The 60,948-nt window shown below is 43.8% G+C and overlaps 5 protein-coding genes, 1 non-coding gene and 1 pseudogene across 6 annotated transcripts; 4 read left to right on the top strand and 3 right to left on the bottom strand.

Moving 5' to 3' along the window:
- Positions 1 to 1,014: 1,014 nt before the first annotated feature.
- Positions 1,015 to 13,384, bottom strand: LOC116744525 (zinc finger protein 211-like). The gene is made up of 4 exons (XM_032614363.1): positions 13,104 to 13,384; positions 12,440 to 12,478; positions 11,701 to 11,827; positions 1,015 to 3,059 (listed from the first exon to the last, which is right to left on the bottom strand). Exons 2-4 carry the CDS (start codon positions 12,470 to 12,472, stop codon positions 1,666 to 1,668), a joined length of 1,554 nt encoding a protein of 517 aa, XP_032470254.1. The 5' UTR covers positions 12,473 to 12,478; positions 13,104 to 13,384; the 3' UTR covers positions 1,015 to 1,665.
- Positions 12,734 to 13,339, top strand: LOC116744028 (formin-like protein 3). Its single transcript, XM_032613313.1, has one exon. It carries the CDS (start codon positions 12,734 to 12,736, stop codon positions 13,337 to 13,339), a length of 606 nt encoding a protein of 201 aa, XP_032469204.1.
- Positions 13,385 to 17,635: 4,251 nt separating the features above from the next.
- Positions 17,636 to 18,507, top strand: LOC116744027 (annotated as a pseudogene).
- Positions 18,508 to 20,306: 1,799 nt separating this feature from the next.
- On the top strand, positions 20,307 to 28,897 carry LOC116744683 (zinc finger protein 211-like). The gene is made up of 4 exons (XM_032614761.1): positions 20,307 to 20,587; positions 21,213 to 21,251; positions 21,864 to 21,990; positions 26,581 to 28,897. The coding sequence occupies exons 2-4, from the start codon at positions 21,219 to 21,221 to the stop codon at positions 27,894 to 27,896; spliced, it is 1,476 nt and encodes a 491-aa protein (XP_032470652.1). The 5' UTR covers positions 20,307 to 20,587; positions 21,213 to 21,218; the 3' UTR covers positions 27,897 to 28,897.
- LOC116744026 (formin-like protein 3) lies at positions 20,352 to 20,957 on the bottom strand. Its single transcript, XM_032613312.1, has one exon. It carries the CDS (start codon positions 20,955 to 20,957, stop codon positions 20,352 to 20,354), a length of 606 nt encoding a protein of 201 aa, XP_032469203.1.
- Positions 28,898 to 38,931: 10,034 nt separating the features above from the next.
- LOC116744865 lies at positions 38,932 to 39,038 on the bottom strand. The gene has a single exon (XR_004347192.1). It is a non-coding gene; the product is annotated as a U6 spliceosomal RNA (small nuclear RNA).
- A 1,762-nt stretch (positions 39,039 to 40,800) lies between these two features.
- ZSCAN4 (zinc finger and SCAN domain containing 4) lies at positions 40,801 to 46,289 on the top strand. The gene is made up of 4 exons (XM_032613311.1): positions 40,801 to 40,858; positions 44,647 to 45,149; positions 45,274 to 45,439; positions 45,532 to 46,289. The coding sequence occupies exons 2-4, from the start codon at positions 44,754 to 44,756 to the stop codon at positions 46,287 to 46,289; spliced, it is 1,320 nt and encodes a 439-aa protein (XP_032469202.1). The 5' UTR covers positions 40,801 to 40,858; positions 44,647 to 44,753.
- Positions 46,290 to 60,948: the final 14,659 nt, after the last annotated feature.

Genomic DNA, 60,948 nt, shown 5'->3' with positions numbered 1-60,948 from the left:
GCGAATCAGTGCCTGCTGGTCCAAGGCCAGTGGGTTAGGGAACCCTGGACTAAGGGATTTCCTTTCTCTGTTTCTCTGTCTCTGTAGCAATGGCCTTTAGGTGAACATCCAAGAGAGGCTACAGGAATCCAGAAAAACAATAGCTTATTTTCTTTCACAATGACGTCAGCTACAAAAGATACACTTGCTGGAGGTTGTGAGAATTTCTGGGCATCTGTGCCCACTGATACTGCACAGTCACAGTCAATGGAGCATTTGTTGATGCAATTTTAGAAGGGGCACACTCCATCTACTCCACTGCACTCTCCTCCACTCCAGGGTTTCTTTACCAAGATGGTTCCCCCTGGCCCTAGTCTTACAGTGGCATTATCTAGTGAACTCTGGGGATCACGGCATGTGGTTCTTTTGCAGGATAACTGCTGAGCATTATGTGATATTTACTGTGAATAAGAAAAACAATTTGTGTTGTTATCAGAAGCACTGAAGGCTGTCATAACGTCCTGGCTCCTCAGGGTGTTTTCTGAGCCCACAAAAAATCCTGATACCCAGTCCACAAATTAGGACCCTAAAACCCTGCAGTCTTTTCTAGGAGACCCTGGGCAACAATATATTGTTGCCAAAACCAGAAAGATATATACACACACACACACACACACAGTGTGTGTTGGGGGGGGGGTACAGGGGCCTCTCACCACTGTGGCCTCTGCCATTATGGAGCACAGGCTCCAGACGCGCAGGCTCAGCGGCCATGGCTCACGGGCCTAGCCGCTCCACGGCATGTGGGATCATCCCGGACAAGGGCACGAACCTGAGTCACCTGCATCGGCAGGCAGACTGTCAACCACTGCGCCACCAGGGAAGCCCGAGAGCTATATTCTTAATCATACTGACATGTGAGGCACACAAAGCATGGGACCCCCCTCCCACCATGAGAGCTGTGCTGTCCTTAATGCTGGTAGAGCCCAGTTGTTTTCAGATCACCTCACACAGTGAATGGAACTCCAAGACCAAAGATGGCTTAAACATTAATGCCTTTATTATTGCAAAATGCAGAGCAATAGGAGGCTTGCAATTCCCAGCTTTGTGACTCAGAGGCTGGGAAAATCCAACAGAAATGTCACCATAAACAAACATGTCCCTGAAAATGCAGTCCTTCCTGGCAAGTCACAAACAGAACTCAGACTGGCTCCACTGGGCCCAAACTGGATCGGGTCCAGGCCCTACTTTGGAAATGGGAAGGGAATGAGGATCCCACAAGAGCTAAGACTACTCATTACTTACCCCGCAAACAGGAATGGGACAGAAGTCAACTTCCCTGAACATGCTGGGAGATAACTTTTGCACATTGTGTGAACCTGCTGGGTAACACAGGTGAAATGAATTCTGTCATACTGGCAGTGACATAAAGCTAGAAAGAGCCTGGCAGGAAATAAAGTATAACACAGCTCCTTAAGGATTCCTACATAACACTCCCCACTGCAGATTTTTGGATGTATGGGCTTTAATTCAGGTAAATGGCTCCCTCACAACTTCTCTCCCCCACTATAATTACACTAGAAGGAAACTGCACATCCCAGCTATCTATGGCCCTTCACTAGTGTGAAGTCTCTCATGTTGAATGAGGTTATATTTGCAGCTGAAAATTTTTTCCAACATTCACTGCACTCAGGACCTTTTTCCAGTGTGAACTCTCTGGTGCTGAATGAGGCTGGAACTTTGGCTAAAGGATTTTCCACAGTCCCCACACTCATACGGCCTTTCTCCTGTGTGGACTCTCAGGTGTTTAACGAGGTTAGATTTGCAGCTAAACGATTTCCCACATTCATTGCACTCAATAGGCCTTTCTCCAGTGTGAACTCTCCAGTGGTTCTTGAGGTTGGAACTATGGCTAAATGATTTTCCACAGTCCCCACACTCATAGGGCCTTTCTCCTGTGTGGACTTTCCGATGTGAACTAAAGCTGGAGCTTTGCTTAAAGGATTTCCCACATTTACTGCACTCATAAGGCCTTTCTCCAGTATGAAGTCTCCTGTGGTGAATGAGGCTGGAGCTTCGGCTAAAGGATTTCCCACATTCACTGCACTGATGAGGCCGTTCTCCAGTGTGAACTCTCCGGTGGTAAATGAGGCTAAAGTTTTGGCTAAAGGATTTCCCACATTCACTGCACTCATAAGGCCTTTCTCCAGTGTGAACTCTCTGATGTTGAATGAGGTTAGATCTTTGACTAAAAGACTTCCCACATTGCCTGCACTCATAAGGTTTTTCTCCTGTGTGAACTTTCCTATGGCTATTGAGGCTATAGCTCTGGCTAAAGGATTTCCCACATTCACTGCACTCATAAGGCCTTTCTCCAGTGTGAACTCTCTGATGTATAATGAAGCTGGAAAGGTAGGTAAAGAATTTTCCACATTCATGGCATTCGTAAGGCCTTTCTCCAGTGTGGACTTTCTGGTGCTGAATGAGGTTACATCTTCGGGTACAGGCTTTTCCACATTTGCTGCACTCGTAAAGCCCTTCTCTAGAGAGGACTCCTTGGTCCTCAACAAGTGTGTCTGTGCAGTTGAGGGCTTTTTTGCCTTCTCCCCATTTCTGATGCTTTTTTCCACTGTGAAAGACAGCCTCACACTCATTACTGTTGTTTGGCTTCTCCTCAGTGTGAATGACCTGTTGATGGAAAAATCCCATGCTGGCTAAGAAGTCCTTCGCAATCTCCATACAGATAATGGATTTCCCTGACAAGTGGGTTGTGCAACTCTTTACATACAAGTCTTGGTCTGCAGAACTTCTGATGGGTATCTTTCCAATGTGCTGCCCCTGGTACTGCTGAAGGTTGGCAGTGAAATAAAATTGTTTCCCATATGTGTATGGTTTCTGCCCAAGATGCATTCCCCGGTGCTCAGGTAAGTGCAAAATATCTCTCAATATTGGGCCCCACATCTCAAAGGGCTGGGCCTTCTGGGGAGATGAAATTGCTTTAAGAGTCCTGATCTGTGACACTCCTTCTACAGAAATGCTCTGTTCAGGAGATGTTTCCTTATCTTCCGCTTCATGCCAACAGCCTGAAAAAGTGATGGTGAAGTACATGTTAACCATATTGAGAGGGGGCAAAACAATCACAAATGTAAATTGATGCATCAAAGAATCCATCCATGAAACTGTTTTCAGGAAAAGAAAGTTGGGGTCAGCTTGAGGAAGCAGCTGCTGTGCCCCACTTGGTCCCTAAGTTCACAGGATGGTGTGGGCCTCCCCAGGCACAGGACGTGAATAAAGGGTGTGGCCCAGGGAGAAAGGCATGTCCTACAGCTCATTCTTCTGCTAATGGCTTTTAGCAGGATTATATCTGCTGACAACATGGGATGCTGTGCAGAAGTCCAGTCCAGTCCCAGAAAAATCTGACTGGAACAAAGGTAAAAAATGCTTAAGAATAATTAGACACGTGCACACTTTAGGACACTACAAAGTGGGAATGCACTAAGGAGGGAACAGTGTGAGGAATAAGTGAGGTAAGCAGTCCAGAGAGGTGGGGAGTAGCTCTCAGCTGGAGTCAGAATAAAAATGACTAGTAGAAATGACAAGTCAGCAAAATGTTAAGAATGGAGAAGGGAAAGTAGAAGTGAGGTGTGGCCACTAGCAATGGCACCAAAACACAATTAAACAGGACAGGTTCTTTGTATGATTTTGACAAAGCCCTGAAGTGATGTCCTCTCTCAACTGCCATTCATCTGCGTCAGGCCTGCTCTGAGCCCATCTTGTTGAGAATGGAGTCATGTCCATCCTGTGAAGCAGAGGACATTTTCTGTAGCCTCATCTGAGGATCTGCATGAGACCAAGAGTACCCAATTCCTAAGGGAATGACAGGACAAGTCAGTAGCCAATACTGTCCCAGAAAACTCAGCACACAATAGACCACCAGAAAGCTATTTAAAAACTACAAAAAAGTTCCTAAGGACAGACAGAGGTAAGAGAGCAGAAAAGTAAGAACCAGCAATGTGTCTTCCCTTCTGGACAACTATACTGGTAAAATCAATCTGATGTAACCCCTCTGCAATGCTAAACTGCTTTAGTTTTGAGCACTTTCAGCTCTTAGCATGGTAATGGTTTTCATTCTCCAACTCCCCTAACTCTGAGCCCTGGGGCAGGCACCATGTACGTGTTCCTGGAGAAGCTTCTAGGAGCCAGGTTGGGCAATAAGGCATCTGTCCTCCAAATATCAGAAATCTATGCTCTTTTTGCTGCTTCTAATGATGGTAGTGCTACGGAGTTGGGCAGCCATTGTTGGAAACCACACTACCAATGGTGCAAAGGCCCTCCCCTCACTAGCTGAAGCAATTTCACAGGGGATTTAAAGGGCAGGCGTCTATTCCGTCCACCCCCCTCACATCATTTTTCTCTTAGTCCCATTTTGATAGGCAGAAATTCAAGGACGAAGGCACTCAAAATCAATCATATATGCAGGGGAATTTACAAAGTCACCATGTATATCTGGGTAAGAAAAAAATCTGAGTAGACCTTAACTTTATACCTCAGACTGATCTCCAGGATGGAGACACCCTATAGCCATTAAACAAGCAAACAGAAAGACAAACAAACAGATCCCAGCAAACCCTAGGAAGAGGGAGAACTGAATCTCAAGTTACCACAATGTAAGACACAAACACCCATTTTTCAACAACAAAAAAAAATCATGGGACATACAAACCAAGAGTTTATCCCTCCACCCCCTTTCACCCTTGTTAAAATATCGTTGAAGCTAAAAGGGTATAAATTCAAATAATGTGTTATAATTTTAGCATGGTAAATGTAATTTCCATGGTAACTACAAAGAAAAAAATAGCTATAGAAAGTACACAAAGGAAGCGACAAAAAATGTAAACATTTTACTACCAAAAGACCAGTGGAACACAAAAAACAATAATGAGGAAACAAAGGACAAAAGAGACCAAAAGACATGTAGAAAACAAATAGCAAAATGACAGAAGTAATTCCCCCCTCATTAGTAATTATTCTAAATGTCAATGGAATAAAATTTCTAAGCAAAAGAGAAACTGGCAGAATGGATAAAAGAACATAATCCAACTATATGCTTTCTACAAGACACAACTTGCCAGGATGGTTCAACATAAAAAATTCAGGGGTTTCCCTGGTGTTCCAGTGGTTAAGAATCCACCTTCCAATGCAGGGGATGCAGGTTCAATCCCTGGTCAGGGAACTAAGATCCTACATGTCGCAGGGCAACTAAAGCCCTTGAGCCACAACTACTGAGCCTGCACGCAACAACGAAGCACGCACCACAGTGAAAGATCACATATGCTACAAGGAAGATCCTGTGTGCTGCAACTAAGATCTGATGCAGCCAAAAAATAAATAAATATTTTAAAAACAGATACAAAATTCAGTGTAATATATCACATTAACAGAATGAGAAAAAATCATACCACCTCAATCAATGCACAAAAAGCACATGACAAAATTTAATACCCTTTCATGATAAAATACTCAACAAACTATCAATAGAAGGAAACTAGCTTAACATAATAAAAGCAAAGGATTTAAAATCCATGACAAATATTGTACTCAACGGTAAAAGACTGAAAAGTATTCCTACAATATCAAAAACAAGAAAAGGACACCAGCTTCCACCACTACTATTCAACATAGTACTGGAAATTCTAGACAGAGCATTAGGCAGGAAAGACAAAAAGCATCCATAGCTCATGAAATTTTAAAGATTCCACCACAAAACTGTTAGAATAAATGAATTCAGCAAAGGAAGAGGATACAAATTAAACAGTTGTGGGAATTCCCTAGTGGTCCAGTAGTTAGGACTCAGAGCTTTCACTGCCAAGGTCTGGGTTCACTCCCTGGTCCGGAACTAAGATCCTCCAAGCCAGGCAGTGTGGAAAAAAAAAAAGAATTAAACAGTTGTGTGTTTTTTTTTTCTTCCTCCCAGCAACAGAGACATCAATGGTTTAATGGATGGGGGAGCTTACAAATCTGAAGCAAGGTCCTGACGTGACACCCCACCCTGTACAGCAAACAATGGGCAGGACATGACAACAGTCCTTGCTCCCAGGGGGAAGAGAAGATTACCAGTTATAGGGGAACTGGCATCAGGTGGGCTCATTAGTTACCAGGGAAACCAGTAGAGAGGCAAACCCCTCACCACCCCTTTGATAAGAATGATCACTAGCTGGGGTCTGGGGCAAGTGAGTAGGAAGGTCAGTCATGTGCATAGGGTATAGATGAAGCAGGCAATGGTCGGGCAGGGGATGTACAGAGAGCAATAGAACAGCCATCTTGAGTGGCCTGACCATACACTCTACCCCTACACACACTGCACGACCCTTACAATCTTGGTCTACCCTCTTCCGCGATATCCCTGGGGTCAAGTATGTAGGGGGCACTGCAACCAGATACCACAAACACCATACAGACAGCACCAGCCTCAGAGTATCAAGATACCTACTATGCTCAGAAGAGTCATTTGCCAGGATGTGGGCAAAATTTGGAGGCAAGATCTTACCAGGTCAATGGAAAGAGAGTCAATAGTAGGAGTGCCCTGTCCAGTTATAAGGAAGGTAAGGCCACCCCGGGTTTTCACAAACCCAGAGCTACCCCCATGGTGAGGTCCGGATTTTAAAGAAACATTCTGGTGGCCTGGCCAATGGTCAGCAGTCGCACTACAGATCTGTCTCCCCGTGCTGGGTTGTGTGCCATTAAGGTTGGACCCATTAGATCCTTCCAAACAAAAAAGAGTTAATCCCACTAGTTGGACTTATGTGCCCAGAAGCCAGCCTACTCCATTCCACACAGCATAGCCAAGGGAGGCTCATGGGCAGTCAGCTGTATAGTAACGTTTACCAACAGGGGTCCTTCTTTTTTTTTTCTTTTTTTTCTTTTTTTTAATTTTTGGCTGTGCCATGAAGCATGCGAGATCGTAGTTCAACAGGGCTCCTTCTGATGTACTGGCATGTGGGACAAAAATATGGTGAGAGTCTTCCTCCCCCATTGTCAGTAGTCCCCAAATAGTCATAGTAGCCAGGTCAATTTTTCATGGAAGTCCAGAGAAGGTTGACAATTACAACTCCCTGGAGACCCAGCAATTAGACTCACTTCACAGTGAGGCCAGTGTTGCTGCTCAGTCGTGGAATAGATTTCCTCCTTCACTAGAGATGAAATTTAAGACATCTAACAGGCACAACACAGGGGAGATTATGACAAATTAGCAAAACACAAGCAGTAACCACATTCTGAGATAACACACCTGCCTGTGGTTTTTCTCCTAGTCTGTAAAACAGTTCAAAAACACAACTTTCAATAACACAAGAACGTGACTAAAATCATGTATACGATGGCCCCTTAGTTTCACCTTGGATGTCTGAACAAGTTACTCCATTTGGACTTTCAAACCCATTCCCTTCCTCAATGGCCAAAGCAGATGTACAACGCGTGTCTGAAAGATCACAAATAGGCTGCTCTGATCAGTAAAATTTAAGTTAAGCCAGAATGACTCCCCTATACCTCAACACATGAAGATTTTTCCATCATTTCCCCTTCTGATTGCAAATCTCTCAGTAGAAAACATTGATGACTAAAATATCCGTCCCTCTAGGCTGGGGTGCTGGCTCCTACCCCAGGTTCAGATCATGTCCCTCAGTGCTAGGCCTCCTTTATATTTGCCTAGTTATACAAGGTGGGGGAAAACCAATCAGATCTCATGAACAGGCTCAGAAGAATGTTAATGGGCAAACACTTTATAGGCCATATACTTCTTTCTTTTTTTTAAATAAATTTATTTATTTATTTTTGGCTACATTGGGTCTTTGTTGCTGCACATGGGCTTTCTCTAGTTGCGGTGAGCGGGGGCTACTCTTCATTGTGGTGCGTGGGCTTCTCATTGTGGTGGTTTCTCTTGTTACAGAGCACGGGCTCTAGGCACGTGGGCTTCAGTAGTTGTGGTGCACATGTTTAGTTGCTGTGTGGCATGTGGGATCTTCCTGGTCCAGAGTTCGAACCCGTGTCCCCTGCACTGGCAGGTGGATTCTTAACCACTGTGCCACCAGGGAAGCCCTAGACCATATATTTCTTATACCCAATTGTCACACAGCATTGTACATGTGCTTTTAGTAGCAGACTTAAAGCAAGCAGTGTCACACTTCATGTGACACAGTCACACTGTCACACACTCTGTGGCAATTTCACTACATAACTTTCTTTCCATCCAGAACATCAGGGCAAAAGTATGGCTAACACAATAACTTTCATAAATACAAACTTCAATTAACAGAACTAGAATTTAATATCTACTAAAACATAGCCTTTTTTCTCCTTGAAATTACCCTCATCTCCACCAAACACAGCCAAATCGAAACTAATCTGTTTGTAAAACAAGTGTGGTCAATTGACCACTTAGGCTCCTCCAAACTAGTTGTGGTGGAATTCCTCAGAAGGAGTGTCAGAATGAATTCCCAAAAGGCCTCTCAAGGCCAGGAAAGCCATGCCAAAGGCATGCCACCAGATTATGCCTTGGTGGATTTTTCTCTTCTAGAAGTCCCCAAAATATTGAGATTCCTGCACATGCCAGGAGTCAGCCTTTTCCATTCCCCTGATAAGGCTGTTCAGAACCCAAGAGTCCCCAATTTCTGGAGGCACCAGGCAGGGAGAAAAGAAAAATGTTTCAATTCTATGCACAGGTGTAGTTTACCCAATTGCTGCAAGTCATAACTAACTTCAGGGGAAGGGCTTCCCTCCACATGTATGAAGCAAGGTCCTGGATCGACTACCCACCATGTGTGGCAGACGGCAGGCAGGACATGGCGGCAGTTCTCCACAGTTGTATTTCTACACACTAACAATGGACAATCTGAACAGGAAACTAAGAAAAACTCCACTTATAAAACTATCTATCAAAAGAATAAAATACTTAGAAATAAACTTAACTAAGGAAGTAAGACTTGTACACTAAAAAGTATAAAACACTGCTAAAAAAAATTAAAGATAGTAAATGGAAAGACTTCTATGCTCATAAATTGGAAAACTTAATATTGTGAAGATGTCGATATGACCCCCAAGCCATCTACAGACTCAATGCAATCCCTATCAAAATTCTAATGATGTTTTCTGCAGTAATATAAAAATTCATCCTAAAATTCATATGCAATCTCAAATGACAACAAACAGCCAAAACAATCTTGAAAAAGAAGAACAAAGTTGGAGGAGTCACAATTCTAAATTTCAAGTTATCAGTGTGAAGCTACAGTAATCAAAACAGTGTGATAAAAAAAATAAAAATAAAAAAATAAATAAAAAATAAAAAAAAAAAAACAGTGTGATACTGGAATCAAGGCACACATACAGACCAATGGCACAGAATAAAGAGCTCAGAAATAAACTCTCACATATATGGTTAAATGGTTTTCAAAAAGGAGGCCAAGACCATTCGACAGGGAAGGACAGGCTTTTCAACACATGATGCTGGGAAAACTGAATACCACATGCATAAAAATGAAATTAGATGGACACCAGGTACATAAATTAACTCAAAATGGATCAAAGATCTAAACTTAAGAGCTACAAATATAAAATGCTTCAAAGAAAACAGAGGAAAACTTCATGACATTGCATTTGGCAGTGATTCCTTGGAAACGACATCAAAGGCACAAGGAACAAAAGGAAAACAAACGACTTCATCAAAATGAAAAACTTTGGTACATCAAACGATGCTAAGAAAATAGTAAAAAGGCAACTTACAGAACGGGAAATAATATTTACAAGTCAAATATCTGATAAAAAATTAATATCCAGAATATATAGAGAATTCCTAAAATTCAAAAACAAAAACATCAAGCAACTTGATTCAAAAATTGGGAAAAGGGCTTCCCTGATGGGTCAGTGGTTGAGAGTCCGCCTGCCGATGCAGGGGACACGGGTTCATGCCCTGGTACGGGAAGAGACCACATGCCGCAGAGCAGCTGCGCCCGTGAGCGGCTGCGCCCGTGAGCCATGGCTGCTGAGCCTGCACGTCTGGAGCCTGTGCTCCGCAACGGGAGAGGCCACAACAGTGAGAGGCCAGCGTACCGCCAAAAAAAAAAAAAAATTGGGAAAAGACTTCAACAGACATTACTCCAACAAAGATATACAAAAGGGTAATAAGCACACAAAAAGATGCTCAACATCACCAGCTGTTAGGGAAATGCAAATCGAAACACTATGATACTGGGACTTCCCTGGTGGTGCAGTGGTTAAGAATTTGCCTGTCAATGCAGGGGACACGGATGTGATCCCTGATCTGGCAAGATCCCACAGGCTGCGAAGCAACTAAGCCTGTGCACCACAACTCTTGAGCTTGGGCTCTAGAGCCCGCGAGCCACAACTACTGAGCCCACATGCCACAACTACTGAAGCCCGTGCACCTAGAGCCTATGCTCTGCAACAAGAGAAGCCACTACAATGAGAAGCCCGCGTACCACAACGAAGAATAGCCCCCACTCGCCACAACTAGAGAAAGCCCGCGCCCAGCAACGAAGACAAAATGCAGCCAAAAATAAATAAATAAAAGAACATACCTGTTTTAAAAAAACAAAAACAAAACAAACAAAAAACCCCAACTATGCTACCACTTCACACCAATTAGGATGGTTATCACCCAAAAAAAACAGAAGTGTTGGCAAGGATGGGAGAAATTGGAACCTTTGTGCAGCTGTAATTTTAATTCTATTAAAGACAGATTTATCATAAGATGAAGCAATTCCAATTTTCCGTATATACCCAAAAAAATTGAAGCAGGGACACTAAATATCTGCACACCCATGTTCATAACAGCATTATACACAAGAGCCAAAAGGTAGAAGCATTCAAGTGTCCATCGATAGATTAATAGTAAACAAAATGTGGTACATTCATAAAATAGAATATTATTCAGCCTTAAAAAGAAAGGAAAAAAAAAAAAAAAAGAAAGGAAATTCTGACACATACTACAACACAGATGAACCTTTAAGATATTATGCTAAGTCAAAAAAGCCAGACCAAAAAAAAAAGCTGCTGATGATTCTGCCAATATGTGACACTCAGAATAGTCAAATTCAGATACAGAAAGTAGAATGGTGGTTGTGAGTGGATGGGGGAAGTTACTGTTTAATGGGTACAGAGTTGAAGTTTACAAGATGAAAAACTTCTGTGGATGCATGATTGTGATGGTTGTACAATGAGAATTACTAAATGCCACTTAGAAGTGGTAAATGTTTTGTTCTGCAAAATTGCCACAACTAAAATAAAGAAAAAAGAATCTCAGCAAAAGACCTCTCAAGATCATCCGTGTAAGCAGTGACTATATAAGTAACTACACTTCCAGGCACAGTCAGGAACAAATAAATGTGAGGTACAGGAAGGGAGCAATACTAGGGTGCCATGGAACTAGACAGTCACCCAGCGAGAGAGAGGGCATGACAGGTGGGATCCATTAGGCTGACCTAAAGAACAGCGATACCTAATCCTTCCCTGTGAAGCTTCGGGGCAGGAGGTGCTGGAGTGATAAGGATGAGAAGTAGACATGCACTCAGCTCACCCCTTGAACCACAGCACATACCCAGGCAACTGGGAAAGGAAGCAGTACCCATGGTTTAGATGGAGACATACTTGACCCTGGAGAAAAGAGAAAGGCCAAGCCTTGCCCAGGGCATAGGGGCAGGTGTAAGGGCTTACCCAATGAAGATGTAAGTGCAAAATTCTCCAGCATCACATCGTGGTACAGGCATCTCTGAGCCTCATCAAGGAGGGCCCATTCCTCCCAGGAGAAATACAGGGCCACATCCTCAAAGGTCACACTTCCCTGCCAGGACAGAGACAGATGAAATCATCAACAGCCTCACTCCTGAAGACCCACAATCTATCTCCTCACACATCTACCCCATGTCCATCCTCCTCCTAAGATCGCAGAGGAGATCCCAGATCCCGGTGCCATTGGTGTCTGCTGTCTTCTCATACTCCCAGCACTGTGTTCACTCTGCTGTCCACTCTGCAACCACATGGGGCCTGTTAAGACCTAGATGCGAACACCTCCCTCATCTGATCCAGACCTCCCACTGCCTGCAGAACAGATGCCTAACCTCACTGGCAGTCATTCCAAGTCTGACTCTTACTCCCCACACCCAGTTTGTTCTCACCAGAAAGGAAGGAGACCTGCAATTCCCTAAACCAGCTTAGCCTCACCTCCAAGCACTTCCCGTTTTAGTGACAAGCTTCTACATCTCTTTCCATTGGTGGCCTGAAATGGGAACCCTTCCATCAAACCCCTGGACTCAACTCAGGACCCTGAGCTAGTATTCTCTAAGGTCCCCACACCCAAAGGTTGGGAAAATGGCAGGTGACAAGTCTCATGACACCACAAATTTGGAGAAAATAGGGGTTGGGACCAGTGAGGGAGGACGAAACCGCCACTTACCTGATTAGGTTCCAAAAGCACTTCCGCAGCCATGGAAACCTGTGGGAAGAGGCAGGTCTTAGGGGGATGTGAGCACGGCATCCTACCAGGGGCTCAGGCCTTCCCTGCACCCCTGGGAGTCACCAGAGCCAGGTAATCTCGGACCGACCATCTAACCTCTGTATTGACTCTCAGCAGTTTTGTGTCCTTGGGGAAATAACCCCAAACACCCTCTGCCGCAATGTCCTCAGCAGCCCTACAATTTGTGCTTCTACTGAACAGACTCTGGGGATTTTTTCAAACTTAACTTAGATCATGTCCCTTTTACGCAAAAATTTCCATGGCTCCAAGAGCCCCAAGAAGGAAGGTACAACTCCTCAGCCTGTCACTGCAGGTGAGACTCTACCCACACTTTGTTCCCTGCAGAAGCAACACGGACCCCAGTTTTCCCCAATCCTCCCGGCTCAATCCGACCTCCCAGCCTTTGCACCTGCCGGTGCCTCCACCTGTGACCCTCTGCCACGCGCCATCACACCGTCTGTCAGAAACAGGGCCCCACACACAGCCACCTCACCGTCCTGGACACCGGGGCCTGGGCTGCGGGCACGAGAGCAGGAGCCCCGCACTCGGGGCTTTAGTGTCTGGTGGGGTGAGGGCGGTGAGGGCCCGCAGGACAAGCGTTTACCTGAGGCGGGTCCCTCGGCGCCGCCGCCGCCGCCGCCGCCACCTGAGCCACAAGCCGGAGCAGAGAGGGGACAGCCGAGCGTCCCGAACGGACCGGGCACCAACGTCTCCAGACCGGCCCCGCAAGCGGCGATGTGCCCGACTATAAAACCGCCTCTAGTCACTGTGGACAAAGCCTCTTCCCCCGCCTCCTCTGTCTGTCTCCTCAAGGCAGACTCCGCGCTCTACGCCTTCTGACCCCGAGGACTGCCAAAATGACCGCCACAAAATACAGGAAGTCTCGCCTTCGCCCAGTGCGCCCTCCCGGAAATGCCGAAAGTCTGGATGTTCATTGGGTGTTCTTCGCTGCCGCTCAGCGCATAGCTTTCTGGGTAATGGAGTTCCCGCCGGCACACAGGCCCGCAGGAGCGGCGCCTTTGCTGGAATCTCCCAGGGAAAGGGTCAAGCAATGCCACGGGGCTGCTCAGAGCTGAAGGCCTTGTTCTTCTAGGCCGGAGAGAAGCTTCGCTTCCTCTCAAAGGGGCGAAGGCCAATTTCTGGGGAGTCCGAAGTGCATTTAGAAATCCTTCAATGCTATTGATCTCTGAAGTGTTTAGAAATTCGGATTCCATGCGAACATTGTCTGGTAGATGTGAACATTGTCTGGTAGATGCAAGTGATTATACATTATCCTATTGTCCTGTAAATGCACGCAGACTGAGGCATTAAAGTCATTTTTGTGAGCTTTAGTACGTTTTGTCTGGGAATTTAAAGAAAATAAAAAAATCACCTGGGCCACAGTAGACAAGATAGAGGAGGCATATTGGACGGCTCTGACGAAGCCGGATGTGGTGGGATCCGGGCCTCTCCTTCCTGGTAGTCAATGATTAATGATTATGCCCAACTCAGTGAGAAACACCGTCTTATCCATAAACCATTAAATCATTTTACCTAAAAAACATAAATCTGTTTAACACATGCACATTCCTTTTTGTACTACACAGCTGACAGTTTCTCTTGTATGAAATATAACATTGGCTATTGTTTATTAAGGAGGACTACTCTCTGTACATTTATAAAATAGAAAGTTGTTGATAAACAAAGTTTAACTGACTACATGTTAAAGATCTAAATGGGAGCTTCCCTGTTGGTGCAGTGGTTAAGGATCTGCCTGCCAATTCAGGGGACACGGGTTCGAGCCCTGGTCCGGGACGATCCCACATGCTGCGGAGCAACTAAGTCCCTGCGCCACAACTACTGAGCCTGTGCTCTAGAGCCCATGAGCCACAAATACTGAAGCCCGCACACCTAGAGCCTGTGCTCGGCAACAAGAGAAGCCAGCACAATGTGAAACCTGTGCACTGCAACAAAGAGCAGCCTCTGCTCCTGGCAACTAGAGAAAACCAGCGCGCAGCAACCAGGACCCAACGCAGCCAAAAATAAATAAACTAATTAATTTTTAAAAAGAAAGAAAATAGTTTTCAAAAAAATTAAAAGTATATAATCATGAATGTATCTCTTAAACATGGAATTCATTCATGAGCAGAACATGTATGTGCATTTCACACCTACAAAAATAACAGTGACATCAAACACATGGTCAGAGTTTACGCATAACAAATTTCCTCCCCCCCAAAAATTTCCTTTTTAGATCATTTGAATCACGATCCAGTCATTTTGTCTTTTAGACCAGTTGTAATTAATATTTCTCTCTCCTTCAAAACTTTTTTTCGTGGAGAAGAAAATGGATCATTTGTACAAAATCATTTCCATCATTCTACTATCTAATTGCAGCTGTTTTATATTGTCTAACACCTTCTTCCAAATGGCCAATAAATGCATAATTTGCTCCAAAGGGTGGTCTAATGTTGGGTCAGATTTTTGTCAAGGATACTTCCCAGGTGGTACAATGTCCTTCTCATTGCCTACAATGGAGAGCCATTATGACAGGCTGTATTTAGCCCTTTCTGTGACATGAGGATTGATCAGCACAACAATGTGCCCCAATATCAATTTCCCACAGCCTGTCATCGGTTGGTTGCAGCTGTCACTGATGATCATTCTGTAGATCCACTACTATACTAGAGGAAGCAGAATGTTAATATTCTATTACCATTTTTGTATTTTCACTTAGAATCCCTCTACAAAAAACTTTTCTGCATCCTCTATTTGATTACCTTGAAATAGTCTGTACTGGAAAGACAGTAGAAATCATTCATATTTCCCCTTATTTTTATGTTTCCAGAATAAATAGCCAATTCCTTAACTTTCTGAAAGGCTTCTGACTCTGGCTTTGTAGCATTACGAGCATGTGGTTACTTAAAGTACTTGATGCATTTAAAACTTGTCCAGGTAATTTTCTTTGAGATTTAATTTGTACCATAACTGTGGAGGGGGATGCTTTTCAAGTTGAATCCTGTGGCATCCTCATTCTCACGTGACCCCAGTTGTGTGGTAGACTGTCCTTGTGTCCTGGATTGAATAGATGTTCCATCTTGAACATTTCCTGCACTAGATCTGGAATTGGCAAATTTTTTAAAGATGCTATTTTCTTTCATGAGAAAGTGCATTTGGAGAACACAGCCTGAGTAATTTGGATGGTAATTACTCAGAACAGGGCTATCATCTGTAGATCCCTTTAATGAGAGGAGATACAATATACATATATGGTTTAAACATGGTTTAAACAAATACAGATCAAGTTTAAGTTCATTCTTCCAAACAAGTTTAAAATGATATAGTTTTTCCTTAAATTGTTTCCTTTCAATTTTTCTAACTTTTGATCAAACTGTGATGAATCTCTTGTATAATGTACTTATTAATTTTAAATATAAATATTTTCTTGAAATATAAACATGAGTAAATTTTTTAAATCTCCGTAGGGATTTTCCATAGATATGTTTCAGTACAAATGTACAGTCAAAACTGTTATTAAAAATGTACTTGAGGAATTCCCTGGCGGTCCTGTGGTCAGGACTCTGTGCTTCCACTGCCAGGGGCCCAGGTTGGATCCCTGGTCCGGGAACTAAGATCCTGAAAGCAGTGCAGTGCGGCCAAAAATAAAAAAAGTACTTTAAGTATTACTATTTTGTATGGATAGACTACAACTTTATTACACAAAGAGATTTATATATTTGTTTTACTTTTTTTTTTTTTAATTTTTATATTTTTTAAAGGTTTCTTTTTATTTATTTATTTTTGGCTGCGTTGGGTCTTTGTTGCTGCACGCGGGCTTTCTCTAGTTGTGGCGAGCGGGGGCTACTCTTCGTTGCTGCATGCGTGCCTCTTACTGTGGAGCACGGGCTCTAGGTGTGCAGGCTTCAGTAGTTGTGGCACGCGGCCTCAGTAGTTGTGGCTCGTGGGCCCTAGAGCGCAGGCTCAGTAGTTGTGGTGCACGGGCTTAGTTGCTCCATGGCATGTGGGATCTTCCCGGACCAGGGATCGAACCTGTGTCCTCTGCATTGGCAGGCAGATTCTTATCCACTGCACCACCAGGGAAACCCTTGTTTTACTTTTGTCATTAAATTTCATTGATTGTTTTAATTTCATTTTGATATAATATAGTTTAATAAATAAGTAAAATATTTATATTTATCCCAAAGTCAAAATTATAATTGAGGTAAATTAATTCAGATATATCTAGTTTCTATTCGTCCCTCCACATTGTTTAATCTCTGCCCATCTATATCATTACTTATTGAAGGTTATAGTTCATTCTTTAATTGTTTTTAATGTAATTGTATAGATAGATAGGTAGAGAGAAAATGTGTATTTATCTACATTATTTATATTCTTATTCCTTCACAATCATAAGAATAATTGTAGAATACTAAACATCTCTTAACCCACTTGCCTTTTCTCACTTAAGAATATATCCTGAAGGTAATTTCATACATGGAGGAAAATGATCTTCATTCAGTTCATGGCTGTAGGAAAATATGTTCTGTGAATGGTGCATCCTTTATTCAAATACCCCCTCATATGAACACTTGTATGAATTCCACCTCAAGACCTTTGTTAATAACCACTGCACCCATAAGTATGTACTCCTATAATCCAGTTAAATTAAGAAAACGTGTTACCAAAAGAGAGGAAATCATGTGCTATGTTTAGCAGTAGATACAGCTGAGCAGAAGGTGACACATTTATGTTCATTTATCTTTCTAGCATTTATTCATTTATTTCTATCTCAAATTAAAATCAATATCTCCTAGATATGAAAGTGAAGGTTTGGACTTCCCTGGTGGCGCAGTAGTTAAGAATCCACCTGCCAATGCAGGGGACACAAGTTCGAGCCCTAGTCCGGGAAGATCCCACATGCCGTGGAGCAACTAAGCCCGTGTGCCACACTACTGAGCCTGCGTACCACAACTACTGAAGCCCGCATGCCTAGAGCCCATGCTTTGCAACAAGAGAAGTCTCTGCAATGAGAAACCCGCACGTCACAGCAGAGTAGCTCCCGCTCACTACAACTAGAGAAAGCTCACCGAAGACCCAACGCAGCCAAACATAAATTAAAAAAAAAAAGAAAGTTAAAGGCATGCCAACCTGGAAATGGAAATCATCTTCCTCACTCAGACTGGAGTTGGGATCCTGGGAAACTCCTCCCTCCTTTGTCTTTTAAACTTCACTTTGTTGACTGGATAGAAGTTGAGATCCACAGATCAGATTATCAACCACTGGCCTTAGCCAACAATTTGTCTCTCTTCTCCATAGGGATCCCACAGAAAATGGCAGCTTGATTGAAATATTTCCTGGATGATGCTGGATGTAAACTTGTCTTCTGTTTACACAAACTGGCCAGAGGGGTTTCTCTCAGCACTACCAGTCTTCTGAGTGGTTTCCAGGCCATTAAGTTTTGCCCCAGAACCTCTTTATGGGTGGACTTCAGAATTCGATCCACAAAGTGTATTGGTTTCTGTAGTTTTCTTTTCTGGATCCTACAACTCTTGGTAAATGTCTGCAGTCCTATTAGAGTAATTGGCCCAAGAAGTAGCAAAAATATAAGTGTAAAAACAAATTATGGATACTGTTCCCCACTCATGCCTGATAAATTTATCAGCTTATTACGTGTAATTATATTATCTTAAATGGATGTTATATGTTTGGGCTTCATGATCTGGACTAGTGGGTACATGGTCCTTTTCCTGCACAGGCACAAGCAACAAGTTCAACACATTCACAGCAACAGACTCTCCCCCAGACCTTCCCATGAGGCTACAGACACGCACACCACCCTGATTCTAGTGAGCTCCTTTGTCTACTTTTATTATCTCTCTTCCATTTTGAGTCTTTGCATTATTCTTATTGTGAATCCAAAGCAGTGGCTAATGGACAAGTCTGTGCTAATAGCATCACTTTCCCTGCTTTCCTTTGTGTTCATCAGCAGTGACACCCATGTCTCTAAGTTCTTCTGTGATTTCTGAACCAGGAGAAAAAGTTTCCTAATCTAGCTCGAATAGCTATAAGTCTTCTGATTTCTCCAGTTGGATCAATATTAATTTGTATTTTTAATTTTTTAAATTACATGATTCTCGGTCCAAATTATTCTGCTAGAATTGGTGATATAATAGTAAATAAGAACAACCCTTGCTAAATAAGCAAACAACAGATCTATACACAAATTTTGAATTCCCTTTTACTAAACAAACAAAAAAACGGAATATATAGATAGATAGATAGATAGATATATGAATACACAGGCAAACACAGAGAGATGCATTCATGTGCAGACAGAATTCATAAAAGTTACCATGGGGCTTCCCTGGTGGCGCAGTGGTTGAGAGTCCACCTGCCGATGCAGGGGACACGGGTTCGTGCCCCGGTCTGGGAAGACCCCACATGCTGCGGAGCGGCTGGGCCCATGAGTAATGGCCGCTGAGCCTGCGCGTCCGGAGCCTGTGCTCCGCAGCAGGAGAGGCCACAACAGTGAGAGGCCCGCATACTGCAAAAAAAAAAAAAAAGTTACCATGGCATAAATATTGCTTTTCTCCACAAGATAGAATTATCAGACTTTTCACTTTGCTAAACCAGAAACAACAGCCTCTAAGTGGAGTCACTCATGCTAACACCAAGACTTAATACTTAACATAGCTGCAGTTATAACCTTCCCCAGAAATGTAATCAGAAGCAGTAAGTGTGGAATTGTGAGGTCGGTACCAATTGGACCATCTGTCACATGGGCCCTCTCCATTTCTCAAAGGAAGATGAGGTAACCCACCTCAAAAGAACTTTTTTCTCCAAAGGGAGATGACCTTATGTGAAATAATCCTTTTTTGTGTTTATGACTTCCCTGTGTTGCCTTTAAAAATCTTTCTCTTTCCGTGGAGCTTTGAAGTTCCTCTCTACTTGCTACATATGATGCTGCCAGATTCATGAATCATTCAATACACACATTTAGATCTTTAATATGTAGTCAGTTAAACTTTGTTTATCAACAACTTTCTATTTTATAAATGTACAGAGAGTAGTCCTCCTTAATAAACAATAGCCAATGTTATATTTCATACAAGAGAAACTGTCAGCTGTGTAGTACAAAAAGGAATGTGCATGTGTTAAACAGATTTATGTTTTTTAGGTAAAATGATTTAATGGTTTATGGATAAGACGGTGTTTCTCACTGAGTTGGGCATAATCATTAATCATTGACTACCAGGAAGGAGAGGCCCGGATCCCACCACATCCGGCTTCGTCAGAGCCGTCCAATATGCCTCCTCTATCTTGTCTACTGTGGCCCAGGTGATTTTTTTATTTTCTTTAAATTCCCAGACAAAACGTACTAAAGCTCACAAAAATGACTTTAATGCCTCAGTCTGCGTGCATTTACAGGACAATAGGATAATGTATAATCACTTGCATCTACCAGACAATGTTCACATCTACCAGACAATGTTCGCATGGAATCCGAATTTCTAAACACTTCAGAGATCAATAGCATTGAAGGATTTCTAAATGCACTTCGGACTCCCCAGAAATTGGCCTTCGCCCCTTTGAGAGGAAGCGAAGCTTCTCTCCGGCCTAGAAGAACAAGGCCTTCAGCTCTGAGCAGCCCCGTGGCATTGCTTGACCCTTTCCCTGGGAGATTCCAGCAAAGGCGCCGCTCCTGCGGGCCTGTGTGCCGGCGGGAACTCCATTACCCAGAAAGCTATGCGCTGAGCGGCAGCGAAGAACACCCAATGAACATCCAGACTTTCGGCATTTCCGGGAGGGCGCACTGGGCGAAGGCGAGACTTCCTGTATTTTGTGGCGGTCATTTTGGCAGTCCTCGGGGTCAGAAGGCGTAGAGCGCGGAGTCTGCCTTGAGGAGACAGACAGAGGAGGCGGGGGAAGAGGCTTTGTCCACAGTGACTAGAGGCGGTTTTATAGTCGGGCACATCGCCGCTTGCGGGGCCGGTCTGGAGACGTTGGTGCCCGGTCCGTTCGGGACGCTCGGCTGTCCCCTCTCTGCTCCGGCTTGTGGCTCAGGTGGCGGCGGCGGCGGCGGCGGCGCCGAGGGACCCGCCTCAGGTAAACGCTTGTCCTGCGGGCCCTCACCGCCCTCACCCCACCAGACACTAAAGCCCCGAGTGCGGGGCTCCTGCTCTCGTGCCCGCAGCCCAGGCCCCGGTGTCCAGGACGGTGAGGTGGCTGTGTGTGGGGCCCTGTTTCTGACAGACGGTGTGATGGCGCGTGGCAGAGGGTCACAGGTGGAGGCACCGGCAGGTGCAAAGGCTGGGAGGTCGGATTGAGCCGGGAGGATTGGGGAAAACTGGGGTCCGTGTTGCTTCTGCAGGGAACAAAGTGTGGGTAGAGTCTCACCTGCAGTGACAGGCTGAGGAGTTGTACCTTCCTTCTTGGGGCTCTTGGAGCCATGGAAATTTTTGCGTAAAAGGGACATGATCTAAGTTAAGTTTGAAAAAATCCCCAGAGTCTGTTCAGTAGAAGCACAAATTGTAGGGCTGCTGAGGACATTGCGGCAGAGGGTGTTTGGGGTTATTTCCCCAAGGACACAAAACTGCTGAGAGTCAATACAGAGGTTAGATGGTCGGTCCGAGATTACCTGGCTCTGGTGACTCCCAGGGGTGCAGGGAAGGCCTGAGCCCCTGGTAGGATGCCGTGCTCACATCCCCCTAAGACCTGCCTCTTCCCACAGGTTTCCATGGCTGCGGAAGTGCTTTTGGAACCTAATCAGGTAAGTGGCGGTTTCGTCCTCCCTCACTGGTCCCAACCCCTATTTTCTCCAAATTTGTGGTGTCATGAGACTTGTCACCTGCCATTTTCCCAACCTTTGGGTGTGGGGACCTTAGAGAATACTAGCTCAGGGTCCTGAGTTGAGTCCAGGGGTTTGATGGAAGGGTTCCCATTTCAGGCCACCAATGGAAAGAGATGTAGAAGCTTGTCACTAAAACGGGAAGTGCTTGGAGGTGAGGCTAAGCTGGTTTAGGGAATTGCAGGTCTCCTTCCTTTCTGGTGAGAACAAACTGGGTGTGGGGAGTAAGAGTCAGACTTGGAATGACTGCCAGTGAGGTTAGGCATCTGTTCTGCAGGCAGTGGGAGGTCTGGATCAGATGAGGGAGGTGTTCGCATCTAGGTCTTAACAGGCCCCATGTGGTTGCAGAGTGGACAGCAGAGTGAACACAGTGCTGGGAGTATGAGAAGACAGCAGACACCAATGGCACCGGGATCTGGGATCTCCTCTGCGATCTTAGGAGGAGGATGGACATGGGGTAGATGTGTGAGGAGATAGATTGTGGGTCTTCAGGAGTGAGGCTGTTGATGATTTCATCTGTCTCTGTCCTGGCAGGGAAGTGTGACCTTTGAGGATGTGGCCCTGTATTTCTCCTGGGAGGAATGGGCCCTCCTTGATGAGGCTCAGAGATGCCTGTACCACGATGTGATGCTGGAGAATTTTGCACTTACATCTTCATTGGGTAAGCCCTTACACCTGCCCCTATGCCCTGGGCAAGGCTTGGCCTTTCTCTTTTCTCCAGGGTCAAGTATGTCTCCATCTAAACCATGGGTACTGCTTCCTTTCCCAGTTGCCTGGGTATGTGCTGTGGTTCAAGGGGTGAGCTGAGTGCATGTCTACTTCTCATCCTTATCACTCCAGCACCTCCTGCCCCGAAGCTTCACAGGGAAGGATTAGGTATCGCTGTTCTTTAGGTCAGCCTAATGGATCCCACCTGTCATGCCCTCTCTCTCGCTGGGTGACTGTCTAGTTCCATGGCACCCTAGTATTGCTCCCTTCCTGTACCTCACATTTATTTGTTCCTGACTGTGCCTGGAAGTGTAGTTACTTATATAGTCACTGCTTACACAGATGATCTTGAGAGGTCCTTTGCTTAAGTTCGTTTTACTTTATTTTTTAAAGGTTTATGTTTCTTCCTCTTTTTTTTAATATTTAATTAATTTATTTATTTATCTTGTATTTTCTTTTGGCTACACCTGGTCTTTGCTGTGTCATGCGGGATCTTCATTGCAGTGCACGGGCTCTTTGTTGTGGCACGTGGGCTTCTCTCTAGTTGTGGCTTGCAGATTTTCTCTCTCTAGTTGTGGCAAGCGGGCTCCAGAGCACGTGGGCTCTGCAGTTGTGGCGGGTGGACTCCAGAGCATGTGGACTCTGTAGTTGAGATGCACGGGCTTAGTTGCCCCGCAGCATGTGGGATCTTAGTTCCCCAACCAGGGATCCAACCCATGTCCCCTGCATTGTAAGGCAGATTCTTTACCACTGGACCACCAGGGAAGTCTCTTTACTTTATTTTAGTTGTGGCAAAATATACAAAACAAAATATTTACATTTCTAAGTGGCATTTAGTACACTCTCATTGTGCAACGATCAGTCATGCATCCACAGAACTTTTTCATCTTCAGACAAACTCTGTTCCTCATAATCAGTAACTTCTCTCATCTACTGACAACCACCATTCTACTTTCTGTAAATATGAATTTTCCTATTATGAGTATCCCATGTGTGTGGAATCAGACAGTAGTTCTCCTTTGGTGTCCAGCCTACTTTACTTAGCATAGTATCTTAAAGGTTCATCTATGTTGTAGTATGTGTCAGAATTTGCTTCCTTTTTATGACTGAATAACATTGTATGTACCACGTTTTGTTTACCCATTATTCTATCAGTAGACAGTTGGGTGATTTTGCCTTTGGCTCTTGTGAATTATGATGTTATGAACATGGGTGTGCAGATATCTTTTAGTGTCCCTGGTTCAGTTCTTTTTTTTTTTTTTTTTTTTTTTAGTTCTTTTTGAGTATATACCCAGAATCAGAATTGCTGCATTTTATGATAATTCTTTTTTAAATTTTTTGAAGAATCACCATACTGTTTTCCATAGCAGCTTCACAAACGTTCCAATTTTTCCCATGCTTGCCTACACTACTTTTCTGTTTTTTTTTGAGTAATAACCATCCTAACTAATGTGAAGTGGTATCTCATTGTGTTTTGATTTGCATTTCCCTGACAGCCTAGTGATGTTGAGCATCTTTTCATGCACTTATTGCCCATTTGTATATCTTCTTTGGAGAAATGTCTGTTCAAGTCTTTTGCCAATTTTTGAATCAAGTTGCTTGGATTTTTTGTTCTTGAGTTTTAGGAATTCTCTATATATTCTGAATGTTAACCCTTCATCTGATAGGTGATTTGCAGGTATTTTCTCCTATTCTGTGAGTTGCCATTTATTATGTTCATACTATCCTTTGATGTACTAAAGGTTTTCATTTTGATGAAATCCAGTTTGTATTTCTTTCGTTCCTTGTGAATTTGTCGTATCCAAGGAATCATTGCCAAATGTGGTGTCATGAAGCTTTTCCACTATGTTTTCTTAAAGAGTTTTATAGTTGTAGCTCTTAAGATCTTTGATGCATTTTTAGTTAATTTATGTACCCGGTATCCATCCAACCTCCTTCTTATGCATGTGTATATTCAGTTTTCTCAGCATCATGTGTTAAAATGTCTGTCCTTCCCCATTGAATGTTCTTGGCCTCCTTGTTGCAATCATTTGACTGCATATGCGAGAGTTTATTTCTGAGCTCTTTATTCTATCCCATTGGTCTATATGTCTGCCTTGATTCCAGTATCACACTGTTTTGATTACTGTAGGTTTTCAGTGATATTTGAAATTTAGAATTGTGACTCCTCCAGCTTTGTTGTTCTTTTTCAATATTGTTTTGGCAATTTGGTGTCCCTTGAGATTCCATATGAATTTTAGGATGAATTTTTCTATTACTGCAGAAAACATCATTGGAATTTTGATAGGAATTGCACTGAATATGTAGATGGCTTGGATAGTATTGACATCTTCACAGTGTTAGGTCTTCCAACCTATGAGTATAGAAATCTTTCCATTTATTGTCTGTAATTTTTTTTAGCTGTATTTTGTACTTTTTACTGTACAAATCTTCCTTGGTTAAGTTTATTTCTAATTATTTTATACTTTTGACACGTACTTTTTTTTTTTTTTTTTGGTTGTGCCAAATCTTAGTTGCGGCTGGTGGGCTCCTTAGATATGGCGTGCAAACTCTTAGTTGCAGCATGCACATGGGATCTAGTTCCCTGACCAGGGATTCAACCCAAGTCCCCTGCATTCGGTGGTGAATTCTGAACCACTGCACCATCAGGGAAGTCCCTTGACAGGTACTTTTATATGTGGAATTGTTTTCTTAGTTCCCCGTTCAGATTTTTCATTGTTAGTGTATCGAAATATAACTGATTTTTTTCATTTTGTATTTATATTTTCTTCCTTTGCAAACTTCAATTATTCTAACAGTTTTATAGTGGAATCTTTAAGATGTCATGAGCTGTAGTGAGTTTTACTTCTTCCTTTCTCTTTTGGATGCCTATTTGTCTTGCCTAATTGCTCTGTCTAGAATTTCTAATACTGTGTTGAATGGTAGTGGTGAAAGCTGGCATTCTTTTCTTGTTAGTGATCTTGGAGGAATAGTTTTCAGTCTTTTACCGTTGAGTTTAATGTTTGCTGTGGGTTTTAATTTTTTTGCTTCCATTATGTTAAGCTAGTTTCTTTCTATATATAGTTTGTTTAGTATTTTCATCATAAAAGGGTGATAAATTTTGTCAGATGGTTTTTGTACATTGATTGAGGTGATAATAAGTTTTTTTCTTACTGTTAAAATGACATATTACCCTGATTAATTTTGTATGTTGAACCATCCTGGCATTCTAGAAATAAATCCCAGGTGTTTATGGTGTATAATCTTTTTACTATACTGCTGAATACAGTTTGCTAGTATTTTGTTGATTAATTTTGCACCAATAATCATCAAATATATTGCCCTGTAGGTTTCTTGTAGTGTCTTTGCCTGTTTTTTTTATATCAGGGTAATAGTAACAGCTGCAGTTGACCTAAATTAAAGCAGTTTTGCATTGCAAAGTAGTTACATCAGATTGATACTACCATTGTAGTTTCTGTCCAGGTGGGAAAATACCTGGTTTTACTACTCTGCCACCTTCCCTTTAGCTGTGCCCATGGGTACTTCTTGTAATATTTGAAATATCTTTCCTGTGATCTGTTGTGTCTGAGTTGTCTGGGACAGTATTGGCTACTGACTTCTCCTGTCCTTCCCTTAGGATTTGTATCATCCATCTCTCATGCAGTAGCTCAGCTGGGGTTAGAGGAAGAGTCCTCTGTGCTTCCCAGGATGGATATGATCCCATTCTCCACAATATGGGCCCAGATGGGGCCTGACCCAGATAAATGGCAGTTGGGGGAGGACATGACTTCAGGGCTTGGTTCATATCAATCATATCAAGAACCTGTCCTGTTTTAATTTTGTTTTGGTGATGCCATCACCAGTGGCCACACTTCACCTCCATCTTTCCATCTCCATTCTTAACACTTTGCTAACTTGTCATGTCTAATACTAGTCATTTGTATTCTGACTCCAGCTGAGACTATTCCCCACCTCTCTGGACTGTTTACACTGATTCCTCACACTCTTCCCTCCTCAGTGCTTTACCACTTTGTAGTGTCCTAAAGAGTGCACGTGTCTAATAATCCTTAAACACCTGTTACCTTTTTTCAGTCAGATATTTTTGGGCCTGAACAAGACTTCTGAACAGCATCACATGTCATCAGCAGATATAATCCTGCTAAAAGCCATTGACAGGACTTCCCTGGCAGTGCAGTGGCTAAGACTCCACACTTCCACTGCAGTGGTCACGGGTTTGATCCCTGGTTGGGGAACTAGCATCCTGCATGCTGCATGGCACGGCCAAAAAAAGAAAAGCTGTTGACAGAAGAATAAGCTGTAGAACATGCCTTTCTCCTGGGCCACACCCTTTACTCATGTCCTGTGCCTAGTGAGGCCTGCACCATCCTGTGACCTTAGGGACCCAGTAGGGCACAGCAGTTGTTTTCTCAAGCTGACCCCAACTTCCTTTTCCTGAAAACAGTTTCATGGACTGATTCTTTGATGTGTCAATTTACATTTGTGATGATTTTGCCCCCTCTCAATAAGGTTAACATGTACTTCATCATCACTTCTTTACTTTCAGGCTGTTGGCATGGAGTAGAAGATAAGGAAGCACCTTCTCAACAGAGCATTTCTGTAGATGGAGTGTCACAGATCAGGACTCTCAAGGCAGGTTCATCTCCCCAGAAGGCCCAGCCCTTTGAGATGTGTGGCCCAATCTTGGGAGATACTTTGCACTTGCCTGATCACCAGGGAACACATCTTGGGCAGAAACCATACACTTGTGGGAATCGATTCTATTTCTTTGCCAACCTTCAACAGTATCAAGGGCAGCACATTGGAGAGATGCCCATCAGAAGTTCTGTGAACAGAGCCTTGTTTATAAAGAGCCACACAACCTATGTGTCAGGGAAATCCTTTTCCTGTAGGGAGATAGGGAAAGACTCCTTAGCCAGCATGAGATTTTTCCATCAACTAGTCACTCACACTGAAGAGAATCCAAATAACAATAATGAGTGTGAGGCTGTCTTTCACAGTGGAAAAATGCATCACAACTGGGGAGAAGGCAGGAAAGCCTTTAGCTGCATAGACACACTTGTTGAGGACCAAGGAGTCCACACTAGAGAAGGGCTTTATAATTGCAGCAAATGTGGAAAAGCCTGTACCCGAAGATGGAACCTCATTGAGCACCAGAAAGTCCACACTGGAGAAAGGCCTTATAAATGCCATGAATATGGGAAGTCCTTTACCCAAAGCTACAGCCTCAATAGCCATAGGAAAGCTCACACTGGAGAAAAACTTTATGAATACAGGGAATATGGAAAATCTTTTAGTCAAAGATCCAACCTCATTCAGCATCAGAGAGATCACCCTGGAGAACGGCTTCATCAGTGTGATGAATGTGGAAAATCCTTTAGCCGAAGCTCCACTCTCATTCACCACAGGAGACTTCATACTGGAGAAAGACCTTATGAGTGCAGTAAATGTGGGAAATCCTTTAAGCAAAGTTCCAGCCTCAGTTCACATAGGAAAGTCCACACAGGAGAAAGGCCTTACGAGTGTCAGGAGTGTGGAAAATCATTTAGCTGCAAATCTAACCTCATTATCCACCTGAGAGTTCACACTGGAGAAAAGCCTTATGAGTGTCAGGAATGTGGAAAATCCTTTAGCTGCAAATCTAACCTCATTAACCACCTGAGAGTTCACACTGGAGAAAGGCCTTATGATTGTGGAGAGTGTGGAAAATCCTTTAGTCAAAGATCCATCCTCATTCAACATCAGAGAATTCATACTGGAGAAAGGCCTTATGAATGCCATGAATGTGGGAAATCGTTTAGCCGAAAGTTTAGTCTCATTTACCACCAGAGAGTTCACACTGGAGAACGACCTCATCAGTGAAGAGAATGTGGAAAATCTTTTAGCTGCAAATCTAACCTCGTTGAACATGCCATAAATGGCATTTGAACATGCCCCAACTGCCATTTATCTGAGAATTCACACTGGAGAAAGGCCTTGTGAGTGTGGAGACTGTGGAAAATCCTTTAGCCAAAGTTCCAGCCTCATTCAACATTAGAGAGTTCACAGTGGAAGATGTCTTACGAGTGCAGTGAATGCAGGTAATCTGTTAGCTGCTAATCTGATCTCATTCAATACCAGAGCCTTCAGACTAGTGAAAAGCCGTAGATATGCTGGGATGTACAGTTCTAGCATAATTACACTGGAGGAGAGAAGTTGGGAGGGAGCCATCTGCCTGAATTAAAGCCCATATATCTGAAAGTCTGCAGTGGGGAGATTTCCCTAAAGTCCCAGGTATGTGATAATCTTTAAGGAACTGTGTTATAATTTCTTGCCTGCCCAGGACCCTTGCCAGCTTTATGTCAGTGCCATCTATGGGAGAATTCATTTCATCTCTATCACCTGGGAGGTCCACAGTGTGCAAAAGTTACCTCTCAACATACTCAGGGAAGCTGACCTCTGTCCCATCCCCATTTGCGGGGGAAGCAATGAGTAGTCTTAGCTCTTATGGGGTCCTCATTCCCTTCTCATTTCCAAAGTAGGGCCTGGACCCGACCTAGTCTGGGCCCAGTGGACCCTGTCTGAGTTCTATTGGCGACTTGTCAGGGAGCACTGCATTTTCAGGGACACGTTAGTTTCTGGTGACACTTCTCTTGGATTTTCCCAGCCTCTGAGTCACAAAGCTGGTAACTGCATGCCTCCTATTGCTCTGCATTTTTTAATAATAAAGGCATTAATGTTTAAGCCACCTTTGGTCTTGGGGTTCTATTCACTGTGTGAGGTGATCTGAAAACAACTGGGCTCTACCAGCGTTAAGGACTGCACAGCTCTCATGGAGGTCCCATGCTTTGTGTGCCTCACATGTCAGTATGATTAAGAATATAGCTCTCAGTCTTCCCTGGTGACGCAGTGGTTGGGAGTCCGCTTTCCAATGCAGGGGACGTGGGTTCGTGCCCCGGTCTGGGAGGATCCCACATGCTGCAGAGTGGCTGGGCCTGTGAGCCTTGGCCGCTGAGTCTGCACGTCTGGAGCCTGTGCTCTGCAACGGGAGAGGCCGCAGCGGTGAGAGGCCCGCGTACCGCAAAAAAAAAAAAAGAAAGAAAATATAGCTCTCTTTCTGGTTTTGGCCTAATGTACATTGTTACCCAGGGTCTCCTAGGAAAGACTGCAGGGTTTCAGCGTCCTAATTTGTGGACTGGGTATCAGGGTTTTTTGTGGGCTCAGAAAACACCCTGAGGAGCCAGGACGTTATGACAGCCTTCAGTGCTTCTGATAACAACACAAATTGTTTTTCTTATTCACAGTAAATATCACATAATGCTCAGCAGTTATCCTGCAAAAGAACCACATGCCGTGATCCCCAGAGTTCACTAGATAATGCCACTGTAAGACTAGGGCCAGGGGGAACCATCTTGATAAAGAAACCCTGGAGCGGAGGACAGTGCAGTTGAGTAGATGGAGTGTGCCCCTTCTAAAATTGCATCAACAAATTGACTGTGACTGTGCAATATCAGTGAGCACAGATGCCCAGAAATTCTCAGAACCTCCAGGCAAGTGTATCTTTTTTAGCTGAGGTCATTGTGAAAGAAAATAAGCTATTGGTTTTCTGGATTCCTATAGCCTCTCTTGGATATTCAGCTAAAGGCCATTGCTACACAAAGAAACAAGCATAGAGCGAAATGAGATCCCTTGGTCCAGGGTCCCCAACCCACTGGCCTTGGACCGGCACCGATCCTCGGCCTACTAGGAAGCGGGCTGCACAGCAGGAGCTGAGTGGTGGGCGAGTGAGTGAAGCTTCATCTGCTGCTCCCCATTGCTCACGTTACCTCCTGAACCATCACACACCCCACCTCACCCCCCAAACCCCCTCCCCTGTCTGCTGAAAAATTGTCTTCCAGGAAACCTGTCCCTGGTGCCAAAATGGTTGGGGACTGCTGCCTTAGTCCACAGTGTGGCTCTGTGACCAGCCAGCATTCCTGTTAACTCAGGTGGGAAGGAATCTATTACTCATAAGTATTTGCTACCACTAAGGCAAGGCTGCTCCTCCAAGGTCATTAGAAAGAGAGGCAATATAGGATTGCCAGGCCTGATTTTCTGAAAAGCGTGGGATATCTGTATTTTTCTTTTGAACCATTTTGTAAATTTTTATTCAGGTATAGTCAACATGCAATATACTGTATCTATTTGAAGTATACAATTTAAATTTTACATACATATAAACCCATGAAACCTCATCATAATCACAATAATGAACATGTCTCTCACCCCCAGTTTACCTCAGGCCCTTCTCCCCAGGTCCTCAAGCCATCATTTATTTACCTTTATTTATAATAGATTATTTTGTATTTTCTAGAATTTTATATGGTTTTATTCATAAAATGTTTACGTTTTTTTTTTCTGGTTTCGTTCATGGTTCATAATTATTTTCAGATTCTTCAATGATCCATAGTAGTTCATTCTTTTTATTGCTGAGTAGTATCTTTTCTATACTTATACCATTTGTTTATTCATTTGTCTGGTTAAGAGAATTTGGGTTACTTCCAGTTTTGGCTATTGTGAGTAAAGGTGCTAGAACATTTGTGTGTAATTCTATGTGTATGTATGTATTTTCACTTGTGTTAGTAACTCAAAGTATAATGCCTGAGTCATAGAATAGGTGAGTGTTTAACTTACAAAACTGCCAAATGGTGACCTAAAATTATGGTTTGCTTTTGTATACCCACCAGGTTAATGTAAAATGCTTCCACATTCTTGCCAATTCTTGGTATTGTCAGTCTTTTGAATTTACACTTTTAGTAAGGAAGCAGTAGTTTTAGTTACATCTCCCTAAGGATTCATGGTGTTGAGCATTTTTTTCATGTGTTTATTTGTCATCTGTTTGCCTTCTTGGTAAAATATCTGTTTATATCTTAAGCTTATTTTACTTTTTTATGTTGTGACTATTTCCCTTTTCATTAACAAGTAATATGCTCATTTTTGTTCCTCAATTTTTGTGCATTCTGTACAATGTAATTACCACATACACCATATACTTACAATTTTAATCTGCATTGTTCCTATATTCTTAAGTCTAGGCTTTCAATAATACAGTTAAGTCCTGGTTTGTAGTGTTTTCCAATTTCCCTGATATAAATACTCCCACCATGGCCAATTTCAAACTGCCAACATGATGTCACTGAACATGGAGTTGGGAAAAGTTGTCAGAGGTCCATCATTCTAACTCCGCCATACTATTCCAGTAGCTACAATAACCTGTAGGACACAGATGATAATAAAACATAATAAAATTATTAGGAAGTGACAGGTTTTGAATATTTGTTTCATGAAGGTATAATTGACGGAACATATAAACTGCATGTATTTAAGGTGTACATTTTGATGTTTTGATACATTCTTACACCCTGAAACCAAAATTTTCATTGGAAACAAAAGACAGTCTATTGATATAATAATGGCACTTATTCAGTTAAATTATTCAATTCACTACTTCAATTATGCAAGAAACAAAAGTAGAGCAGGCAAGATATTTCAAGTACAGGCAGTTCTTGAGGGAAAAAACCCCCCAAACTTTGAAAATGTTTTTCTCACAAAGGATCAGAAGGAATGCATATTAGGGAATTCTCTGGCGGTCCAGTGGTTAGGGCTCCACACTTCCGCTTCAGGGCGTGTGGGTTCTATCCCTGGTCTGGGAACTAAGATCCTGCATGCTACTCAGTATGGCCAAAAAAAAAACAAAAAAACGTATAAATTAAAAGTTGAGATGCAGTTTTCCAGCATTTTATTTTGGAGTCAAAACCATACTGTTTTCAGTATGAATCCTCTAGTATTTTGTGTCTTTGTTCTTGTTGACAGAAAAGCCATAAGTAATCCAACATAATTCATAATAATTGGGGTTCTGTAAAGTGATTGGGGAATTTCAGTACATTTTAGAACAATCAGAGGGAGCACAGTTATAATTTAAAGTGCTATTAGCTCTAGACATTCTCAATATTATCACCCATATTTAACAGAGGAGCAGATTTTAGGTCCTAATTTCTAAAGTTATCCAGTGCATATAAACTAGGATTTGTTGAAAACTCTTTCAATCTTTTTGTCTTTGTCACATACCAATTGTCCATATTTGGTGCATACTGTAATAATAAATATAATTAGCACTAATGTTTTGGGAAGAAAATAGTTGCCTATTGTCCACAGTTTTGGGGCAGGATCTTGAAGGGCATATCTCACGAGCTACAATCGTGCAGCTGTATACAGGCATCTGGCAGGGGCTAAAAGAGCACTATGGGAATGAATCAGTCAGGAGGTCATATCGGGAGAATGAGAACAGATGCTACTGTATGTAAGCAAATCCAAATGTTACGGAAAGGATCCTCAACCATAATTGATTCGTTTTATACGTATACAGGTGGGGAGGAAAGTGTGTGTGTTAAATTTATCCTCGTGTATTTACACGAACTTTTCCAAGTAAATTTAAACACGAAATAAAAAAAGGAATTAATAGACAAAAATAACACATTAAATGAGAAAATAAAATGACCAGAAATCATGTTGAAGACATATCAAAAGAATATCTTTGACATACAGATCAGGTTCATTAACTTAAAGTGAGAAGTAACCAATTTTGTTTAGATCTGAGACACCACCATAGATGTTAATTGTCCTAGGAGGAATGGCATCTCATGGTGAATTACAGCTACATTGATCCCATCCATTGAGGCCCCTATACCTCACATAATTCAAGTGAATGTGCCGTTCAATCTTCACAGGCCAATACTTTGCTCTTACATGTATTCTAGCCAGTGCCTATTTTAACAGCCTCTCCTTCGCTTGCATAGGAACTCAGTACTATACACCTTTACTTAGTTGCCCATGGGATACCGCAACGGTTCAGCCATCACATACAACCTCAACTGACAAGAAATTAATTGGATCCAGCTGTCCCCACACACCCAAGTATGGCGCTACATTGATGACATCCCCTCGTGAGGGGATTTGCTAGACACTTGTGCAAGGCATACATTCATCGTTGTGCTTACAGAGAACAGATGGGCTACTGCCCCACACGTTTCAGCTTCATGCCACCCCACTGGATTTCTTATCTTCATCCAGTGTGCCTAAAGGCTGCTCTTGCTTATGTAGTTAAAGGGCAAATTTCCCTGGCCTTCCCTTTAAAATACCAACTCAAGGGACTTCCCTGGCGGTCCAGTGGTTTTTTAATTAAAAAAAAAAAATACTCCAGCCATTCAGGATGGTCACTATAAGGTCCTGACCAAAATTCCTGTTGGCAATATATTAATTCTTGGTTACTCATGTCAAATGCTGTTTTCAAGATTTTAGCCCTCAAGGTCTATTGGTTTTATTTCCCTAAATACTTCTCACTTCAGGCATATCCTCCTCCATATCAGACTTCCCTCTCTTTATGTGACTTGTAGTATCTGCATTTGGGGGCCACATATAACCTTTTGGCCTCCTGCCAAAAAAAATTCTGTATCTTGATTGTGGTTGTGCCTACCTGATTCTACACGTGATAAAACTGCATAGGGGCTTCCCTGGTGGCGCAGTGGTTGAGAGTCCACCTGCCGATGCAGGGGACGCAGGTTCGTGCCCTGGTCCGGGAAGATCCCACATGCCACGGAGCGGCTGGGCCCGTGAGCCATGGCCACTGAGCTGGAGCATCCGCAGCCTCTGCTCTGCAACGGGAGAGAGCACGACAGCGGGAGGCCCACGTACCGCAAAACAAACAAACAAACAAAACAACAAAAAACTGCATAGAACTACACACATGCACACACACACGTAAAAACGGTGAACTGTGAAAAAGATACGAGGATTTAACCAATGTCAAATTCCTTGTTTTGATATTAAGGTTACATACGCTGCTACCACAGAGGAAACTAAGTGAAAGATACTCTGTACTATACCTGCAACTTCCTGTGAATATACAGTTATTTCGGAATAAGACATTGAAAAAAACAAAACAACAGATCATGTGTCTTGTCATGCTAAATCCCCACAACTTCCCAGAGTAGTAAGAATACAATCCAAATTTCTCATCATAGATTCCAAAATACATGCAGCAGCCCTTGCCCCGCTCATCTCACTACCTACCAGTCTCCCACTCCAGCCCTGCAGTCTTTCACTCTCTATACCAACAAGCCAAGTTCTCACTAACCTTGGGGTGTTAATACATGCTTTTCTCTTTGCAGGGAATTTTTCTTCACTTTCACACCTGGTTGGGGTCTTCATTGCACTGCGTAGCTGTACAGTTCAATGTCCCATTTTCCCACATTTACAGATATGAATCCTGAGTACTGAGGAGAATGGACATGACCAAGGTCAGCCAGTTGGTAAATGGCACAGCTCAGACGAATTAGAAAAACAGTGTGTCTCTAGAGTCCAAGCACTTAGCTACTAGCCCACACTCCTTGCTTCACATGTGAATTGAGAAAAGAATATACAAGGCCAAGCAATCCAGTTCCAAGCTTCATCTTTTTTATTATGAAGACAATAATATGTTCTCTTTAAAAAAATAACAAAATATATATGGAAATGCAAAAGGCTTATAATAGTCAAAGCACTTTCTATTTTCTTAAATAGAACAAATTTGGACTTTAAAGACCTGATTTCAAAACTTACTATGAAAAAAAAAAAACAACACTATGAAGCTATAGTAATGAGACCATGTGGTATTGGTGAAAGGATAGACAATGGAGCAATGGAAGAGTCCAGAAATAGAGCCACATGCATATAATTAACTTATTTTCAACAAAGTTGCCAAATTAAAAATGAAAGGATAATATTTTCAACAAATTATTCTGAAAAACTGTGATATCCTCATGCATAAAAGTAAAGAACCTCAACCCTTCCCTCAAAATATTCACAAGTGAACTCAAAATGGGCCATAAACCTTAATATGAGATAGAAATATATACCATCTTAAATATAACAGGAAGAGTGCTCTTTGTTCTTGCTTTAGGCCAAGATTTCTTACATAGGAAAAAAACACAAACCATAAAAGAAAAATATGATAAACTAGACTTTAATAAAATTAAAATTTCTTACAGTTCAAAAGGTACTGATAAGGAAATGAAAAAAAATCTATCTATGGCCTAAGAAAAAATATTTTAAAAACCTATATCTGACAAAAGGCAGGTATACAGAACATGTAATAAGGTAAACAACACTACTAAAAGAATAGGCAAAACATCTGAACACATTTCACTAAATATGATATATGAATCATAAGTAAGCACATGAAAATATTCAGTATTATTATTTAAGGAAATATGAATGAAAACCAGAGTGAGGTCCCACTGCACACTCATTTTAATGGTAACATTAAAAGACTGACAATATCTAGTGTTGAAGATGTGAAGAAAAGTGGAACTCTCACACATTGCTGGTAGGAATGCAAAATAGTAAAAATAAATTTGGAAACACTGGCAGTTAATGAAGTTAATCATCCACTTCTTTCTAAGTATAACTATAAGAGAAATGGAAACCTGTGTCCACTGAACTATTTGTACGTATTGGCACTTTCCAGGAAGTTTATTCTTCAAACCCAACAACTAGATAACAAAAACAAACATCCATCCACAGATGAATGGTTAAGAAATTGTTATATTTATAAATGGAATACTCCCCATCAATATTAAGGAATAAACTGATACAGGGGGAAAAACCCCCATCAATTTCAAAGCGTTATAGTAAGTATGGATGTGTGCATCATCTATATCAACAACAGCCTTAGAGAGAACAAAAGCCTTTCTACTGAGATTGGACGTTAACATCCAACAGGAAAACGAAAGACTGGGATCTGACCCTCAGCTGCCCAGTTCTGATAGGCCACCGCAGGTGAAATAATGAAAGATTGGCTCCTCACCTTGAGACAGGCTGGGACCTGAGACCTGAGACCCTTTACTGCAGTACTTGCACCTGGACAAACGTCTTCTTGAACAACAGAATACAAAGAAACTCTAAGGGGCTAAAAATATATGCATGAGAAGTTGGGGCAAATTATAAACAATAAGATATGAAAAGGCCAAAACCCAACTGCCACCTTTGAGGTGACTGCCTGCCAGGAGCAAAAGCAGTGTACTATGCATGATACCTGCACAGAACACCACTAAGGGGGCAGGCAGACCCACTAATCCGCTCCTGCTCTTCCCCCCATTTAAGAGACCAGCTTGCCTCTTCATGAGGAGAGAGCGAGTGCATCTATTACTTGTTTTTGCTCCCTCCTGATGCAGCACCAGTCCCAATAAAGCCTTGCCTAAATTTCTCATCTGTCCTCTTATCAATTCCTTTTTATTTTTTAAATTATTTTTTAAATTATTTATTTATTTATTTGGTTGCCCCTGGTCTATTGCAGCATGTGAACTCTTAGTTGCAGCATGCATGTGGGATCTAGTTCCCTGACAAGGGATCGAACCCAGGCCCCCTGCATTGGGAGCTCAGAGTTAACCACGGGACCATCAGGGAAGTCCCTGGCCTCTTAACCAATTTCTATTGATTAAAGAAGTCCAAGAGGGATTTCCCTGATGGCGCAGTGGCTAAGAATCCACCTGCCAATACAGGGGACGTTGGTTCCAACCCTGGTCCGGGAAGATCCTACATGCGGTGGAGCAACTAAGTCCGTCACAACTACTGAGCCTGTGCTCTAGAGCCCACGAGCCACAACTACTGAAGCCTACGCGCCTAGAGCCCATGCTCCACAGCAAGAGAAGCCACCACAATAACCCCACGCACCGCAACTAAAAGTCCACATGCAGCAATGAATACCAATGCAGCCAAAAAAAAAAAGGCAAAAGTCCAAGAACCCAAGTCGGTAACTGTCTCTGAGCTATACTAAATGGCTCAAGATTAAGGGCCACTGGGAGATGGGAGAGACCCTGCCGCCCCCCCTCAAGTTAAATGAGCTGCGCCATTTCCTGATTAGGAATCTTGCCTTTTTTTTTTTTTTTGGATTTTTGTATGCGTGTGTGTGTGTGTGTGTGTGATATTAGTTCCCCGACCAGGGATCGAATCCACGCCCTCAGAAGTGAGAGCGCAGAGTCCTAACCACTGGACCTCCAGGGAATTCCCAGGACCCTTGCCTTCTTGCATTCTGGCCTCTTTACCACTCCTGACAGCCTCTATACATATGCCCTCAGGTAACATCTTCATGGTGCCCCCAACAGCAGTCACCTGTGCCTCTGTCTTCTCGTCCCCTGACTCACCCACATGGGTCGTCCTGCCTCATCCCTAAACTTTGGCCACTTCCAACCATGCCCTTCAGAGCCCAGCAACTCAAGGATCTCGTGTCTGGGAATAAAGACGCAGACATAGAGATGGACTTGAGGACATGGGGCGGGGGAAAGGTAAGCTGGGACAAAGTGAGAGAGTAGCACTGACATATATACACTACCAAATGTAAAATAGACAGCTAGTGGGAAGCAGCTGCATAGCACAGGGAGATCAGCTCGGTGCTTTGTGACGACCTAGAGGGGTGGGATAGGGAGGGTGGGAGGGAGACGCAAGAGGGAGGGGATATGGGGATATTTGTATACATATAGCTGATTCACTTTGTTACATAGCAGAAACTAACACAACATTGTAAAGCAATTATACTCCAATAAAGTTTTGGGGTTTTTTTGTTTTTTTTTTTTGCTGTACGCGGGCCTCTCACTGTTGTGGCCTCTCCCGTTGCGGTGCAACAGGCTCCGGACGCGCAGGCTCAGCGGCCATGGCTCACGGGCACAGCAGCTCCGCGGCATGTGGGATCCTCCCGGACCGGGGCACGACCCCGTGTCCCCTGCATCGGCAGGCGGACTCTCAACCACTTCGCCACCAGGGAAGCCCAAAGATGTTTTTTAAAAAGTAAAAAAGGATAATTTAGGAGAAAAAAAAAGGATCTCATGTCTGCACCTGACTTTAGACCGCTGAACCCCATCCTCCCCCACCACCACCCCATGTCTCCTGCCTGGGCATCACATGTTTTCCCCCTCTTTTGGAGACTACTTGGATCCAGATCTTGGTGTTTCTAGTTCCATTTTCTTTATGTATCCCACAACTAGTATTTAATAGCAATAGGTGTTAGCCACTGTTTCAGAGGCATAAAGCAGAGAAAATCCCTTCCCACAGGTTGATCACAACTTTTGTTCTTTTATGCTTTCTATTTCATTCTCCTACCCTTGGCCATTTAGATGTCATCTTCAATCTGATCATCGGACTCACTGATTCATTCTTTAAATATCCCCATCCTCCTATGTATTCTACTCAGTCCTTTCTTTATCAATGTTTTCCATAACCAACATTTTCCCAATTTTTTGAAGCATATCTTCTTGCTCCTGTGGCTTTTTTCTTTCCTCATGTCCTGGATTATTTTATCCTCTTATTTTAATTTCTTTGTACTTCCAATTCTTTATACTATATAACATATGTTGCTTACTATGATTTTTGTGAGGTTGCGATTCTTCTTCCGTATCTAGTTACTTTTTCCTGGATGTATGAGTTGCTCTGTGTGTGTATGGAGGAATGGCCAAGGTCAGGCCAGATGCCCTGGCAGATGTAAGAGTATGAAATGAGGAGATGGGCCAGGGAAGGGAGCCCAGTTTTCACCACACTAGGCGACCAGGATCATCTGTTTTCATCTTAACTTAGCCAGGGTGGAGGCGTCTCCTGAGCTGTCATCCCAAAAGTCTGCGGGATGAGAGGGGATGGCCTGACAGCCCAGGGGCAGCTGATCTGCCTGACCTCTCCTCAGACCCCTCTTGCCAGATATCACGGTCTGTTCCAGCACCACAATCTGAAGCTGGTACAGCTCGTAATGACTGAACTGAGACCTTGTAGGTGGTAACTGAAACCGCTTTTCTGTGTGTGTGTGTGTGTGTGTGTGTGTGTGAATTGGCAAAGGGTTTTAGGATGGTAGGGAAGGGCACAAAATATGGAACACTTCCCTAATTTGTGTGTCATCCTTGTGCAGGGGCCATGCTAATCTTCTCTGTATCGTTCTGATTTTATTACATGTGCTGCCGAAGCGAGTATGAAACCGCTTTTCTTTTTCTTTTTAATAAATTTATTTATTCACTTATGTATTTATTTATTTATTTTTGACTGCGTTGGGTCTTCGTTACTGCACGCAGGCTTTCTTTAGTTGCACCGAGTGGGGGCTGCTCTTCGTTGCAGTGAGCAGTCTTCTCATGGCAGTGGCTCCTCTTGTTGCGAAGCATGGGCTCTAGGCACGCGGGCTTCAGTAGTTGTGGTGCGTGAGCTCAGTAGTTGTGGCTCATGGGCTCTAAAGCGCAGGCTCGGTAGTTGTGACGCACAGGCTTAGTTGCTCCACGGCATGTGGGATCTTGCTGGACCAGGGTTTGAACCCGTGTCCCCTGCACTGTCAGACGAATTCTTAACCACTGCACCACTAAGAAGTCCCTGATAATTTAGCTTTATTGAACTTTGTGAAACTGTGAGGCCACTGGGAGCGGCGAAGTTTTTTTACCAGAGGCAGTCTGAGCCCTGCTGTAAGTAACTCGAAGCCACTGGGGAGCTTCCACAGAGGAGGCATGTGTCCAGGCTCAGTTATAACAGGGTCCCTATGATGGCTGCTTTGGGAATAGAAAGACTTGTGTGGGAATTCCCTGGCAGTCCAGTGGTTAGGACTCTGTGCTTTCACTGCCATGGCCCCGGCTTCAATCCCTGGTCAGGAACTAAGATCCCGCAAGCTTTGTGGCTCAGCCAAAAAAAAAAAAAGAAAAGAAAGGAAGGAAGACTACTGGGAGGAGGGGAAGCCAGTTAGGAGCTCACCTCATTAATCCAAGGGAAGGATGATGGGGCCTGGGCAGTGCAGGGTAAAACATGACTTGATTCTGGATATAACTTGAAAGCAGATAATGTTAGGACTGCTGCAAAAGTCCCTTCTCTCCAAAAAACATTCCATCTGCTTCCCTATCTCTTCTCTGATCTTCCAGGTGGTCACTCAATCCACAAGAAGTCAGGAAACAGAAGTGCTGAGTTTTCCTAAAATCTCTTCCTCCTGCTTTCCCCCTAGTGAGTGTAAGACCCCACCCCTCCCACCACATTTTCAAACCAGAAGCCTCTCCCCATTTTAACCCCTTCCTCTAACTCAGTCCCCACAAGTCCATCAAACATTATGTGCTTTCTTTATATAAAATAAGAACTGCTCTTTCTCTTCCCACTAACTGACCTTAGTTTCAGCCCCTACAATTTCTTTGTTGGATTAGGAACCCCTCCTTTGGGGTCCTGGGGCACCCTCTGACTCACCAGACCCGATACACAGGAGGAGAGAATCCCCCCACCCCCACCCCCGCATTGTGCCACAGGGCTTGAGGAATCTTAGTTCCCTGTGTCCTGAGCAGTGAAAGTGCAGAGTCCTAACCACTGGACCGTCAGGAAATTCCCAGAAGGAGAGAATGTTAGCCTTGTTTTCTGCACTTGCAATCCACAAGTGTTGGAAAATTGGAAAGTGTTAACTTTGTATAAGACTCACATAGGACAAAATTTGACGTGAGATTAAACATTATATCCCCACTTAAGTGCGAATGTTGTTATATTTCACTGCAGGAATATGTGTGTTTGATTGTGGCCTATTGCCCCAGGCCCAGGGCTGTTATATAATACCATACTGAAAAGCTGGAGCTACAGCTGATGAAGATTCCAACAGAGATCCCATCAACAGTTACACTTTATCCAATCACGTCTTTAAATGCATTATTTTCCCTGATCCTATAAAAGGGAGGAGCCTTGGGAAGGCACGTCAGATGAACCCAGTTCAGAAAGTGAGTCACAGCGAGTCCTCAGCCTTCAGCTCAAGATTACCCAGTCTGAAGTTCAGTCTTCTGGAGGAGGTAAGTTTCCCGTTTCGTGTGTGTGTGCAATTGTGTATGCATGTATATTTATGCATAGCTGTGGGGAGAAAATTCCTAGGTACCAAGATATGGATGTCTCTCAAGCATGGGGGATCGTCGATTGTGAAAGCTTCTCTGGCTGTGCAAAATCTGGCTTGACTGAAGTAGACTTCTCCTAGGAATGTCTGTTAGTCTGACATTGCTTTTTGTTAATTTTATGTTCTAGTAATTCATTTTTATTGCATCTTGTGGCAGTGGAGGTTCACGGCCGATTGAGATGATGGTGGGGCTGAAAATGAAAGAGTGTGTGTCAGTTACCAGTGAATGCTCCACGTGCTTCAAATGTATCAATCCTTTTAGCTCCCATGGTAATTCTGAGCTGGGTGTCATTAGAGATCAGAGCCCCCATGACAAGGATGGAGGCCTGATGCGTAACGTGTCTGGGGCCACACAGCTTGTAAATGCCAGCCTGCAGGTTGAGAACATTGGCAGTCTGGGGGGTTTTTGTTGTGTTCTGTTTTTTATTGAGATATGATTGACATATAACATTGTATTAATTTCAGATGTACTGCATATGATACAGTATTTGCATGTATTGGGAAATGATCACAGTAAGTCTAGTTAACATCCGTCAGCATTCATCATTACATTCCTTTTTCTTGTGATGAAAATTCAAAATATGGCAATTTCGAATTCCAAGGTCCTAGCCATAATAGTGCTCCGTGACTTTGTTTGTGTGAAATTGAGTGCATGTCTGCAAATGTGACCATGTGGTCTGTGTGTGCCTGGGGTAGTCCAGAAAGAGAACCCATGGAACTTCCCTGGCCATCCAGTGGTTAAGACTCCACACTTCCAGTGCAGGGGGCACATATTCGATCCCTTGTTGGGGAGCTAAACTCCCACATACTATGTGGTGTGGCCAAAAAATAATATATATATATAGAGAGAGAGAGAGAGAACTCGTGGGGAGTCCCAGATGAAGGAGGAGGTATGGATTATATAGAAAAAAGAAAAGCAATAGAGACCAGTATACCAGGATGTAGATAATCAGCCACAGTACCTAAGGTGGGGTGGGAAGGATGAGGACAGGCCCAGGCAAAGCCTGGTGGAACCACGAAGGACTTAGTGCTTTTCCCTGAGAGCAAGAGGGAGCCAGGGAGGGAATTAAGTGGAGCATGACCTGAGCAGATTAACATTTTAAAAAGGTTGACTAAGGGCTTCCCTGGTGGCGCAGTGGTTGAGAGTCCCCCTGTCGATGCAGGGGGCACAGGTTCGTGCCCCGGTCCAGGAAGATCCCACATGCAGCAGAGCGGCTGGGCCTGTGAGCCATGGCCGCTGAGCCTGCGCGTCCGGAGCCTGTGCTCCGCAACGGGAGAGGCCATGACAGTGAGAGGCCCGCTTACCGCAAAAAAAAAAAAAAAAAAAGTTTGACTAAATAGGTGTGATAAGTGGATTAGGGGAAGGCAAGGATGTGTTCAACTTTCTCCTATAGGGTTTTGCCTAGAATCATCTTTGTGTCATTCATTGATGAGATGAGGGTGGCTAGTTTGATCAGATCAGCAGGTGAGGTTGACATAAAACATGACATCAGTTAACAGAAATTAATTAGGTATTTGGGAGCCCACATATCCCAACAAACACCCACATTTTCTGATTTTGTGGCACAATGTTTGCTTTTAAAAAAAAACAACAACAAATCCAGGGACTTTCCTGGCAGTCCAGTGGTTAAAGCTCCAACTTCCAATGCAGGGGGCGTGGGTTCCATCCCTGGTCGGGGCACTAAGATCCCACATGCTGCATGGCGCAGCCAAAAGAAAAAAACTCTGGGAATTCCCTGGTGGTCCAGACTCTGTGCTTTCACTTCCAAGGGTGCAGGTTCGATCCTTGGTTGGGGGAACTAGGATCCTGCAAGCTGCTTGGTGTGGACAAAAATAATAATAACAATAATACAAGTCTTTGAAATGTTGACTATATATAAAAAAAACACACACACAAAAATAGAGCAGTGATATAGAAAGGATTAAATCTTTTATCTGTTTGACATCCCAAGGGGTATGCCTGTGGTTGCCCAGATCATTGATTTGCAGTCACAAATCAATATTGAATAATACAAACTCAGTTTCTCCTCTGAATCCTACACTCCAGTAGAAAAGGATAGGCAATACAAACAGCTCAATAGGGACTGCCCTTGTGGTGCAGTGGTTAAGAACCCTCCTGCCAATGCAGGGAACATGGGTTAGAGCCCTGGTCCGGGAAGATCCTACATGCCGTGGAGCGACTAAGCTCGTGCACTACAACTACTGAGCCTGTGCTCTGAAGCCCGCATACCCATAGCCCGTGCTCCGCAACAAGAGAAGCCACCGCAGTGAGAAACCTGCGCAGAGCAACGGAGAGTAGCCCCCGCTCGCCGCAAGTAGAGAAAGCCCATGTGCAGCAACAAAGACACAACGCAGCCAAAAATAAATAAATAAATTTACTTTTAAAAAGAAAGAAACAGATCAATATAAAATTATAACTTTGATAAGATCAGTGAAGCAAAGACAAATGTTTTTCATAAGGAAGGGTAATTGGAGAAAAGAAAGAGGTGAAAGTAAAAGGAAAATTTCCTGAGGAATGTATCATTGGGCTGACACGGGGTGTAGCTGAGGTGGTTTTGCAGATGTTTGTGTCTGATGTACGAGTTTCTAACACAAGATGAAATCATGTATATGGATTCCAGCCTGTCCTATTTCATTCACTTTCTTGTCAATTGTTTGTTATATTTTGTTTTCTTATAATGACTGAAAGAACATCTTTGTACTAGATCGCCTTCGTTCAGTTAAATCATGCCCAATTACAACTTAAGACGCTATTTACTGTTTAAAATTGAACTTTTAAAATTGAAATGTAATGCACATACAGAAAAAAGGAAAAGTGAAAGTATATAACTTGGTGGATTTTTACAGAGAAACACTCATGTGTAACTACCTCCAAGATCAAGAGGTAGACTATCGCCAGCTAAAATTGGAAGTACAGCATCACACGAACTCTCTCTTTAGTCCCAGGCAAACTGGGATGGGGTCATCCTATGGAGCCCTCCATATGTACCTATCCCAGGATCTACTATTGTTTCCAAAATTTTAACCAACATCCTAAATAATATTGATAGTATTTATATGCTTTTCAATGAACATAAACAAGAAGAAATAAAATGTATTGTTTGGTGCCTGGATTATTTCATTTGACATTCTGTTTTGTGGTTATTCTATGTTGTTGCATGAAGAATTTCTTCTTATTGCTATCAAATATGCCTCTGCATCAATTAATTGTAATCTGTCCCATTGAAGGTTGGACATTTAGATTATTTACAGCATGGGAATATTATGAATTATGTTGATAGAAACATTATTGTATATGCCTTTGATGCACACGAGTATATTCTTCCGTTGAGTACATGCCGAGGAGTAAAATTGATGAGTCACAGGGAATGCATAAATACAGATTTAGCACATACTAGTCAAAGCATTTCCAGCGTGAGTACTCACTAGCAGTGGCTGAGAGTGCCAGGTGCTCCAATCCATGCCAATGCTAACTCTATTTTATTTTAGTGATTCTGGTAGGTATTTTGTAGCACGTTCTTGTAGTTTTATTTTGCCTTTCTGGGATGGCTGATGAGGTTGCGCTTTTCTCCATTTGTGTATTCACCAAATGTCTAGTAGAATTCATCCGTGAACTCAACTGAACCTGAATTTTGTTTCTTTTCAATTATACCAGTGTTGTAATTTATTACATATCTCTTCTATTTCTAGCTCGCAGTTCTTAAACATCCAGCAGTTGTTGAAAGAGATCCCCCAAGAAACAAGTCAGCAGAGATTGAATCCCTGAAGTTGCGGCTCTCTGAGAATTCTTGTTAAGAATGGCTTTAGACCTCAGAATCTCCTTTCAAGATGAAACATCCAGGAAGGATCCTGGGTCAGATAATCTAGAGCTTAAACCCAGACAAGGATCTGCCATCCAGGAGAGAGAGGGGATCTCTGAGGTCCAGAGCACTCAGCTCAGCTTATTTCAAAACAATAATAACTCACGTGCAAGGCAGGAGCTGCAAAGACTCTATAAATTATTTCACTCATGGCTGCAGCCAGAAAAACACAGCAAGGATGACATAATTTCTCGTTTGGTCCTGGAACAGTTTATGATCAATGGCCGCTGCGGTGACAGGTCCACTTTACAAGAGAAATGGAATGCAAGCGGCAGAAACCTGGAGAAATTCATGGAAGGTCTGACCGATGATGGCATGAAGCCACCTGGCTTAGTAAGTAGAGGGTTCTGACCCCCAGGGTGAGGGGAAAGGGGGTGTAAGGAATAAGTAGTCTGTTGAAGTTGCCTGGAAGTAGAGAAAGAAGTTATTATAGATAGTAATCAGGCTTTGTTCACAGGTCCACGTCCACATGCAGGGACAGGAAGCCCTCTTTTGTGAGAATACGTCCTTAAGAGAAGTCATTGTTCACTTCACAAAACAGTTGTCGACAGGAACTCCAGCAAGAGAGAAAATGGGGACACCTTTCTGGATTCCTCAAGATACTTCCCTGGAAACAAGACAAAGTGAGTGGGGAAAGCCCAGGTACCAGAGGGATGATCTGTGTGGACTCTTTCTTGGGCATAACTTCACTGAGTCCCTTTTTCCCCCGCTACAGAAAGTGAAGGTAAAGAAAATGGTGGCAACATTTCTTTGAAAACTTGTCAAGTAAATGACCGTATTACTAGTGCAAGCAATCAAATACCTTTCCTGCTCATTATCCAAGAAGAGAACAGTCTGAGGCCTGAAGAAGGAGGTGTTTGTTTGGAGAATCCACTCAGCTCCAGAAGAGCAGGTCCAGCCCCCTCCAGGTCCCAGGGAGGGTCCCTGAAAGGACCCTCCTATCAAGATGTCCTTGTGGAGGTGGAACCAGAGTTTCTCTTCAAGCCAGACCAGGTCACCCTTGAGCCTGTTTCTACGCACCAGAGCACTGAGGGGAATTCTGCACGTGGGGAACACCAAGAAAGAGTCCACGGAGCCCCAAAAGTATACAAATGTGAGACGTGTCCCAAGATCTTTAGGTATTTCTCTCGGTTAAAAGTTCACCAGAAAAGACACAATAATGAGAGAACATATATTTGTGCTGAGTGTGGCAAAGGCTTCTTCCAGGCATCAGACCTACATGTGCATCAGAGGATTCATGCAGGAGAGAAGCCTTTCATGTGCAGCGTGTGTGAAATGGCCTTCAGCCACAAAACCAACCTTCGGGCTCACGAGAGAATCCACACGGGAGAGAAGCCCTATGTATGTTCCCTTTGCCAGAGACGCTTCCGCCAGTCCTCCACCTACCACCGCCACCTTAGGTTTCACCAGAAAATTGCCCTCAAAAGTGTTCCCTCCACACTAAAATCTTCCTTGGCTGTGGCCCCAATGTGATGTATATAAATTATGTATGTGCGTATGTTTATTTCCATAGTACTGCTCTATAAAAATAATTTTAAAAAGTAGTACTGCTTTATAAAAATAATTTAAAAAAGAAAAAATGTGGCAACTTCCCTGGCGGTCCAGTGGTTAAGACTCTGCACTTCCACTGCAGGGGGCACAAGTTCCATCCCTGGTCCGTGAACTAAGATCCCACATGCCTTGCAGCACGGCCAAAAGTAATAATAATTAAATAAGATTAAAAATTTAAAAAGGAAAAAAAAAAATTTAAAAAGGAAAGAAAATAAAATTTAAAAGACAGTTAAAAAAAAGAATGTAATTTCCTGATTGTATTTTCCATTTATTGTTTCACCCCTCCCCCCAAAAAAAGTAAGTTTATGAAGAGCAGGGAATTTCTCAGTTTTGTTCACTAAAGTATCTCAGGTGTGTAGAAAAGCATCTGGTACATTTCAAATAACCAATAAATATCTGTTGAATAAATGAATGGATGTGTTATGTTGGTGTTTATTCTTTAAAATTTTGGCGTGTGTCCCACGTGAGAATGAAACGGAGCAGGACCCTATGGTCCTTGCCCCTCCACACACACCATGTCCTCAGCCTGCTTTTGTCTGTGGAAAAACTTTAGCAAAAGAATAAGCTTAATCAGAGAAGTGAGAAAATGCAGAAACAAAGGAAAACAGTCAAAGGAGACCAAATAATAATTGTTTAGTCATTAAGCAAAAATCAAGGATCTTTAGTTCCTCCTTAAGGACTATAGATAATATTCTGAGCCATATCCTGTGAGCTCTCTTGTAGATACTGAAACCCCCACCAGGTGGAAGAAGTTAACAGCATGATGACCAGGTTGTAGCCATGACATAGCTGCCACAATTTCGAGAATTGGCCTCAAAGAAATGGTGAAAGAACAGACCCTGAACCTGAAGACTAATTGTGCTTAAAACAATCAAGATGACGCTGATCAGAGCACAGATGACCAATTTCAAGATGACTGTTAGAGCTGACTGTGCTGTTTCTGCATGTGGTCCCCTCCCTCCGTCTATAAAAGCTCTTGCCCACTGATTGTCGCGGGGGGGTGGGGGTGGGGGTGGAGTCAGCCTTAGGACAGGCGTCCACCCTCTCCATCCCCCCGTTGCCGGCATCCAAAATAAAGCACTTTCCTTTCCACCAACCTGGCCTCTTTATTGGCTTTTGAGTGGCGAGCAGCCGGACCCCACTTTCGGTTACAATAAGACAGTGAGTTCCAAGCTCAGTGGTCCAACGAGACTTTCCCTGCCTGCCGCCCTGTCCTCTGTCCACACCCTTTATGTCTAGTGCAGCCACAGGCACCTAAAAAGGTGGGGAGCGAAGATGGAAACTTAGAAAGAGGCCTTAACTGAAGAAAGGGACCCTTTGTATTTAAATAATATATAATCATTTAATTTACTGGCAATTTAATAGCTAAACTGGACCTAAAGAAGATGGTGACTGAAAGTTGCAGAATGCAATTTTATTAACAAATACCAGAAAAGTCCAATGTTTTCCATGCATTTCTTCCAGTAGATGGAATGTGTGGGGGTAGGGAAGGCTTATTTGCAAAATCAGTTTGAAAGAGCAGTTTGGAGAAAACAGATTCTGTGTACAGTCGAGGCAAAAGCTCACATGCTAGTTATTGTGAACACATTTGTGATCTGGCTTCCAATAGGAAATTAGGGTTCAGTCTCATTGAGAAGCTAGAAGGTGCCCTGTAGAAATGGCCTGAATGCTGGAACAGGGGCATTCTGCGGGGTAAATTGTGACACTTCTCTGATTCCCTTGCTATCGGGCTGGGATAATGCTCCACTATGTGGAGAAGCCCATTCATCCATCCTCTTTCCTGGGCTGTCTCCAGATATTTTACTATGGTGAATATTCTTGCAAATCTTGGTATGAAAGAAGGCTTTTCTTTGGAAAGACCTCTGGGAGATGGGTTGTGAAATAACAGCAAATATATATATATGACTCTGCCCGGTTCCCCAGCGCTCCCAAAACCCTTGTATTTTCCTAAGAGATAAGAGCACTAGGAGCTTTTTGTTTGTTTTTGTTTTTGGCTGCGACGCAGAGCTTGTCGGATCGTAGTTTCCTGACCAAGGCTCGAACCCGCGCCCACAACAGTGAAAGAGTGGAGCCTTAACCACTGGATCTCCAGGGAATTCCCCTGGGAGCATCTTTTGTTCTAAAATTTGATCTTGGACCCTGGCTTCTGACACAGAGCACCTAAATCCTTTTAAATTTCCTGGATGAAAGGAGTGTCTTTGGCTTTAAATGAAGTGGTGTTTGGTAGGCTCCTGGATGGCTTCAGGATGGGGACTGATCACCAGAAAGACCAAACTATGATTAGAAGCTTGGAACTTTCAGCCCCACCGCATCCCTGCATCCCTGGAAGTTGATAGGAACTGGAGATTGAGTTAATAATGGATCATGCATTCTTAAGTTCAGGACTTGGAGATCTTCCAGGTTGCCGAACACATCCATGTGCCAGGAGGGTGGCATGCCCCTACTTTACAGGGACAGAAGCTCCTATGCTCAGGACCCTTCCTGATCTCTCCCTCTGTAACTCTGTCTGGCTGTTCATCTGTATCCTTTATCATACCCTTTAAAATATAATAAACTATTTAAGTAAGTGAGTATTTCCCTGAATTCTGTGAACGGTTCTAGTGAATAATCCAATTTGAGGAGGGCAGTTAGGGGAACCTCTGATTTGCAGCCAAATCAGACAGAAGTTTTGGGTAACGTGGGTACCCACTATTTGCAATTGGCCTCTGAAGTGGGGGCCAATCATATGGGACTGAGCCCTTAACCTGAGGGATTTTCACTAACCCGAATTAGTGTCAGAATTCACTGAACTGTAGGACACCCAGTTGGTGCCACAATTGGTTGGTGTGATAAAACAGCCACACTTCTTGTGTCAGAAGTGTTGAGTGTGGTTACTTCAAAAAGACACATGCACCCCAATGTTAATAGCAGCACTACTTACAATAGCCAAGTTAGGGAAGCAACCTAAGTCCCATCAACAGATGAATGGATAAAGATGATGTGGTGTATATATATACAATGGAATATTACTCAGTCATAAAAAAGACAGAAATTCTGACATTCACAACAATATGGATGGAACTAGAGAGTATTATGCTTAGTGAAATAAATCAGACAAAGATACATACTCTATGTTATCACTTATATGTGGAATCTAAAAGAAAGAAATAAGTGAATGTATATGATAAAATAGAAACAGACTCACAGATATAGAGAACAAACTAGTGGTTACCCATGGGGAGAAGGAAGGGGAGAGGGACACAATATGTGAAGGAGATTAATAGATACAAACTACTATGTATAAAAGAAATAAGCAACAAGGATCTATTGTACAGCACAGGGAAATATAGCCATTATTTTGTAATAACTTTAAATGGAGTATAATCTATAAAAATATTGAATTACTATTGTATTGAATCATACCTGAAACTAATATAATATGGTAAATCAACTACACTTCAATGAAAAAAAATAGTGTTGAGTATGGCAGTAGAGTGAGAGTAAAGGAGAAACAAGTATTTTTCCAATACCCAGCGGCAAACTTTTTCAAAGTGATTTTTACGCATTGTAGCACCATTAGAAATACAAAAGATCTTGAATGTCCATGTCTTCTGAAACGCTTGGTTTTGTGACTAGTCTGACTTTAATACCTGGACCCCTCGGGTACAGTTTATTGGAATCAGCAAGTAAGATAAATAAGTTTTTAAAAAAAGCAGCTCTTTCACACCCTCTGCTTAACCAATATGCTTGGATTTTGCAGGTTAAATGCACAGTTGACACGTCTCCCTGACACACCAGCTACTTGTCTGACTCTACTTGGCATCACACACATCACACAGGTACCGAAATCATAAATAGAATGAGTGCCTGGCCTCCACCTAGCTCCAAGCCCAGTGATTATATGCAGAGTTCAACAATACAAAGGTGGATTCCCACTGGTAACCTCCTGTGCATTCGACTGAGGTGGAGAGTTAGCTACGAGTCCAGACTAACACGTTTGGGGAATTTCTCTTCTAAATGAAACGGGAGAGAAGGGGACAGGGCACAACCTTTAAAAGAATGACAAAGCTTGAGGACACGACCCAAACTGATTAGAACCAAATGAGTCCAAGATGGCGGATGAGTTGACTTCCACCAGACCTTGAGCCTCAGTATATACTCATTGTAACACATCAGCACACTAAGTGACACACCCACAGTCACCACGACAGATCCGAGACCAACCATAAACGGCCAAAAAGTGGGTGGTGGCCTAATTCCTAGAAATCCCTACCCCTTCCCCAAAATAGCTGGAATACTCCTCCCACTCATTAGCCTATGAAATTACCCACCCTTATAAAAACTGACAACCCCATACCCTGGTGCCGCTCTTGCCTTCTGAGATGGTCCACACTCTGTCTGTGGAATGTGTTTCTCTCTAAATAAATCCACTTCTCTTTTAAATATATATATATATATTTTAAATTAATTTATTTATTTTTGGCTGTGTTGGGTCTTCGTTGCTACGCGTGGGCTTCCTCTAGTTGCGGCGAGTAAGAGCCACTCTTCATTGCGGTGCACGGTCCTCTCATTGCAGTGGCTTCTCTTGTTGTGGAGCATGGGCTCTCGGTGCACAGGCTTCAGTAGTTGTGGCACGTGGGCTTAGTAGTTGTGGCTCATGGGCTTTGTTGCTCCACGGCATGCGGGATCCTCCCGGACCAGGGCTTGAACCCGTGTCCCCTGCATTGGCAGGTGGATTCTTAACCACTGTACCACCAAGGAAGCCCCCCCCCAATAAATCAACTTCTTACCCATCACTTTGTCTCTCACTGAATTGTTTCTGTGACAAGACATCAAGAACCTGAGCTTTGTTAAGTCCTGAGACTAGGTGTGTGATCTCAGTTAAAAGAACGTGGGTTCAAGACCCAATCTGAGGCCCACAGTTTCATAAACAGAGGGCTCCTGTGCAGAATGGAACCAAGAAGTTCACTGGATTTTTCTCTGCAGGTGGGTTTCCCTCTGTTTATTCCAAGTGGAGCTGGCTTACCTCTTACAGCTGTGAATCCAGTTTCTTCTTTAACATATTTATTTATAATTGAAAAATGAATTCATTAAAATATCTAATAGTGATTATGTGTAGGAACATTGTATCCCTTCCTATGGAAACCCAAATAAGGCTTAGGGCTACTCTCTAGCTGTGACCCTGTTTATCCTCACCACAGCCCTGATCACTGTAAGATTTGTTTGTTTGTTTTCGGTTTTTTTTGGCCGTACAGCATGGGGTGCAGGATATTAGTTTTCAGACCAAGGATTGAACCCAGGCCCAAGGCAGTAAAAGCTCCAAGTCCTAACCACTGGACTGCCAGGGAACTCCCAGAATTTTCTTTTTATTAATTTGTAATCCACATGGCTCCCTCACTTCATCCCAGACTGACTTGTGTCCTTTCCTGACAGTCCTCTGATTGCCCCCTGGGAAGTCACCCCAGACTCTAAGATCTTCTCAGTCTACTTTGTTGTCCTGAGGACACTGGTCATCTGACTTTGTCTTGGGCATTTACTTAGCACAGGCAAGAGAAAACCCCTCTCTGGGCCTTGGTTTCTTCCTGTGCAAAATGGAGAGGATGGGGGGGCCTGATCACAGGGCTTCCAGAGCAGGTAAGGAGAGGATGCACTGGCCACACCCACACCCCCAACATGCCCCGACGACGCAGTTACTGTGGGGCATGGCCGCCCTAGTGCTAGCTTGCCGGTGGTGTCCGTGGGGGACAGGGAATGACTAGGGGGAGCACCCTGGGCATCTACAGCTCAGGTCTGTCCCGGGAAATGCTCCTCAGGCCCACCACTCCAAGAGCGCTTTCCATCGCTCTGCTCTAATCGCTGCCAGACCTCCTCAACTTGGGGGCATGAGGGGTGAGGGGCACCGTGCCTCATCCCAGAGTCTCTGTGCCTTCTCTGGGCTGCACCTATACGGAGGCCTGGCTGGGCTTGGGGACCTGGAGCCTCCACCTGCTGTTATCCAATGGAGGTCTTGCTGCTCACAGCTTACAAAATCAATTACATACTCACAAATGTCCATAGAAAAGAAAGGTGCCTTTAATCAGAATGCTGACAATCTGTGGAGATGGTGGACTCAGCGTCCCCCAGAAGCCACCTCTGCTTTGGCATTCTGCTCGGCCATTGAGGAATTTGGGCATTCTGCTCGGCCATGAAAGTTTTAAAGGAAAGGAGGGACGTCATCTCAGTTAATCTTTGAGATTGCAACAGGAGGGAAGGGGGCAGGGCACAACGTTTGAAAGGATGACATAGCCCGAGGACATGACATAAACGGATTAGAACCAAATGGGTCCAAGATGGTGGATAAGTTGACTTCCCCTAGACCATGAGCTTCATTATATGCTCATTGTAACACATCAGTGAGCTAAAGGACACACCCACAGGTGCCATGTCAGTTCTAAGGCGACAATAAGGATCAAAAATTGAGCCGTGGCCCAATTCCTGGAAATTCCTGCCTATTCCCAAAATAGCTGGAATACTCCTCCCACTTATTATCCTATAAGAAATTACCCACCACTATAAAAACTGACAACCCCACACCCTCGTGCCTTTCTCACCTTTTGAGATGGCCCATGCTCTGTCTAGTGGAGTGTGTTTCTCTCTAAATAAATCCACTTCTTACCTATCACTTTGTCTATCACTGAATTCTTTCTGCGATTAGACATCAAGAACCTGAGCTTCATTCAGTCTTGAAGCCAGGTGTGCGATCTCAGTTGGAAGACCGTGGGTTTTGGCCAGGTTCAAGTCCCAGCACTTGGGTTCAAGTCCCAATCTGCGTTTCGGCCAGGTTTGAGTCCCAGCCGCGTGGGTTCAAATCCCAATCAGGGTCCTGGCCAGGTTTGAGTCCCAGCACGTGGGTTCAAGTCCCAATCTGAGGTGCATGGTTTCAAGATGGCGGATCAGAGTCTTTGCCATCCTCCATTGCATGCAGGCTCATGGACTTCTTGTGATCTTCCCCTAGATGTTATCTTGTTCACACAGTTTGTTTGTGAGATCATTGAAGGGGAATCTAAGGAAAAGATCTGGTCATCTATTAATTACCTATTTTTCATTTCTGCTTCTTTGATGTACAGAAAGAAATGACAAGTTAGGCAAGGTATTCTGTGATTAAAAGACTTGAAAGGTGTGCTTGGGCCGGAGATTAGTAGAGCATGGGTGTGCCTGGTTTAAAAATTTGATACAATATAACTTTGCTAAAATGACAAGAAAAGGGTCTTCCTGCTGAGGGCCTTGTTACTGGCAACTGGGCTAGTGGCTAAGATTCAGTGGTCTTACTACTGCAGCCTAACTGAATTCATTCTCTGGCCAGGGAAGGGAAATCCTGCTTCAAGCCACTGCAGGCCGTGGCCACCAGAGATCAGAAGGATCAATAAAGTTTGCAGAAACACTTACTTAAAAAGCCCAAATTCCTCAATGGTTTTCTGGGAAGAATTTTTTTTTTTTTTTTTTTGCGGTACGCGGGCCTCTCCCTGCTGTGGCCTCTTCCATCGTGGAGCACAGGCTCCGGACGCGCTGGCTCCGGACGCGCAGGCCCAGCGTCTATGGCTCACGGGCCCTGGGAAGAATTTTTATAGGCAAAATCCGGGGGTGGGCTGTAGGGTGTGTAACCCTCCTCTGATTGGTTGGTGATGAGATAACAGGGTGGTCTTTCAGGAATCTCAGTCATCAGCCTTCTGGTTCCAGCCAGTCTGGGGTCCATGTGCTTGTGTTCAGCCAGAAGCTACAATCCTCCACATGGGTGGAGGCCTCAGATCCTGCAGAAGAACTCAAAAATATATTGTTATGTATATCCCTTGAGGTGGAACCAGGACCCTGCTTTATCCCCGCACTATTGTTTTCTTGACCCCTCCTCCTTTGTTTCTGCATTCCCTCCCTTCCCTAATTAGTAACTATGGATATGCCGTTTGGAACTCAGAAAAGGTCTAGGAGGCTGAAGCTTTTTTTTTTTTTAAGCCACTAGGCATGTAGGATTCTAGTTGCCCCGACCAGGGATAGAAGCCTTGCCCACTCCGGTGGAAGCATGGAGTCTTAACCACTGGACCACCAGGGAATCCAACAAACATAAGGAGGGGTTTTGTACCTCAGAGGGCCCTGCAGGGTCCTGCTCGGTTTCATTATTAGCATTTCTCACAGCAACCTACCTGGAGAATCAGATTTCTGGGGGAAATGCAGGGTCAGAGAAGTGAAGTGTTTTCCTGTATGATCAGGCCCAGCCGGATGGCTGCTCTCTTGCTCTCTGTACATCCCCTGCCTGATCAGTCCCTGCCTCACCTACACCCCACTCACCTGACTGACCTCCCTCTTAATCATAAAGCCAAATCAGTAAATGCCTACATACTCCCCCCACCCCACACCCCATCACCTCAGCTCGCAGGACTTTGGTTCCCCGACCAGGGCCACGATAGTGAAAGCGCGGAGTCTTAACCACTGGACCACAGGGAAGTCCCTGTTCTAATCTTTAGATTAGGACTGTCTCCACTGTGACAGTTTATCAAAGGGACTGTGAGGGGAGTGCTCCTCTGCCAGTTTTCCTGGCAACCTGTGAACCAACCTGATGTCAGTTCTTCCTGGAACAGGCAACCTCCCTCTTCCCTGTGAGAAATGGAATATTTCCTGCCTTGTCAATAAAGGATGTCACAGTCATCAGTGATTGCAGCCACAGTCTATGGTAAGCTGGTGAGCCCCGGGGGAACTCAGGAAGGAAACAGAGAATACCTGCCATCTAGCAGCATCAGACTGCAGCCGTTCCCCACGGTGAGCCCTGAGGGAACTCAGGGTGAGAAAACACAGGACACTGGCCTTGGGTAGCTAAGGTGCATATCAAAGGAATGATTGCAATGAGCCCAGACTCTTGCATCTTCCCATACACAGAAAAGCGCTAAATTCCTTAACTTGAGATTTCTAATTTTCTTTTCTTTTTTAAATTTTTATTTTAAAATATATTTATTTATGGCTGCATCGGGTCTTCGTCGCTGGCGCGGACTTTCTGTAGTTGCGGCGAGCAGGGGCTACTCTTCCTTGAGATGTGTGGGCTTCTCATTGTGGTGGCTTCTCTTGTTGCAGAGCACGGGCTCTAGGTGCGAAGGCTTCAGTAGTTGCGGCATGTGGACTCAGTAGTTATGGCGCACGGTCTTTGTTGCTCCGTGGCATGTGGGATCTTCCCGGACCAGGGCTCGAACACGTGTCCCCTGCATTGGCAGGCGAATTCTTAACCACTGTGCCACCAGGGAAGTCCCTAGTTTTCTTAACAGTAATCTTTTGTTCCTACCACCTGCCCTTTGTTGCAAAACTCCTGTATATCCTAGCTCCCCCCTCGCCTCCTCGGAGCAGTTCTTTCAAGGTTACTTGAGATGCTGCCACCCGGGCTTCAAGTTCGAAAAATTTCCACTGCATAAAACATAACTCTCAACTTTTAGGTTGTATGTATTTTTTTAGTCGACACCTGGTAGCGAAGACAGCTGCCCTGTCCTGCCCGCCATCTGCTGCACACAGTGGGGTGTGGCACCAAGAACTTTATGCTTCAGGTGGGTGAGATCCCCCCACATATTAGACATGTCTCTGCTGCTGACCTCAGGCATTCCTCAGTCTTGAGGCTGGGCAAGTACAGGGCTTGCAGGACTGCTGGATGCAGCCCAACACTTCCCCAAGGTCACACAGCAGGAAAGTTTTAGGGTCTAGAGGCTGAATACAAACTCCCAAGACTGACTCCAGAGCTGGGTTTAAACATTTTATCAGGGCACGTGAAGCGCTTCACGCCCCACCAGGGCTGGTGGCAGACAGCAAGGACCCAGGGAGGCCCAGCTGCTGCTGTTGCTGCTGCTTTTTGCGTTGTTTGAATTCTAATCATGACCGTTTTCCCTCATTCCTCTAAATCCCAGAGCACTCACTGTCTGCCTGCACAGTCCTCAAGGGGAGGCCATCGTCTGTCAGCTCCTCGGGCCTCTCCCATGGGAGGCGTTTATCTCAGCCACAATTTCATTATGTCCAAAGGCTGCGTCAGCTTCCACCTTGAGCCCAGCACACAGTCGGCTGACCAAGAAACTGGTCTGAAAGAGAACTAAATGAAAAGCAGAGAGCTCTTCACACGCATGTTGACTGAAAAAAAATGCACAACCTAAAAGTTGAGAATTCTGTTTTATTTGGCGGGTTTTCTGAGGACTTCAAGCCCGGGAGGCAGCCTCTCAGATAGTTGAAAAGGTCAGGGAAGAGCCAGGATCTAGAGGAGTTTTTGCAACAAAGACCGTGTAGTCGGAACATCAAAAGATTTTTGTTAATTAAAGAAAAGCAGGACTTCTTTGGTGGCGCAGTGATTAAGAATCCGCCTGCCAATGCAGGGGACTTGGGTTCGAGCCCTGGTCCGGGAAGATCTCACTTGCCACAGAGCAACTAAGCCCGTGCGCCCCAACTACTGAAGCCTGTGCACCTAGAACTCGTACTTCACCGCAAGAGAAGCCACCACGAGGAACCCGTGCATCTGCAAAGATAGAGCAGCCCCCGCTTGGCACAACTAGAGAAAGTCCTCATGCAGCAGTGAAGACCCAACACAGCCAAAAATAAATTTAAAAAATAAAGAAAAGCAGATATCTCAAGTTAAGGAATTTAGTGCTTTTCTATATATGGGAATAAGCAGGAGTCTGGGCCCATTGAAATCATTCCCTTAATCTGCACCTTAACTACCCAGGGCCAGTATCCTGAGTGCCTGAGTGGGGGGCGGGGGCAGGTCTGTTTCCTGCAAAAACAACTTAGGAATGTGTGTCAGGCCTTTATATCTTACGTGGCGGATTTACAGCCCCGCTTTTGTCCTTTGGAAACTATGTACATACATCAGTGGAACAGAGATAGAGCTACTCTTTTAGTCCTATGGGTCTCTGGTTATTGACTCAAAGACCAGAGCCTTGGGGAATTCCCTGGCAGTCCAGTGGTTAAGACTCCGCACTTCCACTTCAGGGGGCCCAGGTTCCGAAGGCGGCGTGGTGAAGCACCCCCCCACCCCGCAAAAAAAACAAAAAACCCGAAGTCTTCAGGTGTTGGGCCTCTTTGCTCAAGGTCATCCCCCAGTCATTTTCCAAGATGGCCATGCTCTTGTCTTCCTGTCTCGATTATACATATATGTCTGTGTCTTATTAAGATATTTAATATGTCAAAGTGCTGCATTTGGGGGTAGCATGTATAGGGAGTGTGAGTTATGCATGTCTCACCTGGATGGACTCTGACCTTTTGACCTGATGAAGTCATAGAGAACACCTGTCAGAAACTCAAGCTATTTATCTGACTGTTACCCTAAAATAACTCGGGATTCCTTAAGGACAAATATTTTCTGAGTGAGAGTCAATTACAATTCTCAATCAGGCAACTTTAAAAACCTCAGGGCTTTTTCCTTTATAAGCCCCTGACTCTTTTTCTTCCCTGAACACTCTTTAGGGGTTACCTGTATCTGTGTCTCCTGAATTGCAAGTCTTAAGACTCCAAATAAACTCTTTTTAAAATTTGAAGCCTCTTGCATTGTATGTATATATATATATATTTTTTAATTTATTAATTAATTTATTTTTGGCTGCATTGGGTCTTTGTTGCTGCACGTGGGCTTTCTCTAGCTGCGGCGAGCAGGGGCTATTCGTCGTTGCAGTGCGCAGGCTTCTCATCGTGTTGGCTTCTCGTTGTGATGCACAGGCTCTAGGCGTGGGGCCTTCAGCAGTTGTAACGCATGGGCTTCAGTAGCGCAGGCTCAGTAGTTGTGGCACAAGGGCTTAGTTGCTCCGCTGTGTGTGGGATCTTCCTAGACCACGGCTCAAACCCGTGTCCCCTGCATTGGCAGGCAGATTCTTAACCATAGTGCCCCCAGGGAAGTCCCTTGCATTATATTTTTTGCTACAGGCATGTAACAGGCATTCTACTGGCATGTAAAAAGCAATTAGATAATGTCGATGAAATACTGGTAGTCAGTTTAAGAAAGAAATAGAGGGATTTCCCTGGTGGTTCAGTGGTTAAGACTCTGAGCTCCCAGTGCAGGGAGCCCAGGATCCCTGGTCAGGGAACTAGATCCCGCATGCATGACGCAACTAAGTGTTCGCACGACTCAACTAAATATCCCGCACGCTGCAACAAAGATCCTGTGTGCCACAACTAAGACCCTATGCAGCCAAATAAATAAATAAATATTAAAAAAAAAAAAAGAAATAGAATATTGTGGGCAGTCTTGTGGGCATGACTGGCCCATAGACTAGTTGGTTGTCAGGCCCTGACTTGTTTGGAGGCTGCCGTCTGCTGGTGGGTGGGACACCTAACCTCTACACAGCTAAGGGCCTGGGCAGAGGAAGGGTTGAGCTTGTGGGCAAAGATGGGCAAGACAAGAATTTTGAGAATGACCACTGCTCTGCTAGATCAGAGAAGGTTGCAGGACAGGCCGGGAACTGAGAACATCACTAGATTTACCTCTGTAGTTGCCATGTGTTTAACAGCAAGAGGAACTGGATTGTAATAATCTATTTTCCTGTTTAAGACAATTACTTATATTTGGAAAGTGAATCAATTAAATTGTTCAATGATGATAGTATTTAGAAATGTCCCTTTGGATGTAAATGCCCAGGAAGCCCTGTGTTTCTCTCATTGTAGCCATATCACTGTCAGGACTTGAATATTTTATTCATTTGTCATCCACATGGCTTCCTTCCTCACTTCACTCTAGACTCATTCTGTATTCCCTCCTCTGAGAGGCCTTCCCAGGCTGCCCCTTCTAAAGTTGCCCCAGGGAATTCCCTGGTGGTCCAGTGGTTAAGACTCCGTACTCTCACTGCCAAGGGCCCAGGTTCAACCCTTAGTCGGGGAGCTAAGATCCCGCAAGCCGTGAGGTGTGGGGGCAGGGGAGGGGGAATTGCCCCAAACTCTCTAGTCTCCTCTGTTTTATTTTTGCTTTACTTCAGAATCCTTAGGACCATTTTACATTTTCTTGATTGATTGATTGATTGATTGATGTGGGATCTTAGTTCCTTGACCAGGTATCGAACCCCTTTCCTTCTGCATTGAGAGCACGGAGTCTTAACCACTGCACCACCAGGAAAGTCCATTTATTTATTTATTTTAAATTGAAGTATAGTTGATTTACAGTGTTGTGTTAATTTCTGCTGTTCAGGACAGTGATTCAGTTATACATATATAAACATTCTTTTTCATATTCTTTTCCATTATGGTTTATTACAGGATATTGGATATAGTTTCCTGTGCTATACAGTAGGACCTTGTGATTTATCCACTCTATATATAATTTTTTACATCTGATAATCCCGCACTCACACTCCTTCCTTCCCCCATCCCCCCTCTCCCTTGGCAGTTACAAGTCTGTTCTCTATGTCTGGTAGTCTTTTTCTCTTTCGTAGATAGGTTCAGTTGTGTCATATTTTATTTTATTTTATTTTTATTTTTTATTTTTTTGCCGTATGTGGGCCTCTCACTGTTGTGGTCTCTCCTGTTGCGGAGCACAGGCTCCGGACGCACAGGCTCAGTGGCCATGGCTCACAGACCAAGCCACTCTGCGGCATGTGGGATCTTCCCGGACCGGGGCATGAACCCGTGTCCCCTGCATCGGCAGGCAGACTCTCAACCACTGCACCACCAGGGAAGCCCAGTTGTGTCATATTTTAGATTCCACATATATGCGATAGCATATGGTATTTGCCTTTCTCTTTCTGATTTACTTAGTATGATAATCTCTGGGTCCATCCATTTTGCTGCAAATGGCATTATTTCATTCTTTTTTATGGCTGAGTAGTATTCCATTGTATATACATGCCACATCTTCTTTATCCATTCATCTGTTGATGGACATTTAGGTTGTTTCCATGTCTTGACTATTGTGAATAATGCTTCTGTGAACATAGGGGTGCATGTATCTTTTTTTTTTTTTTGTGGTACGCAGGCCTCTCACTGTTGTGGCCTCTCCTGTTGCAGAGCACAGGCTCCGGAGGCGCAAGCTCAGCGGCCATGGCTCACAGGCCTAGCTACTCCTCAGCACGTGGGATCTTCCTGGACCAGGGCACGAACCTGTGTCCCCTGCATTGGCAGGCGGACTCTCAACCACTGTGCCACCAGGGAAGCCCAGGGGTGCGTGTATCGTTTTGAACTATAGTTTTGTCGGGATATATGCCCCAGGAGTGGGATTGCAGGATCATATAGTAGTTCTATATTTAGTTTTTTGAGGAACCACCATACTGTTTTCCATTGTGGCTGCACCAACTTACATTCCCACCAACAGTGTAGGAGGGTTCCCTTTTCTCTACACCCTTTCCAGCATTTATTATTTGTAGACATTTTAATGGTGGTCATTCTGACTGGTGTGAGGTGGTACCTCATCATAGTTTTGTTTTTTTTTTTTTTTTTTTTTTTTCGGTACACGGGCCTCTCACTGTTGTGGCCTCTCCCGTTGTGGAGCACAGGCTCTGGATGCGCAGGCTCAGCGGCCATGGCTCACAGGCCCAGCCGCTCCGCGGCATGTGGGATCTTCCCGGACCGGGGCACGAACCCATGTCCCCTGCATAGACAGGCGGACTCTCAACCACTGCGCCACCAGGGAAGC

Source organism: Phocoena sinus, chromosome 19 (assembly GCF_008692025.1).
Source record: "Phocoena sinus isolate mPhoSin1 chromosome 19, mPhoSin1.pri, whole genome shotgun sequence".
Classification (NCBI taxonomy): domain Eukaryota; kingdom Metazoa; phylum Chordata; class Mammalia; order Artiodactyla; family Phocoenidae; genus Phocoena; species Phocoena sinus.
Note: the sequence above shows the minus strand (reverse complement) of the source record. Positions and strands in the feature narration are given on the sequence as shown.

What these genes read in the sequence shown, in the direction of transcription:
- LOC116744026 (XM_032613312.1), bottom strand. Translation starts at nt 20,957, where the DNA reads ATGTCCCTTTTACGCAAAAATTTCCATGGCTCCAAGAGCCCCAAGAAG.
- LOC116744525 (XM_032614363.1), bottom strand. Translation starts at nt 12,472, where the DNA reads ATGGCTGCGGAAGTGCTTTTGGAACCTAATCAG. An exon ending in TGCTTTTGGAACCTAATCAG is followed by an intron (nt 11,828 to 12,439) that starts GTAAGTGGCGGT and finishes CTGTCCTGGCAG; the next exon opens with GGAAGTGTGACCTTTGAGGA. An exon ending in TGCACTTACATCTTCATTGG is followed by an intron (nt 3,060 to 11,700) that starts GTAAGCCCTTAC and finishes TCACTTTTTCAG; the next exon opens with GCTGTTGGCATGAAGCGGAA.
- LOC116744028 (XM_032613313.1), top strand. Translation starts at nt 12,734, where the DNA reads ATGTCCCTTTTACGCAAAAATTTCCATGGCTCCAAGAGCCCCAAGAAG.
- ZSCAN4 (XM_032613311.1), top strand. Translation starts at nt 44,754, where the DNA reads ATGGCTTTAGACCTCAGAATCTCCTTTCAAGATGAAACATCCAGGAAG. An exon ending in GCATGAAGCCACCTGGCTTA is followed by an intron (nt 45,150 to 45,273) that starts GTAAGTAGAGGG and finishes CTTTGTTCACAG; the next exon opens with GTCCACGTCCACATGCAGGG. An exon ending in TTCCCTGGAAACAAGACAAA is followed by an intron (nt 45,440 to 45,531) that starts GTGAGTGGGGAA and finishes CCCCCGCTACAG; the next exon opens with AAAGTGAAGGTAAAGAAAAT.
- LOC116744683 (XM_032614761.1), top strand. Translation starts at nt 21,219, where the DNA reads ATGGCTGCGGAAGTGCTTTTGGAACCTAATCAG. An exon ending in TGCTTTTGGAACCTAATCAG is followed by an intron (nt 21,252 to 21,863) that starts GTAAGTGGCGGT and finishes CTGTCCTGGCAG; the next exon opens with GGAAGTGTGACCTTTGAGGA. An exon ending in TGCACTTACATCTTCATTGG is followed by an intron (nt 21,991 to 26,580) that starts GTAAGCCCTTAC and finishes CTTTACTTTCAG; the next exon opens with GCTGTTGGCATGGAGTAGAA.